This window comes from Pituophis catenifer, unplaced genomic scaffold (assembly GCF_029215685.1).
Source record: "Pituophis catenifer annectens isolate HBS135680 unplaced genomic scaffold, rPitCat1.0.hap2 SCAF_2, whole genome shotgun sequence".
Classification (NCBI taxonomy): Eukaryota; Metazoa; Chordata; class Lepidosauria; order Squamata; family Colubridae; genus Pituophis; species Pituophis catenifer.
The window spans coordinates 20,565,055-20,636,786 of NW_027256882.1; the positions used below are offsets into that span (position 1 = coordinate 20,565,055).

Genomic DNA, 71,732 nt, shown 5'->3' on the forward strand with positions numbered 1-71,732 from the left:
ATCTTGAATATTCAGCGAATATAGAATGCCTATTATGATTAAAGAGAATTATATTTAAACCTATAACTTCTATTATCTTTATTGAGTCTGATCCTGAAAATATTGCAACAGATGTACCCAACACATTTCCTACACATTGTCCTTGATTTTCCTTCTATTTTTATTTAGCCCCTCTCTGAATCCAAGTGTGTGGAGAGCTGCCATCCAGGATTCATCAAGTTGCCTCGGGAAGGGGAGCCCCCTTGCTGCTACGACTGTGTTCCTTGTGGGGAAGGGACCATCTCCACTCAGGAAGGTGCACATTGACTAATTTTACATGATGCATTTATGAAAGAGATTAAAATGCTGGACAGGGTAGACAGAAGGAGAAAAGGCCAACACTGCACGAATTGGATAAATCTCTCTTTTCTCATCTCTCTTATTGCAGATGCAAAAATGTGCACCAAATGTTCAGAGAACAAGCATCCAAATGAGAAACGAGATCAGTGCATCCCCAAAGTCATCACCTTCCTATCTTACAGAGGACTTCTAGGGATGATCCTGGCTTCCTTTGCCTTGGTCTTGTCTTTAGCCACTATGCTTGTCTTAGCAATCTTTATGAAGCACTTGGAAACTCCGCTAGTCAAGGCCAACAACCGGGACCTCTCTTACATCCTCCTCATCTCCCTGTTGTTCTCCTTCTTGACCTCCTTCCTCTTCATTGGCCATCCAAGGAAAACCACTTGTCTTTTCCGTCAAACTGTTTTCAGCATCGTCTTCTCCACTGCTGTCTCCTCAGTCTTGGCCAAGACAATCACCGTAGTGTTGCCCTTTCTAGCCACAAAGCCAGGCAATGCCATGAGGAGGTGGTTGAGAAAGACTCTGACCAACTCCCTTGTTCTTTCTTGTTCTGGGATCCAAACTCTCATTTGCTCCATCTGGCTAGGAGTCTCTCCCCCACTCCCTGACTCTGACTTCCACTCCCAGACTGGAGAGATCATCCTGCAATGCAACGAAGGGTCTGTTGTCATGTTCTATGGAGCCCTGGGCTACATGGGCTTCCTTGCCGGCATCTGCTTCATTGTGGCTTTCCTGGCCAGGAATCTCCCTGGGGCCTTCAATGAAGCCAAGTTGATCACTTTCAGCATGCTGGTTTTCTGCAGTGTCTGGGTGAGTTTTGTGCCTGCCTACCTGAGCACCAAAGGGAAATACATGGTGGCTGTTCAGGTCTTCTCCATCGTGTCCTCTAGTGCTGGTCTGCTGGGTTGCATCTTCATCCCCAAGTGCTATATTATTATCCTTAGGCCAGACCTCAACACAAAGGAGCAGCTCATATTAAAAGTAGAATAAGAACATAGGAATGCCATTTTTGTATGTTAAGATGATAAATTAGGACTCCTTGTGACAAAACAATTTTATTTTGTATTTTACATTTTAAAAATTCCACCTGAATCTTTTTCCTATGTTAAATTAAATTTTATTTTGTATTTTACATTTTAAAAATTCCACCTGAATCTTTTTCCTATGTTAAGTTTGGGGGATGGTGATAAAACTGCAATAAAGGCTGAACAATTCTCTTCCAAAATGTTTTTTCCCCCCAAGAAAAATAGACCTGAAATTACATTACTCTGTTACAATGAGTTTTGGTTTTGGTTTCCCATTACTAAGATTTATGTTTATTTTTGCTTAATCTTTTCCTTGTACTTTATTTGCAATTCAATCATCGCTTTTCACCTTACAGCAGGGGCGTCAAATTTGCATCATCATGTTGTCATCACGTGACGTATCGCAACTTTTTTCCCTTCACTAAAACGGGGGTGGGCGTGGCCAATGTGTGATGCATCCGGCCCCGCGGTCCACGAGTTTGACATCCCTTCCTTTCAGCTTCAAACACTAAAATGGAAACATGCATGATTATATTTAGGCATTTTATGTCTGATCAGTAAAACTAAATGAAAATAAACAATGAAAATAAAATGCATATGGTTTACATTGAGTTTGACATTTATTGGCTTTCCTTGGTGTTCCCCATTTAGAATCCATTAAGACTGGGGCAGGCTGGAAACATTGTTAGTGAATCCAGAAACATTCCCTTTTTGCAGAGAAGTTGCTGCCACTCTGAGGCTGAAAAATGATTGATGGGGCTCCACATTTGACCAGATTCTGAGACAAGAATTTTCATTCTCTCTCCAAGTAGAGAGAGAGAGGGGGGAAAAAAAACCTTTAAGTTAAGCCTATTTTAAGAGGTAAAATATCTTAATGATTTGTTCAAATAAGTTCTCTGCTTGATTAAATAGCAAAAATTACCTAATTTTTGATTGATTCCTGACAGCTTGTCACAAGGACAACTTATTCAGTTCAGGGGTGAAAACTATTTACCTTCTTTACTGGTTCGGAAGTTTGTGTACCATAAGGTTCCACCTTAGGCCCAGTACTCTTCAATATCTTCATAAATGTTTTAAATGAGGGAATAGAAGAGGAACTTACCAAATTTTCAGATGATACTAAGCTGGAAGGAATAGCCAACACCCCAAATGATAAGCTCAAGATCCAGATGGATCTTGACAGACTTGAACACTGGGCTCTATCTAACAAAATTAAATTCAATGTAGAGAAAAGTAAAGTCCTCCACTTAGGCAAGAAAACCCAAAACTATACTTATAGACTGGGGGAACCAGGTTTTAAGAGCAGTAACTGTGAGAGAGATCTTGGAGTCTTAGTGGACAACCAATTAAATATGAGCCAAAAAAGCCAATGCAATCAATGCAGGGATACAATCAAGTGATGTACTAATACCACTCTATAAAGCTTTAGTAAGACCAAATCTAGAATACTGCATCCAGTTTTAGTCACCACACTATAAAAAATATGTTGAGATTCTAGAAAAAGTGCAGAGAAGAGCAACCAAAATGATTAAGGGACTGGAGGCTAAAACATACGAAGAACGGTTACAGGAACTGGGCATGGCTAGTCTAGTGAAGAGAAGGACCAGGGGAGACATGATAGCAGTGTTCCAAAATTTGAGGGGCTGTCCCAGAGAGAAGGGAGTCAGCCTGTTTTCCAAGGCACCTGAAGGCCAGACAAGGAATAATGGATGGAAACTGAACAAGGGAAAATTCTGCTGTAGTTCTTTCAGGTGAGCTGTCCCCGTGTAGCTCTCAGGTCCCTTCCCAAACTGGCCTGGAAGTGGAGCATCACCTTGCACCAGTCCTTGTCTTCCTCCCACCTGGCCGCCACCTTGATGCGAGCAGAGGCTGCTGGTTGGAGCAAGGGGTACCGCAGTGCTGGGCTCCAATGGCTGCTAGTGCCAAGGCATAGCTAGAATTGAAAGAAAAGGCTGTGCAGCTGTGGCAGAAAGAACCAGAGCAACACCCGGCAGCTTGGATGAGAAGGTGTGAGCGAGGCAGTGGCTGCTCTCACTGGTAACTGAGCCTGTAAATTTGCACTGTAGCCTCTGTTACCTGAGAGAGCAGCTAAACTGCCAAGTGTTGCGGGCCAGCGGGGAAGTCAGCTGGCAGAGGAGCGACGTGGGCAGCGCGGCCTTGTGCTCTCTGACTGCTGGTAGCCGCAGCAGGTGAGGCCAAGAATGCTGGTCTTCTGCAGTATCTGGGTGTCTTTTGTGCCAGCCTACGTGAGCATCAAGGGGAAGTACACGGTAGCTGTTCAGATCTTCTCCATCTTGGCCTCCAGTACTGGCCTGCTGGGCTGCATCTTCATCCCCAAATGCTACATTATTATTTTTAGGCCAGATTTGAATAGCAAAGAATATCTGATGTTAAAATAAAATTTTTAAAAAATGATTTTTTGAAATCTATCATTTTTCAAAAATGTCATTTAGTGGGCCTGATTAATAGCTTTGAATCATCAGCCCATAGTAAGGTAAGTGATGCCGTGTCCTCCCTCTCAAAGTGCCTGGAGGCTGTTAGGGGCTGGATGGGGAGCAATGGGTTGAAACTAAACCCTGGCAAGACCGAGTGGCTCTGGGTTTGGGGTTCGTTGGCTCACAGAGAATTGCCATCTTTGGTCTTGGATGGGGCGGCACTACTCCAAACAGACCCTGTGTGTAATCTGGGGGTTCTCCTGGGCTCATGACTCCTGCTCAAAAAGCAGATGATGGTCGTGGCCAGGAGGGCCTTCACGCAACTGCGAGTTGTGCGCCAGTTATGCCCTTTCCTGGACCGGCAATCCCTACTCACAGTCACTCATGCCTTAGTCACTTCTCGTTTTGACTATTGCAATATGCTCTACATAGGGCTGCCCTTGAAGAGCATCCAGCAGTTCCAGTTGGTGCAAAATGCAGCAGCCCGCACAGTTTTGTGCAGACCCCGGTGTGCAGCGGGAGCTGCATTGGTTGCCGATTTGCTTCCAGGTGCAATTCAAGGTGCTGGTTGTCACCTTTAAAGCCCTTCATGGCTTGGGACCAGGTTATCTGAGGGACCATCTCTTGGCGGGCACATCTACCTGACCCATTAGAGTGGGGAGGCAGGGAATGCTGTGGGTCCCATCCCCGAGGGAGATACACCTGGTGGGACCCAAAGAAGGACCTTCTCTGTGGTGCCTCCCTCCCTCTGGAACATCATTCCCCCAGAGATTAGAACAGCCCCCACCCTAATTCTCCTCCGGAAGGCGCTGAAGACCTGGTTCTGGTAGCAGGCCTGGGGAACACAGAGTGAGCTGGAGCCCATTAAATAGTTCATGTGATCGGCTGTTGCTGGGGTGGGAGGTGGGGGTCAGAGGTAATTTTATTACATTAATTTATTTGATTTTTTTATGAGTTTTACTTTTTTTAAATGTGGTTTTTTATATTCTGTAAGCCACCTTGAGTCACCATGGGCAAATAGGCAGCAATATAAATCTAATAAATAAATAAATAAATGTATTGTTTATTTGTTTGTTTATTTATTTATGAAACCTAAATGCTACCCATCTTGGCTAGAGATGACTCTACACAGTTTACTATCAAGAAAGAAGAAAAAGAATGATTAAAACAATAAATAGTACCTCTAACATTGATTTAAAATTGACAGAGATAGAAAGGAAGTGAGCAAGATACACATGGGGAGGAAATATTCCTCTTACTCCTAAAACTACTCATATTTATTTTCCTCTATATTCCTAAAGAAACCAGTAACAATACACCAAGTCTTATTTTAATCACAATGGTGTTAGTAAAATTAGTGTCAAGGCTCCGACTAATGAACCCAAGCAAATCAGAACTCTGAGACTTGGCTCCTTCTCAAAGACCTTCTTTAATATCGGCACAGCTGCAAAGGAAAACCAAATCTAAGTCTTTCCCATGGTTACAGTATAATTAAACTAGGAAATATAATTAAACTAGGAATGTCCCAGTGCCTGGAGGCTGTACGCATCTGGATGGGGAGGAACAGACTCAGGCTCAACCCATCCAAGACCGAGTGGCTGTGGTTTCCGACGTCCCGATATAGTCAATTGGTGCCATCACTGACTATTGGGGATGAGTCATTGCCCCCCACGGAGAGGGTTCGCAACTTAGGCGTCCTCTTGGACTCACGGCTGTCTTTAGAAGAACACTTGACGGCTGTGGCCGGGAGGTCTTTTTATCAGCTTCGCCTGATTCGCCAGTTGCGTCCCTTTCTGGATCGGGACTCGTTAAAAACGGTCACTCATGCCCTCGTCACTTCACGCCTGGACTACTGTAATGCTCTCTACATGGGGCTCCCCTTGAGGAGCACCCGGAGGCTCCAGCTGGTCCAGAATGCGGCCGCGCGGGTAGTTATGGGAGCAGCATGGCGCTCCCATGTGGCTCCCCTCCTGCGCGAGCTGCACTGGCTCCCTGTGGTCTTCCGGGTGCGCTTCAAGGTTTTAGTTACCACCTTTAGAGTGCTCCATGGCTTAGGACCGGGGTACTTACGAGACCGCCTTCTGCCACCAATAGCCTCTCACCGCCCAGTACGCTCCCATAGAGAGGGGCTTCTCAGGGTGCCGTCAGCCAAACAATGTCGACTGGCGGCCCCCAGGGGGAGAGCCTTTTCTGTGAGGGCACCCACCATCTGGAACGAGCTCCCCCCAGAGATACAGAAGTTTCCGGATCTGCGCACTTTCCGCCGTGCCCTCAAAACATTCCTGTTTCAGCAGGCCGGCCTGGCCTAACTTTCCCTTTATATTGCTTTTTGATTTTATTTTAAACTGGGATGTCTTGAATTATCTAGGACCAGAATGTTTAGTGTATTTTAATTGGTTTTTTTATTATTAACGTTTGTATTACATGTATTTTTATCGTTCGCTGTTCACCGCCCTGAGTCCCTTAGGAATAGGGCGGTATATAAATTTAATAAATAAATAAATAAATAAATAAATAAATAAATAAATAAATAACCCCTCCCCCAAGTGTCACAGATCACGATGGCCAATTGGGTTAATTGGCGGTCTCTTCAGGCACTCCTTCCCCAACCTTATTGGTTACCAGAAGAGATGACCTTAGTTCTCATGAGAAAGCTCTTTGTTGTGTCTAGTAATGCATTCCAACCTCCTTCCCGCCTTCCCCCTCTGTTCTGATGAACAGAAAGATGGCTGCTGCCAGGTTCAGTTCAAAGTTGACAATCAGTTTCCAGATGAATGAGACTTTTTAGTAGGCAAATGGAGACATAAGGAAGGTGGCCTTGCAGCTCCTAGTAACTTGTCATACGTTTTATGAGAACATCCCTATAGCAACCCTTGAATCTGAAGACGCAAATATTTTTTTTATATCTGAGACTATTTTTCTTATTTATTTTTTTATTCTTTTTTTATTTTTTTTATTTTTTTATTCTTTTTTATTGTATTTATTTATTTATTTATTTATTTTATTCTTTTATTCTTATTTATTTATTCTTATTTATTTTAATTTATTTAAACACCCAACTCACACATAGGTTACTTTGGTGGCTTACAGCTTTAAACACAATGACACAAAAACTCATTAAAACTCATTGCGTTATGAGTGGGATGTGAGAATGTGATATTGGTGTATCTATTGAAAGAGTTTTTCACTGTTCTTTTGGACAAGATTCCATTCCCAGTACGATTTTTTCTCCTTTTTTTAGCATGTGTAATGTTGAATTTATTTGATACTGGGTCAAATGCCAATTTTCAGAGGAAGATGGCTGCAGAAAGATGACTTGGATTCTCCCCAAGATATTGTGGTCCGTCAGCAGACTGCAGAGCTGGCAGCGGAGTCGGACAGCAATGAGGCTGAGGAAGAACATGGGCCAGTCCTGGAGGCTGGGGAAGGGCCAGATGAAGGCTCTGCATCAGAGGCAGAGATGGGGCTAGGGCCATTGGGGAGTGAGGTGAGGACTCCAGAGCCTCCAGAGACTGATAGGAGTGAGGCAGAGAAACAGGAGGAGCCTGTTCCTAATGCACGCATGAGAAGAGCTGCCAGAAGGCAAGAGCAGCTCAAGCAAAGAGGACAACTCAGGAGTAGGGCCAAGAGATGATTGGCCCCTCCCATAAGGCTTAAAACAGATCAGCAATGGCGTTTGGGCTTTGCCGGAAAACAATGTTGGTAGCTTTGTCTTCTTCTTCGTCTACTTCTTGTATTTATTTTTGTATCTGTGACTTCTGAATGTTTGCCAAGAAAGCCCTTTGGCAGCTTGCCTAATTGGACAAGGTTTGAGATAGGACTGAGGAATTTGTGTTGGGAGGAATTTGCTTTAATTTAGTTGAACGACGCTGGGAATGAAGTAATTCTCAGCTGTTCGAATAAAGTTTGTTTGTTTCTTCACTGACTGATTTTCCTACCACTTACTTGGGCCTGGGTCACAACACAAGGTACAGATTGAACGAATATTGTCCATAAAAACCATAATTAAAGTAATGAAATCTATTAGTGTTGGTGAACCTTTTTGGCACCAAGTGCCAAAACGGGAGCACACGCGCATGTGGGGAGGTGCTGGAAACTGGAAGAGCATCTCCCCGGTGCACACGCGGGAGAACCGGAAACTGGTAGAGCATCTACCCAGTGTGCATGCACAGGAGGCTGGAAACTGGAAGAGCAGCTCCCCAGCATTCATGTGCATGCTGGGAAGCTGAGCTTCCTGTTTCTGGTGCATACATGTGTACCGACCACCTGCTATTCCAGTTTCTGGCATGCATGCATGCATGAAGACAAGCTGGCCGGCGTGCATGCATGCGTTGGAAACCAGACGCTCAGTTTCCCAGTGCATGCATGCATGTGGGGGAACTGCTCTTCTGGTTTCTGGCGCTTCCCCACATGTGTGTGTGTGAAGACCAGCTGGCTGGAGTACCTGCATGTGCCGGAACCCAGAAGAGCAATGGGTGATGGCTGGTGTGCCCTGAGAGATGGCTCTGTGTGCCACTTCTGCATGCTTGCCATATATTCGCCATCACGGAAATATATAGAGCTTCCCATTCCCCCAGCTAAGCATTTCTAGCATATCAACAAGATTCCCATTGCATAAAAGTCATGTTTCAAAAAGCTGGATATGGTATCTTAGGCCTCAATAGGCTAAGGGCATTAGACAGATATGCTGTGTTGAGAATTCAAAAAAGCTCAGTGGTCCCTTTGGAATTTTACTGTACATAGTTGGGGACATTATCTTCCAAACACCTTTTAATTATTTCAAGCAAAATCACTGGCCAATTTATGTATAGAGAGCAGATTGACCATTTCCTACATGTGGATGGTTGTAAAATGTGAGGCTTAACATTCCTCTGTCTCATATTTCTACATTTCTTCTGGTTGTAAGTTGCTCCTTTGTATTCAGGTCTGGTCTCAGAATGATAATGTAGCACTTGGGGATGAAGATGCAGCCCAGCAGACCAGCACTGGAGGACAATATGGAGAAGACCTGAACAGCCACCATGTATTTTCCTTTGGTGCTCAGATAGGTGGGCAGAAAGGAGATCCAGACACTGCAGAAAACCAGCATGCTAAAGGTGATCAGCTTGGCTTCATTGAAGGCCCCAGGGAGATTTCTGGCCAGAAAAGCCACTGTGAAGCAGATGGCAGCCAGGATTGCCATGTAGCTGAGGGTGATGTAGAACATGGCAACAGACCCTTCATTGCATTGCAGGATGATCTCTCCAGACTGGGAGTGGAGGTCAGAGTCAGGGAATGGGGGAGAAACTCCCAGCCAGATAGAACAAATGATAATTTGGACAGCAGAACAAGAAAGGATGATGGAGTTGGCCAAGCTCTTCCCCAACCATCTCTTCACTTGATTTCCTGGTTTTGTGGCTAGGAAAGCCAGCACCACCATGATTGTTTTGGCCAAGAGAGAAGAAATTGCAACTGAGAAAACAATGCTGAACACCAGTTGTCGTAGAAGGCAGGAGGCCTTCCTTGGGTGACCAATGAAGAGAAAAGAAGACAAGAAGCAAAGCAGGAGGGAGACCAGGAGGATGTAAGAGAGGTCCCGGTTGTTGGCTTTGACAATGGGAGTTTCTCGGTATTTAATGAATATGATTAAAACAAGACTTGTGGTTAGGAAGAGGAGTAGGACAAAGGAGACCAGGATGACTCCCAGATTTTCTTCATAAGACAGGAAGGTTATAATTTTGGGGATACAATCGATTCTGTCCTCATTTGGATATTTATCGTCTAGGCATTTGGTGCATTTTTCTGTATCTGAGAATACCAAAAGGATTGTTTTTTTTAACAACAATCTCTCTACCCACATTTTAAGAAGTAGCTTCTTGGGACATCTGATATCAGGAACATTTTCCTAAATGCATATTTTAACATCTAACATCTCTTTACAAAATAAAATAAAATAAAATAAAATAAAATAAAATAAAATAAAATAAAGATAATAAAAATACTATTTTGTAATATATACACAGCTAAGATCTATGAAAATTGGGAATGTCTGAGGACCTAAAGCTTCATGTTTAATGTACAGTACATGAATCTATAGTATTAGAGATTAATAATGAATGAATTAATCTTTCCAGATACGTTTCCTGTGTCCTGCAGGAAGGCACTTCTTAATATCCTGTCCGAAAGGTGCTTTTTCAAAAGGCAACTGGACTTTCTTTGTTTTGCTTGAAGACGTTTTGCTTGTCATCCAAGAAGCTTCTTCAGTTCACGTCAGCTTCTTGAATGAGAAATGAAACATCTTCAAGGAAAACAAAGAAAGTCCAATTGCCTCTTGAAAAAGCACCTTTGGGACAACCATGACCTGGATGATTGAGAATCTCTATAAACATTCTTAATGTATTGGACTCTTGTGAACTCTGGTAAATTGGCAGAGAAAGCTCTAGTTATGGATATGATTTGGAAAGAGCCTTGGTGGCGCAGCTGACCAAGTGCTGTTAAAGTAGCACCAGCTGCCTGCAATTACTGCAAGTTCAAATCTCACCAGGCTCAAGGTTGACTCAGCCTTCCATCCTTTCGAGGTAGGTAAAATGAGGACCCGGATTGTGGGGGCAATAAGCTGACTTTGTATAAAAAAGAACACCACTTGGGGGGGGGGAAAGCCCTACTAAGCAGGTATATACAAAAGTATGAAGGCCATTGCTTAACGCATTGTAAGCCACCCTGAGTCTCCGGAGAAGGGCGGCATATAAATCGAACCAATAAATAAATAATGGCTGATGCAAATAGTTGTAATATGAGTGGAATGAGTGTCTCTATAATTGTCTATAGCACCTCATTGTGGACCAGTTGTGCCTTCCTAATGATTCTCCAGAGGAGGCTCATATAAAATACATTGCAATAATCTTTCCAATAATTATCCTTACTTAATTCCTCAAGTTTCAAAAAGAAATCATATGTCAAAATATGTCAAAATATAGAAGTCAAAATATTTGAAGGAAATCTCCCAGCTAAAGAACACGAGTGATATTTTATCCGTCAGTATTAAAGGTTTCCCATTCTGTCACACCCTCTTATTTCTTCCCATCAGATTACACTGAAAGCTTCTGCACCTGAGTCAAATTCCTTGTTTGTCTAATCATACTTGATCAAATAAAGATTCTATTCTATTCTGTTCTGTTCTATTGAAATTGTCCAGTTTCAAAATAAAGAAGAAAATACTTGAGCTTCTATCTGTCTTTTAACTTGCAGTTCCATGAAAATGCTCTTGATGTAGGCCTGCCCTCCTTTTTTTCTTTTCCCCTGTCTCCTACCTTCCTGAGTGGAAATGGTCCCCTCCGGACAAGGAACACAGTCATAGCAGCAAACTGGTTCTCCTTCTCGCTTCTGCTTGAGAAATCCAGGATGACATTTTTCCACACATTTGGACTGAGGCAGAGACTAAGCAGAAAAAGAAGGTATTGCAAAGAAATATTAAGACTCACCATCCATGGAAAATGGAGGTCAGCATGAACATTTGCCAGTAGTGTCTGAGTTTCACCTAGGTCAGGGTTGTCAAACTGGATTTCTTTGAGGGCCGGATCAGCATTGTAGTTGTCCTCCATGGGCCAGCTGGGTGGGGGAGAGACGGAATAGATGGCAGATGGGACAGACACCTTTTGCAGTACATGCTGAAATGAGGCAGCCCTCTGTGCCCTGTTTTTGGCCTGGACAGCCTCTTGCAGCACTCTTCCAGCCAAATGGGGCATGTGGGGCCTGCATGTGGGCCCCCCACACCCCATTTTCAGCCTGAACGGCCTCCTGCAGCACTCTGCTGGCCAAAATGGGGCACAAGGGGCCCACATGTGGTCCCCACACCCCATTTTCACTGGCAGAGTGCTGCAGGAGATCATTCAGACTGAAAACAGGGCACAGGGGGGGCATGTACAGCCTCCTGCACCCGATTTTTGCTAGCAGAGGCACTGCAGGTGGGTCCTTTTCTATTTCCAGGCCGGCCCCATGGGCCAGATCTAAGCAGCCCACAGGCCGGATCTGGCCCACGGGCCTTGAGTTTGACACCCCTGACCTAAGTAAATATGAAACCACTGACTAGTTCTAAAAAGTTCTGGGAGATACAACAACTGACAAATTTTTCATTTTGTTTATCCCTTTTGCTTTTGGAGTATCTCATTTCAGTGAAGGACTTTTCTACTTATTGAAGTGTGGAGAGATGGAATAAAAAAAATTAAACATTAATTGACAATCAGTGAATTCTCTTTTATCGATGTATGAACGTAATTTTAATATACATCAAAGTTTAGAATAAAATTTATCCTAAATGATTTCTTAATTTTTTATTATATTATAGTTATGAAAATAGGGTAAAGCTATGATAAAGAAAGAAAATTATGACTGGTAGGATCTGCAAAGGTTTCTTAAAGACTACATAAAACATTGAAAAGCTGTTCCCCTTTGAAATAGTCTCCTAGTTAAGATATATAGGAATGTTTTTTACATCTTAAGGTTGACAACTTTACAGGCGATGTTTTGTTTATATGTATTTTTTCTCTGTAATTTATGTGGCTGCCAACTTTATCAAATGAGAATAAAAATAGTTAGATGACATAGAGACAAGGTCCTGAGAACATGTCCCTCAAACAGTCAGGCATCTTTTGCTGTAGGAGATGAACATGATTATGAGCCTTTTGTTGGAAAAAGTTTATTTAAAAGGTCCAGCTAGACATCCATGACAAAGTTCTTTCTGCTGAAGAACTACAATGAGGTGACACCAACAGGCATAGAATGACAGGTCCATGTTTATTATTAATTAAACTTGGAGCCTCATTTCTGCCCAGAGAGACTTAAGGTAGCTAAAAATTATGATAAACAATATCATTCAAGGGTTATCAGATGAAATGCCCTCTTATAAGCCAAAAGTCAAATCTAAGTAATATTTCCTTTTAAATTGTTCCTTTTTACTTCCAACATCAGGAAGGGCTTTTCTTTGGATCGAAGTCATGTTTTAGTGTTCCAGTTTTATGGGTCAGGTCCAGAGGTGGGTTTCAGCAGGTTCTGACCAGTTCTGGAGAACTGGTAGAGGAAATTTTAAGTAGTTCGGAGAACTGGTAGTAAAAATTCTGACTGCCCCCCCATCTATTCTCTGCCTCCCAAATCCCAGCTGATCGGGAGAAAATGGAGATTTTATAGTATCCTTCCCCTGCCATGCCCACCAAGCCACACTCACAAAACTGCCTTCTCCTTTGCTATTTTAGAATAAGAAACATGCAAAGTTGAATCTACCAGTACCACAATTGTCAGCCGTTAAGAGCCTCTCTCTCCAATTTTATAGAGATACCAGATTACAGAGGATGCACAAAAGGTCATGACTTGTGACCTATGTTGGACAGTGCAGAATCAGCTTAAAACAGTGTTCCACATTTTTGCATGCAAAAGACCCCTTGATTAATAGTATTGAAGCCCACCGAGTAATCTAGGAAAACTGTGAGATTCAGTTCTTAGTGAAAATCAACAATGATTATGATTATGCTTAGCCAACTTGAAACAGATCCTCAGGCTTTAGAAAACAGAAAAGACACCAATATTTCTCCTACCTTGTTGTGCAAGTTTAGCCATGACAAAGTATCTTTATTGATAATAAATCTCTGCCTTTCAAAACTCCCTATTTGCTTGTTGAGGGGATCCATCCTGGGAAGAAGCACCCAGCTTATGACATTGAGATCTGCAGCTACATCTCCATTCTGGTCCAAGTACAATTTCCAATGGGAAATATTGAAAAACTCATTCTTCTCCAGAAATGGATGGAACTATAATAGAAACATCCATTAATTTTAAAACCAGAAACCTTGTGGATTTTTTTTTTTTAAATCCCAGGTGGTCTTTTTACATTTGACTCTTTCTTCTACAGTTGCCTAACTTGCAAATATTGTGAGTTGGGAGAGCAAGTGCTACCTCTCTCTTCAAAAGTGAAAAAGGCTCAGATAAATTCATCAATCATTTATTGAAAAATATGTATTGACAAAATATATGTCAACCCTGAAGTTGGCTGAACTGAAGCCATTTTTATTTTTCTGCTTCAGCGCTGACACATACTGGAGTTGAGTGATAGGAAGACGTCACAGCAGGATCACACACAGAGTGGGTCTCCATGCTCCTGTGCTGAGTTCCCTCTGTCGGTGGGCTCCGAAAGGAGCCAAAGCCACCCTGTAGGGGCAGTGAAGCAAAGAAGGGCACCCTGTGCGGTCACGGAGAATAGCATCACTAGAGGGATCCCCAGAAGAAAAAAGGGGTCCTAATCCCAATATATACGGCTTTAGTCAGGCTCATTTGGAATAGTGTGTCCAGTTCTAGAGACCTCATTTAAGAAAAGATTGAATGAGTCCAGAGATGGGCAAGTAAAATGATACAAGATCTGAGGGACAAAACCAATTAGGAAAGATTGGAGGAACTGAATAGGTATAGACTGGAGGACAGAAGGGAAAGTGGGGATATGATTGAAACCTTTAAACATATTAAAGGTGTGGATAAGGTTCTAGAAGGCAGTATTTTCAATATTAAGCCAAAATCAAGAACATGGGAACATGATATCAAACTGACAGGAGGCAAGTTCGAAAGTAATGTTAGAAAGTATTACTTCACAGAGAGAATAGAGGCAGCCTGGAACCAACTTCTAGAGCAGACAGTGGGTCAGTCATCAGTAACTGAGTTTAAACATTCTTGGGATAAACATATATCCATCATCAAAAAAAAAAAAGATAAAATAAATTACTAAAAAAATTTACTAAAATATATTAAAATATTGTTTAAAATAAAATAAATAATTAAAATGAATTGCAATGGAGTTTGGACTGGACAACTGTGCCATGCTTACCATCAAATGGGGAAAAATAGAAAAAAGTGAAGGAATCAATATGCTCTATCAGAATAACCTCAAGAGTCTGGATGAAGATGATCATTACAAATACTTGGGTATCCTTAAGGTGACAACATTAATCACACTGAAGTCAAGATAAAGATTAGAGGTGAATACCTCAAAAGAGTGAAGAAGATCTTAAATTCCAAACTCAGTGAAGAAAATACTATCGAAGCAATTAGCACCTGGGCAATTTCAGTCATGAGAAATAGAGCTGGAATAGTGGACTAAATTCAAGCAGAACTAAAAGTCCAAAAATCATGAATCCAGGAGAACCCCAAAGTTGTGAACCAGGTCTCTCAGGGGTAGTGCAACCTGATCCAGAACTAAATTCCTGAACAGCCATGTATGTAAAGCCACTTGGTATTGCCAGGGTTCATCTGAGGCCTCTTGACCCCCATCCTCATAACATTATTCCCTTAGTAGATAGATTGGACAACCTGTTGGTCTTTTGTTTTAGAAGGAGGTTGAGAAGGTTCTTCTCCGTCTCCTGTGGAGTTTCTGTTGTGGCCCACTGGGGCCCAGCAGAGCTGGCAGCAGAATTGGACAGTGAGGAGGTTGGAGAGGAACTTGGGCCAGTCTTGGGGGCTAGAGAAAGCTCAGATGAGGGCTCTGTGTTGGAGGCAGAGAAGGAGTTAGACAGCAGCTGGAGACAGTTCCCAGTGTGTGCATGTACAGAGCTGCCAGAAGACAAGAACAACTCTGAAAGCAGGGCCGACTTGGGAGTAAAGCCACACCTTGGAGGTGGTTGGCCCCTTCCATAGGAAATAAAAGAGGAGCGAACAGGGAGTGGGATTTTGCAGGAAACCATTCATTCTGTGACTCTGAAAGACTCTGTGCCAAGTTTTGTCTTGTACTGCGGTTGGAAACAAGTTACGTGGCAGCTTGCCAAACGAGATAAGATGTGTTGAGAAATATTCCTTTGAAAAACTGTTTGGACAAACCTTGCTGACTGTGAATGAACGTAATTCACATTCATGTAATAAAAGAGGTTTGGCCAATAATTCCTGCCTTCTGCTTGTTAAGAGAACCTAGGTCAGAGCAGTTTCATGGATCTTGGTAAGGACCCCATACCTGCCATGGCTGCAGCCTCTCTTGGCCCTTCTTGCTTCTCTTCCTGGATCTGGAAGAATACGTAGCTTTCAAGGCATAGGCCAGAGTCTTAATAACACTGTGCAAATGGAGATGAAAAGGGACCCATATCTGCCTCCTTTCCTCTCCAGACTCCAGTGGTGCTCTCTGGGTGCATCTTTTGCGACCTTTGACAGAAAAAATGTGCTTTGAAAAAGTACAGTGGAAATACTCATTTTTCAATTTAACATAGAGTTTGGTTCCAAGGGCATCATCTTCTGGCCTTTTCTTTTCTTGAAAAGCAAAACTCCAAATACTATGGACATATTTATAAAGGTTCCACCGTGCCAATACCAAATGTTCAATGCTTTCCATGATCCAGACTTTCCTTTCAATGGATCCTGACAAATATTTAAAAGTAAAATGGATAGTAAGAATCCTGTCCCAAACGTTAATAGTTTCTATGTAGTTCACAAAGACATTGACTTGTCTCCACTTAGAGATGGCATCCCTGAGGGGTGCTGTACGTCCGGTTGCTGAGAATCGTCGTAATATAACAACACAAATTCCATTCCTGACAAGCATTGGAGTAAAAGTCCTCATGAAATTCTCTCCCTCCTCTGTGTCTGAAGTAAAGAGCCCAATCAAGGTCCATCTGAAATGGAGGAGCAGTTGGACAATTGCTGGATACGTGACCCCCTTTTTGGGGAGAATCCGGTGGAAAAAAGGGAACTGACTTTTATCATTGAGAGCTTCTGAAACAATTGTATCACTGATCTGAAAAAAGCAATGAAGAATGCTATGCTATATTTGGAGTCAGATCAAGTCCAAAATACTAGATTTTAATAAATGTTACTTATAAACACATTAGAATAGTATATTGTTAATTACTCAAATCCTATCAAGATACAGGATTTAACATACAGAACATTAACAAGACTGTACATGAAAAAAAAAAACAAGTTAAAAGGAAAAAAATAATGCAAATAATATTTCTGTAACATGTTAGCAGTAAAAGGAAACTAGGCTGCCAAAGAAAACAGTGGACACCAAAATCAAGAACATCAAAGTTCCTGGTATAATTTGTCAGTTGCCCCCAAAGCAACGAGGATGGTCATAAAAGGATATGATACCTTAATTTTCCCGCTCCTCATTGTGTATTCCAGACCACAGCCATAAAATCTATTAGGGCCATGGTTAAAAGCAATTCCTGAATTACATAGATAAAATATAGGTAGATTTATCACTCACACATCACAAACCCACTCACTTTGATAGATACAGAAAGAAACAAACAAACCTGTGGGATTTTGTAGGGGCCTATTAATGTTGACATCTGGATGGAGATGTCCCTTTTAGCTCCATCAATAAGAGCCAAAATGTTTTCCTTCCTTCCACAGCTGTAGTTAGGAACGTTGGCTTCTCCAGTAGACAGTATATCCAGCAAGGCATCTGAAGTGCCAAGAGCATTGACATAGTTGTCATAGATGCTGTAGCCAAGTGTGAGATTGTGCAGAAACTGGGGATTCATGTTGACCATTTGAATGGCAAAAATCAGGATTAGCTGTTTAAAATAATTTGTACTACTGTAAAAAAAAAAAATCATGTTATTATCATCAACAGAAACAACATTTTTTTTCAATTCAATTCTCTATGTCTCCAGAAGCCTATTATGCCAATACAGATCCAAAGATAAAGACAAATGATAGTTACCCATTAGCAGGCAAGTTTTGTGCACATTAAGAAGATGGGATAGAGGCACACTGGTTAGAATGCAACATTTCAGGCTAACTCTACCCACTGCCAGGATTTTGATCCTGATGGGCTCGAGGTTGATTCAGACTTCCATCCTTCTGAGGTTGGTAAAATGAGGATCCAATTGCTGGGGGCAATATACTGACATTGTAAACCACTCAGAGAAGCACTACGGAGCAGTGTATAAGTCTAAGTGCTATTGCTATTGAGAAGATGGGATGGAGATAGTCCTCCACCATGTTTAAGAATTACAAAGACACCATTATTTGAAGCAGTCCTAATTTTCATCTGCCATATATTCAGAATCATTCAATCATTAAAGTATAACCATATAACCCCAACTATGCAATCATTACCATATAATGAAGAGGATATTTCATAAGTGACCCAAAAAAAGCAACTGTAAAAAGAAGTCATCCTTTATTCCACTAAAAACCAGACATTGAATATGAGTAGTTATTTAAATATGGAAATGGGCTGGGTAGAGGCATCTCCTTTCAATCACTGCTTAAAACTGGATGCAGTATCCGAGTAATGAACATAGTATTAGAAGGGAATGCATACATAATCTGGATGTTTCAGGTTTTATTTGCCTCATGCCATTTAATTGAAAATAATTCAAAAAATCAGACAGGTCCTGCAATATATTAGGAGTAAGTGAAATAAAGAGTGTTAGAACTGCAAATGGAGGGAATGAAACTCCATCAGACTGAATAACTTACGAGCGAGATTCACTAGATGGAGCCATGTTGAAAGGCAACGTTCTAGGTGATGATGTTGTTTCAGTGGTGACTATGCCAATGAAATGGTCTCCTGGACTGTAATAGTTCCATGGTTTTTCCCCATCCCGGTTCTTAAAATTCAGTGGACATTTCATTCCAAGGTTCACAGAAACTGCCTGAGCCACCAGCAGCATCACAATTAGAAGATCCATAATTTATAGGATTAAATCAATCCCTTTCTTGTTTCTAAACATGAAGAACAAAAAGAATTAGAAGAAGTCAAAGCACCCTCACTTTCCTGATTCAGACAGAGACGAACCGATCTTCACATGGAAAGGAGAGAAAAGTACCTTCAAGAGCATCATGTCTGCCTGTCCCTTAACTTGGCCATATATAATGACCTGTGGCATTTTTCCTTTTCTGATGCAAGATCCTTCTCATATTTCTTCAGTCTGATGTTTATGTCAAAAGCAAGAGAAATAGCAGAAGAGGTCTCAAACACCAGAATTATGAAAATTACAGTGAGAAGAAACTTCTCTTCTTGGGATCCTGAACCTCTTCTAGAGTCCCACGTGTAAAGGGACAGCTGCAGAATCTTAGCATCTTAGTGAAAAATACAAATCCACCCTTGAAGCACAGTTCTGTAGTGATTATAGTCCTTCCTGTCAGGACATGCCTAGAAAGTAATGCTGTAAGAAGATCGTTCAATATCCAGATAATGTGTTCTGCTGGAGTTTGGGGACATTCTAGGTTATTGCAGTGGTGAAATCTAAAATTTGTTACTACCGGTTCTGAGGGTGTGGCTTGATGGGAGGGGGGTAATGTGACTGGGTGGGTGTGGCCAATTTTTTTTTCTTTACTTTTAAAACCATTTTTTCTATAACCTCTTCGGAGGAAGAGGTTTGTAAAAAAATGCTTTCAAAAGGCTCTAATGATCCCAGCTGAGTTGCTTGATCGGCAGAGGCTTTTTTTTTTTTTTTACCTTTAAAACCATTTTTTGGCCGAAGAGGTTGTAGAAAAAATGCTTTTTAAAGTAAAAAAAAAGCCTCTGATGATTATGCAGTTCAACTGGGCATGGGGGGGGGCAGAGATTTTTGCTACCGGTTCTCCTAACCACCCGCCTCCATCACTATCGAATTGGGCGATCCGGTCCGAACCAGGAGGATTTCACCCCTGGTTTAGTGTCATTTAACTGTAGTGCTGTCTTCTAATGCCTATTAAGTAATCAATGCCCTTGAACCCTGTCTATTGTTAAGAGCTGGGCTGGTTTGTGGCTTTGTTTTCTTTCTTTGTGGTTTTGTAAAAAATGCTTTAAAAAGGTTAAAAAAAAAAGGTTCCAACAATCGCCCATCACAGCTGTGATCGTTGGAATCCTTTTTTTACCTTTTTAAAGCAATTTTTACTACCTGTTCCAGAAAACCGGTAGTAAAAACTGCTTTTAAAATGTTTTTTAAAAAGTTCCCAAGTTCGCGCGCCACAGCTGATTCCCCCCTCCCCACTGTTCTACTTACCTTCCCAAGCCTCCTTTTGGCGTGTACTATGCATGCATGCACACAGCGTGAGTTTGGTCCGCACTGCGCAACCAGCAAACTGGTTGCAAACTGGTTCAGGTTTCACTACAGGTATTGTGCTACACTGGGCTTTTATGATCATATGTTTCAGAGTTTCCCAAGATTCTTGAGTTGTTTTCCCCTTTAGGATTTTCATCCAAGGAATCGTTCCCAAGTTCTCTCTGAGTTTATTAAAATCAGCTCTTTTAAAATCTAAGACTCTGGTATTGTTATGTTCTATTGCTTGTGTTTGCGTTTATGTTGAATTCTTGTATGACATCGTCACTCTCACCCAAGGTTCCTGCAGCTTCAACTCCCTCTATCACTTCTTCTCTGTTTGTAAGAATTAAGTCCAGTATGGCTGTCCCCTCCTCTAGCTTTTGGACAACAAAGTTGTCAGCCAGGTTGATTAGGAATCTATTTGATTTCTCACTTGGTGCAGAATTAGTATTCCAATTGATGTCAGGCAATGGTGGGATTCAAATAATTTAAAAACCGGTTCTCTACCCTAATGATTTCTTCAAACAATCAGTTCACCAACCTGCTCAGAAAGTTAACAACTGGTTCTCCCGAAGTGGTGCGAACTGGATGAATCCCACCACTGATGTCAGGTAGTTGAAGTCCCCCATTACTATTGTAGTGTATTTCCTACATATATTTGTTAGTTGGTTAGCAAAAGGACATCTATTTTTTTCTGCCTGATTGGGTGGCCTATAGAATACACCTATGGCCATGTCATTCTTCTTTTCTTTTATACTGACCCATATGTATACTAAGAGGTTTTTGTCTTTGGTTTCATGGATTTCTGTAGCAATATAGTGGTCCTTTACATACAGTGCAACTCCATCTCCTCTTTTAGGGGGTCTGGGTTTTTCTTGTGTGTCCTTCTATTAGTATATTCCAGTCGTGGGTTTCATCCCACCAAGTTTCTGTTATTCCAACTATGTCGTATCTACCTTTGTGTATTAATAGTTCAAGTTCACCCTGTTTGTTCCCCAGACTTTGTGCATTTATATATAGGCACTTGAGATCTTTATGTCTGACTTTGGGTATGCTTCCTATGTCTCCTATTTGGTATTTGTGTTTGTCTTCTTTCCCGTCCCTCCTTACTTCATTTTTTTACTTGTGGCAAGGGTGGCCATCCCTTGCCAGAAGCCCATCATAGAGATGATCCAGGAATCCAAAGTGTTTTTTGCGACACCAACCCTTTAGCCAGTGGTTCACTTCTAGAGTTCTTTGTTCTCTTACCGGATATTGTCCTTTCATTGGCAGTACAGATGAAAAAACTACTTGTGCACCTAAGTCCTTTACTTTTTTGCCTAGATGCTCATAATCACTCAGTATTGTTTTCAAGTCCTTTTTTGTGTCATTTGTCCCTACATGTAGTAGTAGAAAAGTGTAGTAATCTGTGGGTTTTATTATTTTAATATTTATTATTTCAAGATGCTTGGGAAACTCTGAAAAATCATGATCATGAAAGCCCAGTGCAGCACAATACCAATGAGAAAGAAAAACAAGAAATCCAAGAAGAAATCAGCATGGCTGCACAAAGATCTCTCTGACAAATTGAAAGACAAAAAGGACAAGTACAAAAAAATGGAAAGGACACATAACTAGGGCAGAATATCAGCAGATAGCCAGAATCTGCAAAGATCAAGTCAAGAAAGCAAAGGCTCAGAATGAACAAAAATGTGCGACAAAAGTCAAAGATAATAATTTTAAAAAATTCTTCCAACATATAAATAACAAGACTAGTTTCTGGGAGGGTGTGGCAAGAAATCAGGTTGCCTCATGGATCATGCTGTGGGAATTGCTGCTATCACAGCTGTAGACCTCACAGATCTTCGTATGTTTAGTAAAATAAAAAAAAAACTTCAGAATATAAAGTTTCTCAGTATATTATAGAAATATGGAAGAACAACAGACAGAGCCTCAAAGGGTGGGGGGATTCAATCCAACTCTATAGCTTTCTCCCTATTAAGCAAATGGTACAATTTACAGGCTGTCATTTTCCTACTATAAAATATCAATTTTCATCCAAAAATTGATATTTCTAGGAAAGAAAGGGGAAAAAAACTTCACCTCCTTCACAAGTAATTTTTAAATCAGCTCCAATTAGGATTCATATATGGAGACCCAATAGAAAGGAAAATCACAAAGATGCCCAACTCTTAACATTAGACAGAGTTCCAGGTACTGATTTTTTAATTGGCATCAGATGACAGACAGGACTTGAGTTAAGTATCACCAAACTAGAATGTCACCAAACTACACAGCTCTGGATGACCTTCCCCAGTAGTCTCTGGAGACGAGTTACTACATTGAAGGACAACAGAAGCAGTGGTAGGATTCAGCCAGTTTTGGCCGATTTGAGTGAACCAGTTGTTAAATTGCTGGCTGGCCCTGCCCCTTCTCACACCACCCCTTCCAGGAGTCCCCACGAGCCCCATTTTTGCTCCCAGGTAAGTTCAGGGAGGCCTATTAGGCCCAGAATGGGGTGTGGGAGGTGCAGTGTGGGAGGAGATGGGTGATAGGAACAATGAGAAGATTAATAGTAGTGCAGACTTAGTAAATAGTTTGACAGTGTTGAGGGAATTATTTGTTTGAGACCTCTTCTGCTACTTATCCACTGACTGTCTTTGAGATAAACATCAGACTGAAACAACATAGAAGCTATCTTGCATCAGAAAAGAATAAATGCCCCAGCACACATATTGCAGCACCAGTTTGGGGACAGGGACTGTGTTCTTGAAGGTACTTTCTCTCCTTTCCAGGTGAAGCTTGGGGTTTTTTTTTTTTTCTCTGTCTGAATCAGGAAAGCCATTAGAGTTTCATATTGTGAGGGTGCTGTGAAATGATCTAACTCTTCTTCTTGTACTCATTTAGAAACTGGAAGGCAATTGATTCAGCTCCATAATTCATGGATCTTCTGATTCTGTTACTGATCCTTCTGTCCCACCCAGTCCATGGGAAGCTTAGAACGAAGTGTCCACTGAACCTCAAGCACCAGGATGGAAAAAAACCATGGGGCTATTACAAGCCAGGAGACCATCTCATTAGTATGATCACCACTGGAACAAAAATAATGCGCACAATAACATTGCCTTTCAACATGGCTCCTTACCGTCAGTTTGACACGTAAGTCATTCAGTGTGATGGAGTTGCATTCCCTCTATTTGCAGTCCTAACACTCTCATTCTTTTCTTATTTTGCTTGTGCCTATATTGTAGGACCTGTCTAATTTCTTGAATTATTTTTGATTTCCATCGTTTCTCTCTTTTGACTTATTTTGTAGAAAAAAACTCAAATCCAAATATGGGACAGAAAAAAAGGAAACTGAAAAATGTCCAGATTATATACCTTTCCTGATCCAATCCTGAATTATCATTTCAAGAGTGACTGTAGTTTAAAGTACTTACTGAATGGGTTGCAGTTGCCTCTGCCCAGCCTATTTACATATTTTATAACTGTTCATTCATATTTAATGAATGATCCTTATAGGAACAGAAAATGAGTTTCTTTTAGAACTGCTTTTCTCGGTCTCTTATTTCATATTGTTTCATAACAGCCTCTTCTTATTATGTTGGTTCACTCAACCTTAACGATTGAATGATTTTGAGCCTTGGTTACTTGGCAATTGAAAATTAATACAGCTAAAAATAATGTGTGATTCTTAACCTTAGTGGAAAGCTATCTCCCTCTCATCTCCCCAACACTCATTAAAAGAAAAGGTGATGGGTATCTATCATTTAAGGGACGCGGTGGCTCAGTAGCTAAGACACTGAGCTTGTTGATCGAAAAGTCGGCATTTCAGCAGACTGAATCACCAGTGATGCGTAATGGGGTAAGCTCCTGTTACTTGTCCCAGCTTCTGCCAACCTAGCAGTTCAAAAGCACGTAAAAAATGCAAGTAGAAAAATAGGGACCACATTTGGTGGGAAGGTAACAGCGTTCCGTGCACCTTTGGCATTTAGTCATGCTGGCCACATGACCACAGAGATGTCTTCAGACAGCACTGGCTCTTCAGCTTTGAAACGTAGATGAGTACCGCCCCCTAGAGTTGGGAACGACTAGCACATATGTGCGAGGGGAACCTTTACTGTTACCTTTAACTATCATTTGATTCTGGCTTGGGATCAGTATTGACTTAAGAATTCAGAAAGCTTGTGGAGAAAAAGTGGATCAAATTGAAAAATATTTTGTTATTCCTCTTAATGATGATGATGATAACATGGCTATTTTTTCATTAGTTTACCTTTTGATAAGTTAAGAATACTACGCTACATTTTTAATATTCAAATGGTCAACAAGTCTCAGCTTCTGCAAAATCTCACACTTGGGTACAACATCCATGACAACTATCAGAATGTACTTGAGACTTCAGATGCCTTGCTGGACATGCTGTCTACTGGAGAAGCCAATGTTCCCAACTACAGCTGTGGAAGGAAGGAAAACATTTTGGCTTTTGTTGATGGAGCTCCTGAAGACATCTCCATTCAGATGTCAACATTAGGAGGCACCTACAAAATCCCTCAGGTTTGTAATGTATGTTTTTCCATAGGTAAATAGAGTGAGTGGTGAGTTGATATGTAATGGATCCAACCATATCTTCACTTCGGAAATGAAATACTACTTCTCTTCATGGCCATACTTGGTGTCATAGTTAGGGACTGGGATCCACAAGGTCAAGAGGGCAAGGATCAAAATAGTGATATCCTCTCATGACATCTTCATCATATCACCACCATTATCATCATCATCTTTATCATCATCATTGTCATTGCTGCCTTCTGCTCACTTGGGAATATGAGGAGAGGCTCTGTGTTCAATCAAAGGATCTTCTGTAAAAAAAAGGAAAGTGAAGTAGAGATGGATCTTTTGCACATAATCTTAACAAAAATATTGTTTTAATGGTAAACAAATCCCAGATTCATGAAAAGAATCCAAATTGATTATCTTGCTGATAGCTGATAAAACACATATGATTTATGGACTCTTAAGGACCACTATTATTAATTTAAAATGTCAAGCATATTAAAGAACATGTCAACTGTTTTTTACCCTAAAATATTCATGATGAAATTCATCATAAAAGGTAGAAAAGCAATAAAGCCCTTTTGAATAGTTCTGCTTTCTGCCAGCTGAACTATTTAAAAATATTCTCAATTGTGTTATTCTCTAGTGGCATGTTCATTTATACATATCAATAATTCCTACAATATCCAGTTGGGTTGAAGTTGGCAATAGTAGTTTCTATATGACAGAAATGTAATAAAAATGATAAAATAAATAAAATAATAAATAATAAAAAGGCCCTAGATTTTACAGACCCATTGGTCTAATAGATATTATTATAGGTTAGGGTCGTCTTGAATAGATTTGAATGGGTAGATGAACCCATTCAATTTCTTTGCTGAAGAACAAATAGACTTTAGACAGCGTTTTGGCTTACTAAGAACACTCAACATGTAGTTCTCAACAGAATAACAGAGTTGGAAGTGTCTATGGACATTCTCAGTCATCCGGGTCATGGTTGTCCCATCATCCAATCAGAGCTGAAGAAACTACTTGGATGAGAAGTGAAACGTCTTCAGAGAAAAAGCAGAAAGTCCAGTTGCCTCTTGGAAAAGCACCTTTCCAACTCTCTTGGAAAGGATCTTTGAGATCTTCTAGTCCAGGGGTGGGCAAATGTGGCTCTTTTACAACCTGTGGACTTCAACTCCCAGAATTCCTGAGATAGCCAAGCTGGCTCAGGAATTCTGGGAGTTGAAGTCCACAGATTGTAAAAGAGCCACATTTGCCCACCCCTGTTCTAGTCCAACCTCCTGCTCAAACAGGAAGTTCTACAACATTTCAGATAAATCGACTGTGCTGTCCCCGAAAGTTGACATAAAATCTAGCAAAATTTTGGGAGTCCAAAATTTGCCAGGAACAACATTCCGAGAAAAATAATGGGCATAAGATGGGATGCCAACCACATACATTAAGAACATCCACATTACTCTGTGACAAGTAATGCCGGCTCTGTTTGGCATAGAACAAAACATGCAAAATAGGTGGACATGGCCCTAAGTGAAACAATGAGACTAAAATAAAAAAATCAGTAAAACCCTGGTACAAAAGGTGCATTATCTAGCTGATACCCCCTTCCAAAATTCTACCAGAAAAATGCTGCACAGAAACTGTGGATGAAAGTGATGTCTAAGAAACACACCTCTTACAATACCATCAACCTTACAAGGTTGAGATTAAGACCAAGGAACGTGCATCATCAAAACTTCTCCTAACCATCAGCCACCAAGACCACCCTGGAACTATGAAAGGCAAGTAAGGAGCTACCAGACAACTGGACACAACCACATGACTGCCACCTGGTCAAGAACAACTTTGGCCTGTATGGAAATTGCTAAATGAACTGATAACAGATCAAAGGGCAATCTAAGAAAATGGGGGTTCCCTATAGAAGATAATCTGTGTGAATGTGAAGAAGAACAATCCATCTCACATGTCCTATAGTGCATACAATGTCCTTCAATATGTATAGAGGAAAACCTCATGCTGACAAGAGAAAATGCTGTTGACATGGCAAATGTGATTTGCTTTTCATCCTACATGAAAATAGCTGAAGTGGTGTAGGGTTTCCTGTCTGGGCAGGGGGTTGGATTAGAAGACCTCCAAGGTCCCTTCCAACTCTGTTATTCTATTCTATTCTATTCTATTCTATTCTATTCTATTCTATTCTATTCTATTCTATTCTATTCTATTCTATTCTATTCTATTCTATTCTATTCTATATATTTTACAAACCTTTTACATGGGCTATATTTCTGTGAGCTATACCTATTTATTATATGTTATACCTATTTTATTCGCTCAATGTTGAATATTATATGTCTATAATTTGTAAGTCCTTCTGACAAATAATAAAAATTATGAATCTTGATTTGGCTTAATGACTAATCAACAATAAATTGGATTTAAAAAAAAAAGCCAGTGTTTTGGAATTGATCAGACCCCAAATATAACATAGTATTCTTCATTTCTTTTTCAGATCAGTTTTGAATTATTTTCAGATTCACTGCATGATAAAAGTCAATTGCCCTTTTATCACTGGCTTTTCCCCCAAAAAGGCATCCTCTATCCAGGAATTGTCCAAGTGCTCCTCCATTTCAGATGGACCTTGATTGGTCTTTTTGCTTCAGACACAGAGAATGGAGAGAATTTCATGAGGATTTTGACTCCTTTGCTTGTCAAGAATGGAATTTGTGCTGTTATATCACAAGTATCAACAACTCAACTTACAGGAGCCCTCGGGGCTGCCCTTTCGAAATGGAGACAAGTCAATGTTTTTCTTCACTACATCGAATACGGTGCCGTTTTATACAGAATTCTTCCTTTCCATTTAACACTTATGCGTTTGCCTGGACCCATTGAAGGCAAAATCTGGGTCACAACACTCACTGGACTATATCCACTGAAAGATCACAGACTTCTGAAATATGTGAACAGTATCTGGACTGTTGATTTTGAAAGAAAAAGAGGGCCAATAAAGGATGGTTATCAACCCCATTTCTTTCTGGAACCACCATTTGGAGATCAATCTTTTCACTGTTCTTTTATAAACCACATCTTTTCTGTTATAGGTTGGAGAAGATGCACCCAGAAAGCACCACTGGAGATCCAAGCAAAAAGAAATATGATCTGGGTTACTAATTTCCACCATTTATACAGTGCCATTAAGACTCTGGCCCATGCCTTGAATGAGGCATATTCCTCCAGATCCAGGAGGAGAAGGAAGGAGGGCAAAGCAACATTGGTGGCTGCAAGGCTGCAACCGTGGCAGGTATGGTTTCCCAACAAAGATCCATTCAACTTAAGTCCTGTTGAGAAGGAATCCAAAGGAGGAGGGGGACTATATCAACCTAGATTTAGATTTAGATTTAAGATTTTATTGAACTTCTATACCGCCCTTCTCCCAAAGGATTCAGGGCAGTGTACAGCCATATTAAAACACATATAAACCACAAAATTTAAGAACAATTTAAAAACAAATATATAAAATTTGGCCCACGAAATTAAAAACTAACAAATACCCAATTTAAAAATTCCTATTAGACCTCACCAGTGTTTGATCAGATTCGGAGCGGCTGGCCCTCCAGTCGCTCTCCAGGCATCTTTTCCGGCGCTTCATCTCCCTCAGCTCCTCGGAGAACCAGGGAGCCACCTGGGATCGGCACCGGGTCAGAGGCCATAAAGGCACGATGCGGTCCAAAGTTCCAGTGGCTGCCCTATCCCAGGTGGCCACCAGTTCTTCAGTCAAGTCGTGAGCCAGAGCCTCAGGGAATGGCCCAAGCTCTGTCAGGAACCTATCCGGATCCATGTGGTATAGGTTTGGCCAAACTAATTTATTTATTTATTCATTTATTTATTGAATTTATATTGCTGCCTATTCTCCCATGGTGACTCAAGGCGGCTTACAGAATATAAAACAATAAATATATTGTTTTATTTAAAACAATAAAACTCATAAAAAGAATCAAAAAAATTAATATAATATAGTAAAATCACCCCCCAGTCACTGTCCCAGCAACAGCAGATCACACAAGCCACTTAATGGGCTCCCTCCCACTGGCAGAACCAGGTCTTCAGCGCCTTCCAGAAGAGAATTAGGATGGGGGCTGTTCTAATCTCTGGGGGAATGATGTTCCAGAGAGAGGGAGCCACCATGGAGAAGGCCCTTCTTCTGGGTCCCACCAGGTATATCTCCCTCGGGGATGGGACCTGCAGCATTCCCTGCCTCCTCGCTCTAATGGGTCTGGTACAGGTGACTGGCAAGAGATGGTCCCTCAGATAACCTGGTCCCAAGTCATGAAGGGCTTTAAAGTTGACAACCAGCACCTTGAATTGCACCCGGAAGCAAATCGGCAACCAATGCAGCTCCCGCTGCACACCGGGGTCTGCACAAAACCATGCAGGCCGCTGCATTTTGCACCAACTGGAGCTTCCGGATGCTCTTCAAGAGCAGCCCCGTGTAGAACGTGTTGCAATAGTCAAGATGTGAAATGACTAGGGCATGAGTGACTGTGAGTAGGGATTGTTGGTCCAGGAAACAGCGTAACTGGTGCACAACTTGTGATAGATAGATGATAGATAGATAGATAGATAGATAGATAGATAGATAGATAGATAGATAGATAGATAGATAGATAATTGCTCAGGTGATAATTTCACAAGAAAGGGAAGTATGGTATAGTTTAAAATATGTGCTAATTTTTAAAAGATGTATTTATTTTAAAATAAATTCATGTATGTATGGGTTTTATGATTAGCATCATAGAATTCTACCTTCATAAATTTGAAGGAAAATCTCAGAGGATCTAGCTCAACCCATCCTCTCTGCAGGAATCCCAGTTAACGCTTCTCTGACTGATGGCTGTTCAGTCTTTGCATTAAGACAATCTGTGTAGGGGAGACGGAACATGCCTGGTTCTTTGGCTCAGCACTAAAACTCCTCTTCTATTAAGATGTCCCCCCACCCCACCCCTTATTCAAGTCAGAAACATCTCTAGTGTAATTGAATTCATTTTCCCATGTCCTGCACTCTGGAATAACAATGAATAGATCTTAAGTGTTTATGTAACATCTTTCAGTTGTTTGGTGGTTGCTATATCCTCCTTTCTCCATCTATGTGATTGCACTAGTCAGAAAAAGTGCTCCCAGATTCCTGCTGATTTCTGTTTCAGTAGATCAATATGGCTCTTCTTGTTGCCTTTCCTCAAGGCTAACAGCAGATCCTCTGATCTCTTCCTTGCCTTCAAAGCCCTTCCTTAAACCTGATCCAGGTGTTGTACAATGCCTTGTCCAAGCAGGGTGCCTCCAAGGAGACCTGGTTCTCGAGTTGAGATTACCCCAAAATCTGACTCCCTACGCATTTGCCTACTTTCCAGGAGAAGTTTACTGCCAACTAATTCCTCATCCTTCTTACTCTGCTTTCATCTCTTCAATGTGGAAGACTATGTGTATTTTTCTCTCTCTCTTAAATTCCATTCAGGGTTTTTTCCAACCTATTTTACTAAACCATGAAATTGCGTTTTCAATGTTAGCTATGGGTCTAAATCAGGGGTGGGCAACTGTGGCCCTTTTACAACCTGTGGACTTCAACTCCCAGAATTCCTGAGCCAGCTTGGCTGTCTCAGGAATTCTGGGAGTTGAAGTCCACAGGTTGTAAAAGGGCCACAGTTGCCCACCCCTGGTCTAAATTATACATTTAAGCATACAATTTGATATCAGTTATCAACTGGTAGCCATTAAATTCCATTTCATATATCTTTTCTTTTATGTACACTGAGAGTGTATGCACCAAGACAAATTCCTTGTGTGTCCAATCACATTTGGCCAATTAAGAATTCTATTCTGTTCTGTTCTGTTTTGTTCTGTTCTATTCATCTGAATCATTCATTGACATTGCCACAAAATTAATTATATGATTACTAGCAAATCAAATCACATTTAAAATACTATTGCTGGAAAAGATTGAGGGCAAAAGAAGAAGGGGATGACAGAGAATGAGGTGGCTGGATGGAATCACTGAAGAAGTAGGCGTGAGCTTAAATGGACTCCAGAGGACAGTAGAGGACAGGAAGGCCTGGAGGAACGTTGTCCATGTGGTCGCAATGCGTCGGACACGACTTCGCAACCAACAACAACAACAATTTATTATAATCAGTGACCAGCACACACTAAATATATAATGATAGAAGTAGAAATAAAATCTTAATGAAAGGTCTACATTGCAGCTGCTATACACAGCTTTGTTCTTATAGGAGACACCATAGTTTGTCAAATCCTAGTTGCTAAAGTAAAATATTTTCCTTATAAATTTTACTTATGCACTTTTCCCTATCAGAAAATCATAAATGTTTTTCTGGAAGCTTTGTCTTTTTTGGGGGGTGGGAGGGAATTACAAGTTTAAAAATAGTTTTATCCACTTAATTATTATACTACCCAGCCCTCATTTCATTAGGTTCCTAAACATCAGATCCATTATTAGTTTATTAATGCTTATTGAAATCATGCTATATTGCCAGCAGTCCCATAATTTATTTTAAAAAGTGTAATCAGAGAAGATGTGGGGGAGGGAGGTGCCCACAACTGCATATTGGGCAGAGAGAGAAACTCAGCTACAATGTCCTACCTGTCAATGACTACTTCAGCTTCAACCACAACAATACATGAGCAAATACTAGATATAAACTCAAGGTAAACCGCTCCAAACTCGATTGCAGAAAATATGACTTCAGTAACAGAGTGATCAATGCCTGGAATGCATTACCTGGCTCTGTTGTTACATCCTCAAACCCCCAAAACTTTAACCTTAAACTGTCTACCGTGGACCTCACCCCATTCCTAAGAGGTCTGTAAGGGGGCGTGCATAAGCGCACCAGTGTGCCTACTGTCCCTGTCCTACTATCCCCATTTATTCGTACTCATTTCCTGTGTTCATGTCCATGTTTATATTTATCCCTGTTTTCTCGTACATATTTGACAAACTAACTAACTAACTAACTAACTAACTAAATAAATAAATAAATAAATAAATAAATAAATAAATAAATAAATAAAAGATTGTCTCTAAATTTACAAGCTGTAAAAAGGTCTGCTTGGACATTTGTACTTTCAGACGTGCTCAATTGCCTCACACTAAAAGATGAATGGCATATAAATGTGATAGATAGATAAATAAATGAATAAATAAATATTCTCTTTATATAGCCTTACAACAAAGTAGAATAAGATCATATGAGTGTATTTCCAATCTGATGTACCAGAAAATCTTTCTTTTTGATAAATCAAAAATTGACTAATTTTGTCAATTACATTTTTTTTACCACATCAGATTTTGCTGAACCTCTCTTTTTCAGTTTTGAAGATATTCTTAGTTTTTACAACTAAGAACATTTGTAAGTTAGACCACTGTTGAAGAAAGATTCAAATGAGAACAGACAAAAAGGGATGTTATCAAGTTTATCACTTTTTAAATTTCCTGAATGTTCCCATTCTAGTTCCATCCCTTTCTGGAGAAGAATGAGTTTTGCAATATTTCTGAATTCAAACTGTACTGGGACCTCAATGGAGATTTAAAGGCTGATCTGGAGATCGTGAGCTGGGTGTTTTTACCACGGAAAAATTTCATCAAAAACAAACTGGTGACTCTTGACAGACAAAGACTTATTATCAATCAAGATCATCTATCATGGCTAAAGTTACACAGCAGGGTGGGAGAAATAATTGTCTTTTCACTATTTTTCAAAGGGTTCCAACCCATTTCATTAGTTTCATTTCTTTGGCTAAGCCTACAAACCATGATTTACTGTTGAAATGGAGAAGCCACATGAAAAGAGTATGAGACGACATCAAGTGCTAGGAATTGTGGTTCTCTTATCCTCAAATAGCAAAGAATAAGGCAATTATGTTGACCAGTGCCTGAATGCAGGTTTGGACTGAATTCAATGAAATTGAATCAAGACTGGATGGAGATTCTGTTGGTCCCAGTTTGAAATAAGTTTTGGAATGAGGACCTACCTTTTCTTGATTGGGGACAGTGTTCCATGAAAGGGCAGGGCAAGATGTTTTTAAGCAACCCACATCTGGCCAATATTATCCAGTGGTTGAATTCAGCCAGTTCAGGCCAGTTCAGGTGAACCAATAGATAAATTGCTGGCTGACTCTTCCCCACTCTCCCCTTTCCAGGAGTCCCTAACCCTAACCATTCTGGCTCCTAGGTAAGTGTAGGGAGGTCTACTAGGCCCAAAATGTGGTGCAGAGGGGGAACAGTGTGCCCCTCGTGGCCCATTTTCGCTCCCAGGAGGCTACAGGGAGGGATAGGGCCAAAACGGGGCATGGGGGGGATGGCATTTCTCCCCCCCCATGGCCTGTTTTTGCTCCCAAGTGGGTGCAGGAGGCCGAGGGCTGCCTGTCACACCCCATGGCCATGCCTACTATGGCCACGCCCACCCTGAATTATCCATTGCAATTTTTCATCCCACTGAGATAGAGAAATAGGCCGCCTGCTCCTAGGAAGGAGGTCCAAGGCTTTCTGTCCACATGAATCATAATGATTGGTCTGATGGGAGATAATGCCCTGACCAAGAAGAGTGAAGCATTGAAATATGACTGAAAGAGAAGCCTTTCCTGATATCTGAAGTAATGAGGGACAATTTGAAAGGAAATGAGGTTTAGATTTGACTTTTTTTTTTTTGCTTTAATTTATATGCCGCCCTTCTCCAGAGACTCAGGGTGGCTTACAATGCGTTAAGCAATAGCCTTCATACTTTTGTATATTTATACAAAGTCAGCTTATTGCCCCCACAATCTGGGTCCTCATTTTACCTACCTTTGAAAGGATGGAAGGCTGAGTCAACCTTGAGCCTGGTGGGATTTGAACTTGCAGTAATTGCAAGCAGCAGATGTTAATAACAGTGCATTAGTCCACTGCGCTACCAAGGCTCTTTGGTAGACTTGTAAGAAGGCCCCCCCATCTGAAAACCCCTTGAATACAATTTTTTATCTTGATTGTTAGCTGCTTCAAATCTGTCCGGAAGCTCCAGATTTAACTAATGAACAAACCTATATTTGTTATCAGTTAAATTTGTTGTTGTTATCTAATTGTAGTTCTTCAATAGGAAGGATCCATTTTTGCATACGTATCTGGGCCTTAGAAATATCTCTTCCTGACCCAGAGCTCATACTCATGTCCCATGTGCTGCAGCAAAGATGCCCTCACATGTTATGAGGGACCTGTTCTTATGAACTCACCTCTATTTCATATCCCTACAGTTCTAGAAACAGAGTAGTCACTTTTACTTTGATGTCAGCATTTCAGGATGGTTGGTGCTAACATATTTTCTTTGGAATGCCTTGTTTTTCTGCTTAGTCTCTTCCTCAGTCCAAATGTGTGGAAAGTTGTCATCCTGGATTTGTCAAGAGGGCTCAAGAAGGAGAGCCAGTTTGCTGCTATGACTGTATTCCTTGTCCAGAGGGGACCATCTCCACTCAGGAAGGTGGGTGTCACTAAAGAAAAAAAATCAGGCCTTGTAGTAGTGGATTCATTCATGGCATCTTCATGGAACTGCAAGTTAAAAGATAGTTTGAAGCTCAGCTACTTTTTCTTTATATTCAATCTGCATAATTTTTGGTCTAAGGGTAATCCCAAGATGATGGCAAAACAAACAACAAACAAGCAAACAAACAAACAAACAAACAAATAAATAAATAAAAATACTGAAAAGATTCTGAAAGATTCTGGGTAGAGATTGGACAATGTGGCAGATTGGTCAAGCTTTCCTATTGCCAGAGAAAATATCTCTTCTGCTTTTAGTTTGAATGTGATCTTTCACATTTATCTTTCTAGGAACATCTGAGTTCTTTGAAACTTGAGGAATTGTCTTAAGTTCACCTTCTGGAAGGATTACTGCAATGCACTCTACAGCATCACAGAGAAGGTGTAGTTAGTTCACAATGAAGTGATGTGGACAGTTATGTGGGCAGCTCATTACATAAAATGTACCACTGCTGCCAGTAGCCATTCCAGATACTTTGTAAGATTAGTTTCTCTGCCAGCCAACTAGATTTTACAAGAGAAACATCCTCTGGATCAGTGGTGGGATGCTGCCAGTTTAACAATCAGTTTGGTGCGCAGTGCTTCGTGTGCGCACGCACACACATCCATTTAAGGGAGTTGCATGCAGCGCTGAAAATTGAGAATTTAGAAGCTCAGCTGCTTACCTTCCAAGTCAGCGAGAGGGGGGGAAATCAGCTGAGCAGCATGATTGAGGTGAGCTACAAAGCAGGAAATAAAGTCAGGATAGAGCGAGGGTGGGTTAGCAGGGCCAACTGATCATCAGAGCTACTGGTTCACCTGAACTAGTCCGAACCGGCTGAATAGCACCTCTGCTCTGAATCCAGTATATTAACAAATGCCATCCAACATGATTCAAAATATTTCCCTAGAAAGGTTAACTTTTTCCTTTTTTACTCTAATAATGTAGCTTCCTATGAAGTTCTACACATCACAGAAGAAATCACTCATGTCCTAAGACTTTCCCCAATTTGATAGATCTTAGCAATAGAGATAGAGATATACAATTATATTCTCTATTTTTTTCGGGGGGGGGGTTTCAACTGTTAACAAATGCTTTTTTGAAAATGCTTAGGGTATCATCTGTTGCCCCAAGAAAATATTTTTTTTCCAAATATAAGAAGACAGAATATTTTTAAAAATAGCTTTTTTGTTTTCTAAGATACAGAAAAATGCACCAAGTGTCCAGATGATAAATATCCAAATGAGGACAGAGTCCAATGTATCTCCAAAGTTATATCCTTCCTGTCTTATGAAGAACATCTGGGCATCATCCTTCTTTCTTTTGCCCTTCTCTTGTTCCTAACCACAAGCCTTGTCTTAATCATATTAATTAAATATAGAGAAACTCCCATTGTCAAAGCCAATAACCGGGACCTCTCTTACATCCTCCTGGTTTCCCTCCTGCTTTGCTTCTTGTCTCCTTTTCTTTTCATTGGTCAACCAAGGAAAGCTACCTGTCTTCTTCGACAAACAGTTTTCGGCATCATTTTCTCAGTTGCTATTTCTTCTCTCTTGGCCAAAACAATCACAGTGATGCTGGCTTTCCTGGCCACAAAACCAGGAAACCGAGTGAAGAGATGGTTGGGGAAGAGCTTGGCCAACTCCATCATCCTTTCTTGCTCTGCTGTCCAAATTATCATCTGCTCCATCTGGCTGGGAGTTTCTCCCCCATTCCCTGACTCTGACTTCCACTCCCAGCATGGAGAGATCATCCTGCAATGCAATGAAGGGTCTGTTGTCATGTTCTACATCACCCTCAGCTACTTGGGCTTCCTGGCTGCCATCTGCTTCATGGTGGCTTTCCTGGCTAGGAATCTACCTGGGACCTTCAATGAAGCCAAGCTGATCACTTTCAGCATGCTGGTCTTCTGTAGTGTCTGGGTGACTTTTGTGCCCACCTACCTGAGCACCAAAGGGAAATACATGGTGGCTGTGCAGGTCTTTTCCATCTTGGCTTCCAGTGCTGGACTGCTGGGTTGCATCTTCACCCCCAAATGCTACATTATCATTCTGAGGCCAGACCTGAATACAAAAGAGCAGCTTACAACCAGAAGAAATGTATAAATGTGACACAGAGGAATTTACAACATGAAAATCCTAGGAAATGCTCCAAGCTGCTGTTGAAATGAAAGATGGCTGCTGAGCTATTTTGAGCAGTCATGATATCATATCTGCCCTGTGCTCTTAACGGAGCCCTGAAATGCCCCACCAAGATATTTTAAACATGACACTTGTGCAATGGGATTCTTGTTGATATGCCAGAAATAATTGTACAATTGCAGGAGGGCTATTAAAATGCTATTATTGTAATTGTACCATAGTTTATTTGCAGTTTTGGACTCAAGATCTCAGTGTCATCAGCATAAGGAGAGCAGAGAGATACCTCTTGAAAAATTAGGATAAAAATAATCTGGATTATCCAACTGGTTAATGAAATTATGTAGATCTTAAAGAAAAGAGGATCTAAAGTACAGCCTCATGATTTCCAGAAAATAATTCTTATATAATTGGATGACTGACTACCTCATGGATGTGATGTAAGGAAGATGGGTGAGATTGGGCATAAGCACTTAGCCAGAAGTTGGGATAATTTATACATCTGCTTGTGGTCACTTTAATTTCATATAAAAATGGGCCCTGGCCTGAACAATAAAGCCTTAGTAAAACCACACTTAGAATCCTGCATCCAGTTTTGGTCACCATATTATTAAAAAAGATGTAGACATGCTACAAAGAGTGCAGAAAAGTGCAAGAAATATGGTTAGGAGGCTGAAGACTAAAACATATGAAGAACCATTACAGGAATTAGGTATGTCTAATCTAGTGAAAAGAAAGAGCAGGTGTGGCATGATAGCAGTGTTCCAATATTTGAGAGGCTACCATAAAGAAGATAAGGTCAACCTATTATAAAAAAATAAAAATAAAAAATAAGGCAAGGCAAAAAACAATGGATGGAAACCAAGAAAAGAAGTAACCTAGCATTAAGGAAATTTTTTCTAACAGTGAGAACTATTAACCAGTAGAACAGTTTCCTTCAGATGGATCTTGACAAACTTGAACACTGGGCCCTATCTAACAAAATTAAATTCAGTGTAGAGAAAAATAAAGTTTTACACTTAAGCAAGAAAAACCAAAACTATACATACAGATTGAGTGAAACCAGGCTTAATAGCAGTAACTATGAGAGGGATCTTGGAATCCTAGTGGACAACCAATTAAATATGAGCCAACAGTGTGTGATAGCAGCCAAAAAAAGTCAATGCAATCCTAAATTGCATTAACAGAAGGATTCAATCAAGATCATGTGAGGTACTAATACCACTCTTAGTAAGTCCACCTAGAATACTGCATCCAGTTTTGGTCACTGTGCTATAAAAATGGATGTTGGAACTCTAGAAAGAGTGCAGAGAAGAGCAACAAACATGATTAGGGGACTGGAGGCTAAAACCTATGAAGAATGGTTGCAGGAACTGGGCATGGCTACTCCCTGCACTGTGCCAGTAGGGCCCATCCCTTAGAGGAGACATTTCCAATCAAACAAGAGGTTGTCCTGGCCAGATCATCAGAGAAGCTCCACATACTATCCTCTCCTCCAGCATACCCTCCCTACCCTTACCAGGAAGGGGCATTGACCTCCTGCAGCATTCCTAGGCTGGTCCTCCAGGACTCAAGCTGTGTTCCCTCCTCTATCACCTTCATGAGAGCTTGATGCTTCTTCTCCAAGATATTGGGGCTTTCCTTCCAAATCTGCACTGCACAAAGAACCCCTATTTAGCAGAGGCCATGTGTTTGGGCTTGCAACCATGAAGCAGATGCTGCAAGCGCACAACTTCAGCCAGATTTGTGTGGCTCAAATGGAGCTGACATGAAGACTTCGGCAATATTTTTGGAAGGGTTTTGTCATTGCCTCTTTCCTATGGTTTGAGAGAGTAGCAGGCCAAGGGTCACCCAGTAGCTTTGTGCCCAATGCAGGACTAGAAATCATGCTCTCCAAGTTTCTAGCATGGTCCCTTGTTCACAAGACTGTCTCTAGTTATTTCTATACAACCCATTTAACCCAGACACTTCACCAATGGCTGCATTCACACTTGCAACATTTACCCATGCTTTGTTTTCAACAGGTTGAACCTGTTGGCTGATCGATCAGTACATTATGGGAACCTCAAAGTGCATTACTTCACCAGAGGCAAGATGAACAATAGTTTATCACTGAAATAAGTTGGGGACACTTTTCTTCCTGAAAGGGCTATATTCACATAACAGTTGGAGAAATGTTATCAGCAGCCACAAACAACAGGGCAATTCGTTCGCTTGCGCCATCCATGCACGCGTGCAGCATCAAAAGTAATGTCAGGGTTCCAAGTAACACCCCCAATGAAATCAAACTCTGAGGCCTGAGTTTCCTCAAAGCTAGTTTTTATTAGAAATGTCATATTGGCACTGTTGTGGTCCACCAGCAGCCTGCGGAGCTGGCAGTGGAGACGGACAGTGAGGAGGCTGGGGAGAACAATGGGCCAGTCCTGGAGTCAGGGGAAGGCCTGGATGAGGGCTCTGCATCTGAGGCAGAGATGGGGCAGGGCCATCTGGGAGCGATGCGTGGACTCCAGAGCCTCCAGAGGTGGATAGCAGAGAGGCAGAGGAAAAGGAGGAGCCTGTTCCTAGTGCATGCATGCGAAGAGCTGGCAGAAGGCAAGAGCAGCTAAAGCAAAAAGGACGACTTGGGAGTAAGGCCAGGAGATGATTGGCCCCTCCCAGAAGACTTAAAAGAGCAGCAATGGCTCTTGGGATCTTTGTAGGAAAGCAACATTGCTACATTTGTTTCTTGTCAACATCTCTTGCTTTTGAACCTTTGCCAAGAAAAGCCTTTGGCAGGGTTCCAAAGAAGACAAAGGTTGGTGATGAGGCTGAAGGACTGTTTATGAAGAATTTGTTTTGAAATTAATTTGGACTAAGCTGAGAATGAGGTAATTCTCAGGTGTTCTAATAAAATATGTTCGTTTAGGACTGATTGTGTGTGGTAATAACTACTTGGGCCTAGGTCATAACAGGCACATCTGGGAAAACCTGAATCTGAGAGCTTCTGGGGTTTTCTCACTCAAAAGAAAGTTCAAGTCCTTGTCCCTCACCCACATGTCCATTACAATGAACAAATCAAGTACACTCTGGAACAGAAGATACCTCCTCATTCTTCTCAACATAGCTGCAGGACACATTGGCCTTGACTTTCTAAAAGAATTTTATTTTGACTACATATCGTCTTCGCTCTATACAATCCCCCCTCCCATTTTCCCACAGTAGAATTTGTGGCAGACCTGAAGGCTCAAATATGGCTTCCAGGTCTGACAAGCACAGTGATATAAGATGGGATTGCACCCGGGTGGATAGGCGGGCCCACCCGCAGGTCACCATTACTGATTCACCCAAACCGGCTGAATACCACCTCTGCTCTCAATTGGCTCTTATCCAATAATTGACATTTCCAGAACTGATGGGAAATGAACTTTCACTTTAGACACAAGGAATTTAAAATCAGCTCCAATTTAAGATTGAAATATGGAGATCTAACAGAAAGGAAAATCACAAAAAGACCTACTCTTAACATTAGGAAGAGTTCAAGGATACTGATTGCCTCCTTTGCATTAGAAGACAGGCATGATTAGAATTGTGCCATCAATATAGAGTTTAATAAAACTCCATAGTTCTGTGTGACCTTCATCAGCAATCTCTGGAGACAAGACACAACAGTGAAGGAAGGCAGAAATCAATTATCTCGATGTTGAACCTCCAGCATCACTTTCTGGACATGTTGTGACAGGAAGGACTACAACACCCTGGGAAGTGTATTTGTGATTTTTCACTTATATGCTATTCTCCAGATGACCCTCTGCACTTGGAGTCTTAGAAGAACTTCAGGATCCTCAGAGGGGAAATTATTTCTCGCTATAATTATCTCCATGCCAGCCTTTGAGACATCTTCAGCTACATTGACTGCCTTTGATGTTAACATCAGACTGAACCAACAAGAAACCAATCTTACAGCAGAAAAATGCCACAGATCACACTACGCGACACAAGTTTTGGGACAGGAAGTGATTGTGCTCTTGAAGGTACCCTTCTCTTCTTTCCATGTGAAGAGCTTTGTCTCTTTCTGAATCAGGAGAGCGAGAGTGCTTTGAATTCTCATTCTTCTTGCTCTTGTTGAGAGGCAGGAAGGGGATTGATTCAGCCCTATTAAGTTATGGATCTTCTGCTTCTGATGCTGCTGGTGTCTCAGGCAGTCTCTGAGAAGCTTCAAATCAAATGCCCGCTGAATTTTGAGATCCGAGATGGGGAAAAACCCTGGAACTATTACAGGCCAGGAGACCATCTCATTGCCACAGTCTCCACTGAAACAATGCCACTGCCTAGAACGTTGCCTTTCAACATGGTTCCTTCTAGTGAGTCTCGCTTGTAAGTTATTCAGTGTGATGGATTTGCATTCCCTGCATTTGCAGTTCTAACACCCTTTACTTTGCTCACTCCTTGCAAGACCTCTCCATTTATTTATTTATTTATTTATTTATTTATTTATTTATTTATTTATTTATTTATTTATAAATTTGTATACCGCCCTTCTCCCTGAGGACTCAGGGTGGTGAACAGCCAAGTAAAAACATAAACTACAAACATTAAAATACAATTAAAAAGATATATATAAATTTGGCCCCATGATTAAAAACAATAACAGACAATTAAAAACATTTTAAAAAGTGTTAGGCCAGCCCGGCTTGCTGGAAAAAGAAGGTTTTATGTCTTCAGCCATTTTGATTTTCATGGCTTACCTCTTTTGTCTTCCTTTGTGGAATAGTCTCAAATCCAGCCATGTGGCAAATAAAACTTGAAACAAGTCCAGATTATTTATGCATTCCCATCTAATACTGTGTTCATTACTGGGATACTGAGTTTGGTTTAAAGTAGAAATTGAGAGGGTTGTAGATGCCTCTTCCTAGCCCATATTTAAAAAACCACTCGTTGATATTGAATGTCTGATCCTTAAAGGAATAGAGGATGATTTCTATTTGCAGTTGTTTTTCCGGGGCACTTAAGGAACACCTCTTCATTTTATGGTGGTTCAACTTTAATGATTGAATGAGCATGAATACAAGTTAGTGGCAGTGGTGGGATTCAAATAATTTAACAACCGGTTCTCTGCCCTAATGATTTCTTCCAACAACCAGTTCACCAAGCTGCTCAGAAAGTTAACAACCGGTTCTCCCGAAGTGGTGCGAACTGGCTGAATCCCACCACTGGTTAGTGGGCAGATGAAAATGAAGAGTGCTACAAAGAAGGGGGGATTTGGAGGACTCTCTCCATCCCATCTTCTAAAAGACCATTAAAATGGTATGCCGATGGGTGGCTATTGTTTGCCTTTGGCTTTGGATCTGTATTGGATTAAGATACAGTAGGCTGATGGAGACAGAAGATTAGACTGAAAAAAAAATGTTTCTGTTGATGATGATGGTAATAACATGAACATTTTTTTTTTTTTTTACAGTGCAGGACTTTATTTTAAACTGCTAACCCTGGCTTTCGCCATTCAAACAGTCAATGAGAATCCCCAGCTCCTGCCCAATCTCACACTTGGCTACAACCTGCACGACAACTATGTCAGCACCCTTGGCACTTCAGATGCCTTGCTGGACATCCTCTCTACCGGGCAAGCCAATGTTCCCAACTACAGTTGTGGAAGGAAGGAAAACCTTTTGGCTGTTGTTGACGGAGCTATGAGGGAAACATCCACTCAGATGTCAACATTAGTAGGCCCCTACAAAGTCCCACAGGTTTGTGTGTGTGTTTCTCTATCTGGTAAAGTGAGGGGGGAGGTTGTGGGTGAGCAATAGATCCAACTATATTCTGTCTGTGGAATTCAAGAGCTGTTTTTCACCATGGCCTTTATAGTCAGGAAGGGATCAAGTGTGGCTTGGTGTGAACAAAGAGATGGAGTCCAACGTATCTCTGTTATAAACACATATTTATTCAGCTGAAGAAAGGTGGATCCTTCCATAAACTGAATGCAGTTTGAAGCAAGTATGTATAGTTTTCTCAGCTCACAGTAGATAAGGTATAAAAGTTATAAAAATACATATGTATGCCTTCTGCGATTTGGATCACATCTCTAACCTCAGGTAGTTCCTGGTGCTCCAGGATTTTTGAAAGATATAGTACAATGGTTCTGAGATAACATCTGACAGCTCCTTCAAGAACTCTGGGATGTAATCTGTCATGTCCCAGTGATTTATATTTGTCAAGATGTTCTCTCACTATTTTTTTTTCTTATTTTAATTTTTATGTCTAGTCTGTCTTTTATGGTTATGTTTTGGTAAGTTGGGCTATAGTTTCTTTTTGCATGAAGACTGATGCAAAGAATGAATTAAGCAGCTTTGCTTTCTCTCTATTGTCTGTTACGTCCTTTGCCATCTTCTCCCTTTAGTGGACTGTTTCCTTGACTTTTTTCTTTTTCTATATACGTTGAAAAAACTTTTTTTTTTAATTATCTTTGACTTTTGTTCAAAGTCTTTGTTCATTCTAAGCCTTTTCTTTCCTGACTTCATATCTGCAGATTCAGTCTATCTGCTGATATTCTGCCTTAGTTATGTGTCCCTCATTCCATTTTTTTTGTACTTGTCCTTTTTGTCTTTCAGTTTATCAGAGAAAGATCTTTATGTAACCATTCTAGTTTCTTCTTGGATTTCTTGTTTTTCTTTTTCAATGGTATTATGCTGGATTGGGCTTTTATTAACATGTTTTTCATAGTTTCCCAAGCTCCTTGGGTTGTTTTCCTTTTTAAGATCCCTGGAATCTTTCCTAAGCTCTAAGTTTTGTTAAAATCAGCTCTTCTAAAGTTTAAGACACTGGTTGGAATATGTTCTATTGCTTGTGTTTGCATTATATTGAATTCCAATATGATGTGGTCACTCTCCCCCAAAGTTCCTGCAAATTCAACCCTTTATATTACCTTTTCTCTGTTAGTAAGAATTAGATCCAATATAGCATTTCTTCTAGTTCCCTCCTCTACTTTTTAGATGATGAAGTTGCCCGCTATCTTGGACAGGAATCTCTTCTATCTTCCACTTGCTGCAGAATTTGTCTCCAAGTTGATATCAGGGTAGTTAAAGTCCCCCATTTATTGTGGGGTGTTTGTTTTTCTTTTATTTTTATGTAATTAATTTTAATTAACATAATTAAATTAATTACTTTTAATATTCTGTATCCTGCTTTTTTGATATAGTTCAATTAGTAATCAACAATTATAAAGTATCATTCTAAAGTATTCTATTAAGTTCATGAGTATGAAGTTGGAGTTGTTAAAATCTTGTATTTTGGATTTGATCTGTACCCCAATATAGCACAGCATTCTTCATTGCCTTTTCAGATCAGTGATGCATTTGTTTCAGAGGCTCAGAATGATAAAAGTCAATTCCCTTTTTTCCACTGGAAGCTCCCCCCAAAAGGGATCACATATCCAGCAATTGTCCAACTCCTCCTCCACTTTACATGGACCTTGATTGGTCTCATTACTTCAGACACAGATAAGGGAGAGAGTTTCATGAGGACTTTTACTCCTGTGCTTCTGAGGAATGGAATTTGTGTTGTTATATCACGACGATTCTCAGCAACTGGATATACAGCACCTCTCGGTGATGATGTCTCTAAGTGGAGACAAGTCAATGTCTTTGTGAACTACATCGAAAATATTGACATTTGGGACAGAATTCGTATTTTCCAGTTTAAATTTGAAACTATGCCAGGACCGATTGAAGGGAAAATCTGGATCTTGGGAGCCATTGAATATCTGGTACCGAATAGGGAGGATCTTTACAAATACGCCCATAGTATTTGGAGTTTTGCTTTTCAGGAAAAAAGAAGTCCAGAAGATGATCCCCTTGGAACCAAACTCTATGTGCAATTGGAAGAGCGGTATTTCCACTGTTCTTTTTCAAAGCACATTTTTTCTGTCAAAGGTCGGAAAAGATGCACCCAGAAAGCCCCATTGGAGCCTGACGAGGAATGGAGGAAGACATGGATCCCTTTTCACCTCCGTTTGCACAGCATTATTAGGACTCTGGCCTATGCCTTGAAAGCTGCATATTCTTCCAGATCCAGAAGGAGAAGCAAGAAGGGCAAAGAGAGTTTGGGGGCTCTAAGGCTGCAGCCATGGCAGCTATGGAGTTCCTCCCTGGATAGCAATAGCTAATAGTCTGCATTTTTTCCTCTGGAAATCCATTTCTACTCCAACACCATTTCAAAGGTTGTTCATCCCAAATTGTATACCTAAAAGTCTGTAGAGATTCTCAGTCATCCAGGTCATGGTTGTCCCAAAGGTGCTTTTTCAGGAGGCAACTGGGCTTTCTAGTTTTTTCTTTGAGGATGTTTCTTTTAGGATGCAGACTACAGGAATCAGGAGCACCACTCAGGTGACCTGAGGACACAGGTAAACCTCCAAGTGCTTCAACAACCCTCTAAAAGGATGCAGATGACCAGCTGTCTGCAAGGAATATAAAACCTTCCATTCCCCTCCATCCTGTCAGAGCTGAAGAAGCTCCTTGGATGAGAAGTGAAACGTCTTCAGAGAAAATCCAGTTGCCTCTTGAAAAAAGCACCTTTGGGACAACACTGACCTGAATGACTGAGAATATCTACAGGTATCAAAATAGGTTTGGCTATGTGTTGATATAAATGTTGCATCACAAAATCATAATTTATCAAGCAGCTATTTTATTATTAATGACAATATAGAAATATACATGACCAAGAACTAATTGTTATTCAGAATTCACCAGTTACATGAGAAGCATAGAAAATCATTTCAGTACAATTTTAAGACCATTTCTATACACTTATCATAGTATTCAGCCTTCACTTAAGGTTCAGGGTTCAAATCATCACATCAGAAAGTATATTGCTAATACTTAGATGAAATCAAGTTATATCACCATCATTCATCTATTATGAGATCTATCAATCTATTAAGAGAGTATAATGATATTTGGATATATGGCATAGCAGCAGTCTAGATAGCAGGATATTGTAAACTCAAATCCTGCCTTAACCATGAAACCCATCTGGGTTAATTTGGCCAAACATTCACTCTCAGCCCGATGATCCCAGGTTGATTCAGCCTAGGTTGATCAGTCTCAGCCCAGCCAATCTCACAGGGTTGTTTTTATGGAGAAAATAGAAGAAAATCTGTTGGATAGAAGAAAATCTGTTGGCTACCTAAGCAGCCTTGAGTTATTTATAAAAATAATAAAGGTTGTGTGTGTGTGTATATAAAAATTATACATAGGTAAAGATAAAAGTTCCCCTCGCACATATGTGCTAGTTGTTCCCAACTCTAGGGGGCAGTGCTTATCTCCATTTCAAAGCCGAAGAACCAGTGCTGTCCAAAGACGTCTCCGGGGTCATGTGCCGGCATGACTAAATGCCTGTTGTGGCTCCGATCCCCGAGCCTGTATTATCAGCAGGAGAAGACTCTGAAAGTGAAGGAGAGGAGTTGGCAAGGCCTCCCTCTCCAGGACCCTCCTCTCTGGCAATGCCTCAGGAGTCCTCCGAAGGCCAAGAGATAGGCCAGGGGCCAAGCACTTCCGAGCAGCCGCAGTTGGACAGTGATGAAGATGAGTCTTGGCTGGACCCTCGACAGTGTCGCAGAGATAAGCGTGCGCAGCAGAGGAAGAGGAGTGCCAGAGATTAAGCTGAGTCACTGGACCACACCCCACAGGGGATAAAAAGGGGGTGTGGTGGCCGTTCAAGCTTTGTGACGAACAAAAACTGAAAGTTAACAAGTCTCTCTGCGTTGCTGGAACTTTGTATATTCCTTGCTTGGACTGACTTTCTGGACTGAATTTGACTAATCTCTTAACTTCTGTGATTTTGTTTTGATGTTCCGGATGGAGGAGAAAACCCTCCCTTTGTAAGTAAAGACTGTTGGAAGCCAGCCACTGGGTTGCTGCCAATTCTGTTATCAAAGAAACTCTTGTCTGCTGTCTTATTTAACTCTTGGCCGTCTGTCAGGATGTGTGTGTGAGAACAATGCCAAAGGCGCACAGAATGCTGTTACCTTCCCACCAAAGGTGGTCCCTATTTTTCTACTTGCATTTTTTATGTGCTTTCAAACTGCTAGGTTGGCAGAAGCTGGGACAAGTAACGGGAGCCCCCGTTACATGGAACTAGGGATTCGAATTTCATTGTACACATATTGTGCATTAAATAGCTTTTGTGGTTATGTTTCCCATCTGGTCTACTTAGGAGAAGATTAGCCTGCCAACTTTCTTCTTGAGAATTCCATACTTTCTTTTATTCCCCCCAAGGCATTTATGAATAATCTCATTGTTTGTTTCTTTGTTCAATTTATTTGTGATACGTTCTAAAATGTTCCATTTAATAGATATATTTGGTCAATTATATTTTGTCAATACATATTTTTTTTTCCAATTTATCCGAGCCTTTTTCACGTTGAAGATAGTGGTAATGCTAGTTCTCCCAACTCACTATATTTGCAAGTTAGACAACTGTGGATGAGACTTTGAAATGTGAAAAAGACCACTTGGGATAAGAAAACAAGTTTTCTGCTTTTAAAATTCCTGGATTTCTATTGTAGTTCCATCCATTTCTGGAGAAGAATGAGTTTTGCAATATTTCCCATTGGAAATTGTTCTTGGACCAAAATGGAGATGTAACAGCAGATCTGAACGTTGTAAGCTGGGTGCTTCTTCCCGGGTGGGATCCCATCGATGAGCAACTGGGGAGTTTTGAGAAGCAGAGATTTACTGTCAATAAAGAAACTCTGTCACTGTTAAAGTCGGTCAACAAGGTGGGAGAAATATTGATGTCTTTTCTCTATTTCCTAAAGCTTGAGCATCAATTTCAGGTTAGAATATAGAATAATAAAGTTGAAAATGACCTCGGAGATGTTCTAATCCAACCCTCTGCTTGAACAGGATACCTGTTGCCATTTCAGACAAATTGCTGTCCAGTCTCTTTTTGAAAGCCTCCAGCGATGGAGCACTTACAACTTCTGAAGGCAAACTATTCCTTTGGTTGATTGCTGTCACTATTAGGAAATTTCTCTTTAGTTCTAGGTTGCTTCTTTCCTTTGTTAGTTTCCAACCATTGTTTCTTGTCTTGCCTTTTGGTGCTTTGGAAAATAGTTTGACTCCCTTGACTTTGTAGGAGCCCCTCAAATATTGGAATAGTGATATCATGTCAAATCCTTCTTTTCATTAGACTGGACATACCCAATTCCTGTAACTGTGCTTCGTATGTTTTAGCCTTCAGCTCCCTAATCATTTTTGTTGCTCTTCTCTGCACTCTTTCCAGAGTCTCAAAATCTGTTTTGTATTGTGGTGACCAGAACAGATTCCAAGTGTCAGTCTTATTAAGGTTTTGTAAAGCAGTACTAGAACTTCACATAATCTTGATTCTGTCCTTCTATTAATGCATCCAAGGATTGCATTGGCTTTTTTGGCTGCTGCTCTACACTGTTGGCTCTTATTTAAGTGATTGACCATTAGGACTCCGAGATCCTTTTTGCAGTTACTGGCATTAAGCCAGGTTTCACCTAGTCTGTACCTATACAGTTGGTTTTTCCTGCCTAAGTGTAAAACCTTGCTTTTCTCCACATTAAATTTCATTTTGTTGGATAGGGCCCTTGTTCAAGTCTGTCAATATCTTTTTGAATATTAAGTTTGCCTTCTGGGGTGTTGGCTATTTCTGTCAGCTTAGTGTCATCTGCAAATGTGATGAGTCCCCCTTCAATTCCCTCCTCTATATTGTTTATGAAGCAGGGGTGGGTTCCACTTACCTTTGCTACCGGTTTGCAATGGGAGTACACATGGGGCCAACTATCGGTTTGCAATGGGGCCGTGCATGCACGCATGCTTCGCTCACATTCACAGAAGCTTCCTGATGACATCGGGGTTGGTGGGCGGAGCCTCCCACCAGTTTTACTACTGGTTCTATAGAACCAGTCCAAACTGGGGGCAACCTGCCACTGGTGCAGAAGCTTCTGTGCATGTGCAGAGCATCCGTGATGACATCCGGGCAGGTGGGCAAAGCCTCCTGCCACCATTACTACCGGTTTGCAAGATCCGGACTGAACCGGTAGCAACCCACCAATGTTATGAAGATACTGAGAAGTAGTAGGTCTAAAATGGAACCTTGGGGTGTCCCACTGCTTACTGTACTTCCCTCCATGTGGATGTAGTTCTGTTGAGGACTACATGTTGAGTACGACATGTATTTGTTGACACAAACCCATTGGATGGTGGTGCTGTCTATCCCACACTTTACTAGCTTGCCAAGAAGTAGGTTGTGGTCTATTAAAAATGCTTTACTGAAATCTAAGTATACTATATTGTATGTATGTATGTACAATTAGGTTGGCTAAGCCTAATCACCAAGGTGATTAGGACTTTCACTGGAAATTGAATGTGGGGAGTATAAATCTCATGATTTTCTTAGGCTGCTTGGAAAGATTCAGTACTATTAATCAATGTGTCCTTTACATGGTAAAATATGGAGCAATGTTCTAAGTTGATTTTGCACTGTCCAACATAGGATGCCGGGTGACAAATTTTCAGGACCCAGGTCATGGCCCTTTGGTGTTTTCTCTGCAATCTGGTATCCCCATAAAACTGGTGAAAGATGCTTTTAAGTGCTGACAGTTGTGTTGCTGATAGACTCAACTTTGTTCATTCCTTATTCCAAAATAGCAAAGGAGAAGGCAATTCTGTTAAACAGTTCCCAAGTTAAGGTCAGAAAAGGATGCAGTGGCTCAGTGGCTAAGATGCTGAGCTTGTCAATCGAAAGATCAGCAGTTCAGCAGTTCAAATCCCTAGTGCCATGTAATGGGGTGAGCTCCCGTTACTTGTCCCAGCTTCGGCCAACCTAGCAGTTCGAAAGCACGTAAAAAATGCAAGTAGAAAAATAGGGACCACCTTTGGTGGGAAGGCAACAGCGTTCGGTGCGTCTTTGGCGTTTAGTCATGCTGGCCACATGACCACGGAGATGTCTTCGGACAGCGCTGGCTCTGCGGCTTTGAAACGGAGATGAGCATCGCCCCCTAGAGCTGGAAATGACTAGCACATATGTGCGAGGGGAACCTTTACCTTTTTAAGTTCAGGTTTGTACCGAATCCAATGAAATTGAATTAAGACCTGGATAGATACCCCCTTTGTGGCAAATATTTCTTGGGATTCAAATTATTCTGGCTGGACACAGAGTCCCCTGAAGGGAAAAATCCACAGTCAGTAATGCTTTTAAAGAGGCCAGGTGCCCAGAATTAACCATGGTTTCCTTTCAGCCCACTGGAGTACAGCAATAGGACTTCTGCTCATTGGAAGGCAGTCCAAGGTATTTAGTTCACCTGAAATTCTAATAACTGATCTGATATGAGATATTATGACCTGACCGAGAAAAGCAGAGCATTGAAACAAGACTTTGATTGAAAGAAAGCCAATGATGGGATTCAGCCAGTTCTCACCACTTCGGGAGAACCGGTTGTTAACTTTTTGAGCAATTTGGCAAACTGGTTGTTGGAAGAAATCATTAGGGCAGAGAACCGGTTGTTAAATTACTTGAATCCCACCACTGAAGAAAGCCCTTCCTGATATTGAAAGTAACAAGAGAGAACTCGAAATGAAATGTTACTAACCCTTGTAAGGACCTTTTCCTAATATAACCGCCCTACTCCTTCGGGAGTAGGGCGGTATAGAAATCAAATAACAGGGAGTTATCTTAACTGAGAGACTATTTTAGATAACTTTCAAAGGGGAATCACTTTGCAATCTTTTATATACCGTACTTTTCAGAATATAAGATGCACCTTTTCCCCCCCTAAAAGAGGGTAGAAATGTTAATGCATCTTATTCACCGAATATGGCCATTTTTTGTCTCCCAAAACTCCACCCTGCGTGTCCTGTTTTCATGAAAAACGCACTCGTTTTTCACAAAAAACAGGATGTACAGAGGGCTTGGGAACCTGCAGAGTGCTCCTGTGGGCCAGGGAGGGCAAAAATGGCACACGTGGGGGGTTGGAAGGCCAAAAACGGGCCCATTTTTCACAAAAACGGTGTCAAGTTTCCGGAAGATGCCCTAATTAATTCATGAGCCATGATCCAAACTTCAAAGGAAATATATTCATTTATTAGGAGCACCATTCTGGCAATACTCGGATGCAGTTAGGACTGATCCTGTGTAGATTTACGTTCCCCTATGACCCTGTCTCTCCCCTCCTCTCTGGCCATGTCATAAATCACATTCTCCAATTAACCACTTTGGCTGGCTGTGAACCCTAATGCCCTCCTTCTGATTGCGGTCAGAAAGAATGTATGGAATTCACTTCAGTTCTCCCTCCCTCCTGCTCATGGCAACTTGAAAGCTTTGCAAGTTGACAAACCGGACGTGCAGAGGGTTTGGGAGGCCTGCAGAGTGCTCCTGGGGGCCGGGGAGAGCAAAAACTGAATGCGTGGAGGCCAAAAACTATTTTTTTTTCTTGTTTTCCTCTTCAAAATCTTGGTGCGTCTTACACTCCAGTGTGTCTTATAGTCTGAAAAATACAGTAGTCTTTAAGAAACCTTTGCAGATCCTACCACTTGTAAATTTCTTTCTTTATCACAGTTTTATTCTATTTTCATACATTTAATAGAATAAATATTTAATAAATCTTTTAGAATAAATTTTATTCTAAAATTTAACATGAATACATCAGCATCATCCTGCTTTAAAATCATGGACATATGAAGAATAGTGGAATAAATTTTAATACAGCCATGAGAGTAGAAACCACTTCTTGTCACTTAATGATTAAACCTTTTCCCAGTTCCAAGCCTCCTAACTTTATTAAATAGAAAATAAGATGATGTTCCAAAAGCAAAAGGGATGAACTAAATGAAGACCCTGTCAGTAGTTGTATTTCTTGCAACTACTTGGAACTAGTTAGAGAGTTCAGACTTATCTAAGTGAAGAACAGAGTCTCTTTGGCTAATGTTCATTTTGACTGCTATTTTCTATGCATAGTTAGTCTTAACGTAGCATAGTTAGTCCTAACGTACTTTCTTTGCCATTAATTTTGTTTCTGCTTAGTCTCTGCCTCAGTCCAAATGTGGGGAAAAATGTCATCCTGGATTTGTCAAGAAGGCTCGAGAAGGAGAGCCAGTTTGCTGCTATGACTGTGTTCCTTGTCCGGAGGGGACCATCTCCACTCAGGAAGGTGAGTGACACCATAGAAAAGAGCACAACTTGGGGAAGTTAGATTCATCCACAACATTTCTATGGAAGTGCAAGTTAAGAGACAGATTGAAGCTCAATTGTTTCCATCTTTATTTTGGAAGTGCAGAATATCTTATCTAATGGGAAGAACAGCAACATGATCTTGAAAGAGGGGCTGCGAAGAGATAAAAGATTTTGCCATATTAGGCAACCTGTATTACTACCATATAGAATCTCTGTTCTGTTTATAGTTTGGATGTTTCCTTCTATATTTTGACTTCTAGGAAAATCAGATTTTATTTTTCTTTTTTTTTTTTTTTAGAAATTTGAGGAAATATCTAACTATAATTTCTGGAAGGATTCTTGCAATGTATGTATTGCATATGGGCCTCCCTGTGAGAATCACTGGAAAGGTATTGCTGGTCCAGAATGACGTGTTGTGGACAGTTATGGGGACATCTCATTCCACCCATATTTCCATTGTTCCTGTTCGCCATTCTAGATTATTTCCATGACTAGCTTCTTCTGCCACCGTGTTAGATTTCACAACATAGAGTCCAGTATGTTAAGAAATGTTATCCAGCAAGACTCAAAAAGTGTATCTAGAAAGATTAATAGATTGATTATTAACCTCTAATATTATAGGTTATGCACATTAACATGAAATCCTAAGATTTCCCTGAATTACATACATCATACACACACTGTGTGTGTATGATGTATGTAATTCAGGGAAATCTTAGGATTTCATATTAATGTGCATAACCTATAATATTAGAGGTTAATAATCAATCTATTATGTGTGTGTGTGTGTGTGTGTGTGTGTTATTCATTTATTCAATAAATTTTTATCCACCCATCTCTCCTACAAGGTGACTCTGGGAGGCATAAAAATTACACAGATATATATGCACACACATGCATACATATAGATACAGGTGTGTGTGTGCAAATGTATGAAAATGATATTCTTATTATCTTTATTTTGGGGAGATCGTAAAACATGCACTTGGGAAAATGACCTTGGTATCCAATATCCTAAGAAGTTATTTCTTAAAATGTAAATGAGAGGTTGTTAAAAAAATATTTTGGTATTTGCAGATATGGAAAAATGCAGCAAGTGTCCATCTGATCAATATCCAAATGAGGACCAAATAAAATGTATCCCCAAAATTATAACCTTCCTGTCTTATGAAGAATATCTGGGAATCATCCTGGTTTCTTTTGCCCTACTATTGTTCCTAATCACAGGCCTTGTTTTAATCATATTCATTAAATACTTAGAAACTCCCATTGTCAAAGCCAACAACCGGGACCTCTCTTACATCATCCTGGTCGCCCTCCTGCTTTGCTTCATGTCTTCTTTTCTTTTCATTGGTCAACCAAGGAAAGCTACTTGCCTTCTTCGACAAACAGTGTTCAGCATTGTCTTCTCAACTGCCATTTCTTCTCTCTTGGCCAAAACAATCACAGTGGTGCTGGCTTTTCTGGCCACAAAACCAGGAAACCGAGTAAAGAGATGGTTGGGGAAGAGATTTACTACCTCTATCATCCTTTCTTCTTCTGCTGTCCAAGTTATCATTTGTACCTTCTGGCTGGGAGTTTCTCCACCATTCCCTGATTTTGACCTCCACTCCCAGCCTGGAGTGATCATCCTGCAATGCAATGAAGGTTATGTTGTCATGTTCTACATCACCCTCAGCTACCTGGGCTTCCTGGCTGCCATCTGCTTCACTATGGCTTTCCTGGCCAGGAATCTCCCTGGGGCCTTCAATGAAGCAAAACTAATCACCTTCAGCATGCTGGTCTTTTGCAGTGTCTGGGTTAGTTTTGTGCCTACCTACCTAAGCACCAAAGGGAAATACATGGTGGCTGTGCAGGTCTTCTCCATTTTGTCCTCCAATGCTGCTCTGCTGGGCTGCATCTTCATCCCCAAGTGCTACATTATCATTCTAAGGCCAGATCTGAACACAAAGGAGCAACTTACAACCAGAAGAAATGTATAAATGTGAGACAGGGGAAGTTTAAGACTTAATTAACAGTCTACATCAATAAAATGGTCCAAGCTGCTCTCCATACATTAGCAAACCAATGTTTTTAATATGTTTAAAGAGTGTTTGGAAGATAATGTCCCCAACTGGATAAAGTAAAATTCAAAGATGTTCATTGAGCTTTTTGAATCCTTAAGGCAGAATATCTACCAATGCCCTTAGCCTACTTGAGGCCTGAGATGCCACACCCAGGTTTTCTAATCATGACACTTGTGCAATGGAAATCTTGTTGCCATGCCAGAAATATATAATGGGGGAGGCTTCTAAAATTCCATTATTTTGGTTGTACTCTTTTAAGTATAAGAGCCTTTCAATCTCCTCCTGGGGGATAGTCCAAATCATCTTTCTGTGGCCATCTTGTCCAGCCTTCCTCTGTAAATTGATGTTTCAAATAAGAAAAATGAAATGTTTTACTTACAAACTGTATAATGGAAATGGAAAGGGCCTGAATTTGTTCTGATTGGGCAGGGAAGGTCAAGGTGCCAGGGGCAAGGTATGATGGTGTGAACTGAAAGGGAAATTGAGTGAATGGCTCCTAAGGAAGTGGACAAGGTTCCCTGTGAGTTCCAGAAGGCTCCCACAGTGCTAACCTTTGAAGGGTTTTGAGCATTTCACTCCTCACCTAGGACATTGTGGAGATAAGTGATCACCATCCCTGTAATATGTGGTTTTCTGTTTGGTTTCTATCCTGGATTGTGTTATCCTTGCAATCTTCTTCATATTCAGAGGTGGGCAACTATGGCCCTTTTATGACTTGTGGACTTCAATTCCCAGAATTCCTTAGCTAACATGGCTGGCTCAGGAATTCTGGGAGTTGAAGTCCACAAGTCATAAAAGGGCCATAGTTGCCCACCCCTGTATTATACTAATTCTTGTTTTCAATGTCTGAATTTGTGAAGTATGTAGAGTCATTGGGTGATGAGCATCATCTAAATTTAACAACATAAATAAAAATAATAATCTTATAAAATCATCTGACGCCATTATGACAATACCAGACAATATTGTAGAATATTGAATACATTTTTTTCACAGGAATAGAAAGCAAGTTCAAAGCCCAAGAGAGGGTATTAATCTCTCTCACACACACCCATGTGCTTGATTGCCCAGGACCCCAAATCATGTGATCCCATCCAACATTAAACCATCTTTCAATTAGCTTCCATGTTTCCAGTGTTTTTCTCTCCACTTGGAACTGAACCCAGATGGACATTTCTTCCAACAATGGATAAAGTCATAGATGACCTAAAAGGAGTTGACTCAAGGCAGACTTATAGAGAAGTAATTATAAAAACTGTACTGTTGAAGGAATGGCCTTTACACAGGCCTAGTGGGAGTGATCTCCCTGTGTCCTTTCCTCTGTCCAGAATAAAATCTTTTCAATCTCCACCTCAGTTTCATTGGGCATGGTATACCAGGCATAAACCCAGCTTTTGGGACAATACAATTGAGATGGTTTACTGGTTTACTGACAAGGTCTCTGCGTCAGAAGCAGAGAGGGAGCTAGACAGTAGTGAGGCAGAGGAACAGCTTAAGCCTGTTCCCAGTGTGTGCATGGGCAGAACTGCCAAAAGATAAGAACAACTCAGAAATCAGGGTCCACTTGGGAGTAAAGCCACACCTTGGATGTGATTGGCCCCTCCCATAGGAAACAAAAGAGGAGCGAATGGGGAGTGGGCTTTTGCAGGAAACAATTCGTTCATTCTGTGACTCTGAGAGACTCTGTGCCAAGTTTTGCCTTGTACTGCGTTTGGAAATTAGTTACCTGGCAGCCTTCCAAGTGAGATAAGGTCTGTGTTTATAAATATTCCTTTGAAAAACTGTATGGACAGGCCTTGCTGACTGTGAATGAAAGGAATTCACAGTCGTGTAAATAAGAGAGGTTTTGCTGGGACCAAGACTCTGCTTCCTGCTTTTTAAGGGAGCCTAGGTCAGAACAAACAACCATATTTCAGTGGCTGTACTCCATCTTGCTCCAGAGTTAAGGTGTTTGTTCCAAAGTCAGATATCCTGAGTTTGGCATGGAGCTAATAAGAAGTTGATGCCTGAATTTTAGACAGAGACTTTTACCTTTGCAAAGGGGCTTCTTTCCCCAGGTCAACATGTGAATCACTAAGAAATGAAAGCAAAGCAAGAAGCTTTTATAATGGGGGAGGGGGTTTCAATTGTTTTATAGGGTGCAGAAACAAATGATCCATACATTTGATGTTTGTGATACATCAGAAGTGTAAAGCAAGTGATCAAACAATTAAAGGCATTGATTACCTCTGAGTATTGAACAAGAGAAAACTTTGATTCTATATAAAATTCGATAAGTGGCAAATTTGTGGGCTATCTTAAATTTTGTGGAAATTGGGATCGTAGAAAACACCCAGGAGCATAGAAGAGTCCAAAGGCAGATGCATGAATAAATATGATAAATGTATTTATTCATATAACAAAACATATTAACTATATACAAAGGCTGTCTTAATATCCATTAGGATAGGGGGCACACAGCGTGTGTGACTACCCCTATCAAAGATCATGTCTCATGGAGAACAAACGTAAAAGAGAGCATGGTGGAAAGGTTAGAGGGGGTTTTATACTCAGTGTAAGCCCCTCCTCTCCACATAGGGGTGGGGGCACTTTCTGCCTCCACTAGTGTTCTGTATGATATATGTGCCAATGGCTTGCAAATACTTGACAGTTCCCCTCCTTGCGAGCCAATGGCATGCAAACATACAAATGCAATGCACAACAGATTTTACCCTGTGAGACATAACTTTTTACACAGATCTTTGTGCCTATCTGCTGGTAGAGGTTTTGTGAAAATATCAGCTGTTTGATATTTGGTCTGACAATGTGATAAAGATATAAACCCCATCTCTACTAGTTGCCTAACATTTTGATAGCGGATATCAATATGTCTGGACCTTTTTCCCACCGCATAGGCTTTGGCAATGCCTATGGCCCCAGTGTTGTCTTCTATAATTTGGATGGGCAAAGTCGGTGGTGTCCAGATGCTAGAAATTAAGGCATCAAACCATATCAGATCGTTCCCTGCCTCTGATAAGCATGCATATTCGGCCTCAGCGGTGGAGCACGAAACAAATTTCTGTTGCCCCACATGCCAATGGATGGGTGCCTCATTTAATAGTACCAAGAAGCCCGAAGTACTCCTACGTGTCTTGGTATCTCCGGCCCAGTCCGCATCTGCGAAGCATTTTAATTGGGCCTTGTCTCTATTCTCAGGTTCCAAGCGAAGCACGTAATCTGCTGTGGTCTTGAGATACCTTAATAGCTTTTTAATGGCTAACCAGTGGAACTGGGTAGGATGTTCCACTTGTCTAGATAGCAGGTTTACGGCCAGGGCAATATCTGGACGGCTCCAGTTACTTATATATAGTAATGAGCCAATCACTGACCTAAATAGAGTATTATTTTGGAACTCTGGGCTATCCTTGTGTGCCAATCCATAATAGTCGGTCTGCATTGGGATAGCCATTGGCTTGCTATCTTCCATTTTACATTTCACCAAGAGTTCCTCTATCTTTTCCTTTTGTGAGAGAGCAAAACCTTTTGGTGTAGTGATGATTTGTACGCCTAGGTACTTGTCCACATATCCTAAAGACTTTAGAGTGAACTTTTTTTGTAGGGTCCTGGCAAATATAATACTTCCCCCCTTGTCAGGCCCTATATATAAAAGATCATCGACATACACTAGGACTTTCTCCAGCCCCCCTTTGGTATCCCTTGTGAAGGTACATTTATCAGCTGGAGATGGATGGAAACCCAGTGATTTGAGAGTTTTAGTCAGGCATTTGTACCACAGTCTGCCTGATTGTTTGAGGCTGTACAAACTTTTCTTCAGAAGCCAGGTGTGGCCTTCCTGCCATTGAAATCCGGGGGCACCTCTGACGTAAATTTCTTGTTTTAGATGTGCGTGTAAATAAGCAGTTTGCACATCAAATTGAAAAATGTGTTCCCCATGTGCTGCTGCGGTGACCAAAGCAGCCCTCACACTTTCCGCTCTCACGGTGGGGGAGTATGTTTCATCAAAGTCCTGCAAGTAGCGCTGTGCGTAGCCTTGTGCTACCAGCCGGGCCTTATAGAGGAGTTTGTTGTTGGGCATTGGCTTGACCTTGTAGACCCAACGGGTGCCAATTGCTTTCCTCTTTTTGGGGACTTCCATGGGGATGAAGACTTTCAATTTTTTGAGACTGTCCATTTCCCGCTCCATTGCCACCCTCCACCTGCGCTGTTCTTCCTCGGGAAGCTGAAGGACATCTGAGTACGTTTTAGGGGCCGTGGTAACGCTGTTGACCGAGGCAACACAGCCAATGTCCAATCTTTTGGGTGGCACCCCTTTATTGGAGCGTTTTGATCGTCTGGGAAATTGCCACTCACCATCATCATTGTCATCCGGAGCATCGGTGTCAGAATTGGAGCTGCCGGAGGTATCTTTCCAATCAAAATGGGGCGGGCCTCTGTCCCAGGCGCTGCGAAGATATGGTCGTTTAGGTGAGGCAGGAGGTGTGAAGTCACCCAGGGATTCCTTGTCTGAATCGTCAGAGTCAGGTAGGGATTCATCACCATCTGGATCTTCGCTGGTCAGTTGCTTGGAGTTTGTTGGTTCATCCTCTTCAGGTGGTGCTGCTTGTTCAGTGTCGCTTCTAATAGGGGAATAACCGGGTTCATTGGAATGAATTTTTGACCAATTTGACCCCTCCTCAAAGGAAGCTGATCTAGAGACAATGACAAGGTTATTTTTGTCTACAAACCTAGAGGCCTTGCTGCCGGTTGCATAACCTATAAATCTGAGCCTCCTTGATGCCTTGCCCCCCTTTCTTCTGAGGTGCTTGGGAATATGGACCCAGGCATAGGAACCAAAAATTCTCAGGTGTGAGAGGCTAGGTTTCCTTCCATGGACCAGGAAGTATGGGGTTTGGTTAATGGCACTACTCCACGTCCTGTTGACTAGATAATTAGCCATTTTGACCGCTTCTGCCCAAAAAACTTGGCTCATGTCAGCATCTGCAAGTAGGCAGTTCATGACATTCTGCAGCACTCCATTTCTCCTTTCTGAAATACCATTCTCGGACGGAGTTCGAGGGGATGATTTAAAATGGAGGATACCTCTCTCCTTCATCCACTTTTCAAAAATCTTGGATGTAAACTCAGTCCCCCTATCACTCTGCACCTGAGCGATGCACACCTTGTGTTGCGTTTGGATCTGGTTGTAAAGATATTTGAAGTTGGTAAAGACTTCAGTTTTGTCCTTTAAAATAAATACATGGCCATAACGAGAGTAATCATCTACTACTGTTAAAAAATAACGCCCCCTACCAAGGGAGGGTCTAAAAGGACCAACCAAATCCATGTGTACCAGCTGATAAGGGTACCTTGCACGACGGGAAGAGACCTTAGGTATAGCAGCAGTTTTAGATTTTGCTGCCTTACAGATGGCACATTCCAAATAGGTATTACAATTCTTTATCTTAAGCCCATCAGAAAAATCTTGCATTTTCTTAATAACCGGGAAGCTGGCATGGCCGAGCCTGCGGTGTAATATATGAGCACAATCCAAATGTAAAGGTTTACCCATGCATACTTTGTCAACCTTATGTATCTTACCATTACAAGCTTTGGACTGTTCAGTAATGAGAGTAGGCACTGGATTAAAGGTCACCTTAGAGTTCCTCAGGGTTGGCTGAGGAGTTGTGACCTTAATGGGCTCAGCCTTAATGGCTTTGGATGTCCTAGGAGCTGGTTTAAAAGCTTCATTGGTTTTAGGTCCAGGGTCCTTGAGTTTGGACAACCTGGGGGCTGGCACAGAAGCTTTCTGCTCTATCTGGGCGTTAGCTCCCTGAGCCCTCTTGTTAGGTTTCTTGTGCCTTTTGACCTGTGCTATTGGGGAAAAATAAGGCAAATTGTTGATTTTTACAATATCGCCAACAACACTCCCATTTTCGGAAACATAACCTCCACCCTTCTCAAAAACCAGTTTTACATTTTTATCCTCAGTCAATTTTAAGATGCTTAAAAGGTTGTTCTTGATTGAGGGAACATACAGTGCCCCAGTGACATCTCCTATACCAGGCACATTGATCACGCCTTCCCCAGTTACCTCTGCCTTGTCCCCAGTGGCAACTTTTACTGAGGACTTGAGTGGGTGTAAAACCTTAAATCGTTGCTTCGTGTTGGCTATATGCGTTGATGCACCTGAATCAAGAAGCCACAGCCCCTCAGCATCCTTTACCTGGGAGGTGTGATTGTCATTAGTGACACTACAGTATTGGTATCCTTTATGACCACCTCCCCCTCTTCCACGGCCTCTTTTATTTTTACTGTGCTTAAGTCCAGCCGTGTTGGCCCTAGAGCGAGGGCACTCCCTTTTAAAGTGACCTTGTATACCACAGTCAAAGCAGGTGGGAAGGGTATTAATCCTTTCACTTGTGTCCTGGCGCCTCCTCTGAGGCCTAGGCCTGTGATATGCCTCCTTCATTTCTTGTTGTTCCTCATCTCTGCGTCTTAAATCTTCCTCAATAAAGCGGCCAGAAAAGTATTCTATATTTCTTTGTTCCCTAGAAACCCCTTCTAGAGAAATAATAAAGGGACTCCAGGATTTGTCTAGGGAGTTCAACATCACACTAATTAAAGTGGATTCAGAAACAGGCTCCCCCCTCTGTATAAGCTCATCCCTCATGGCTTTAAGCGTTGCCAAATGTTCCCCCATTTTGACACCAGGTTTGAGTTTATAGTTGTGGAAAATTCTTGACAATCTGCTGGTTGCAGCCATATTGTCACTATGGAACAAATTATATAGGGCAGTCCAAACTTCCTGAGCTGTGAGGCCGTCTGAAAAACTGGCATACAGAGCTGTGTCTATAGAACTTAACAGAGTTGTGTAAGCTCTTTTATGCAGGAACTCAATTTCAGGGCTCCAAGGTAAAGGGGGTGGTCTTTTGATCATGTCCAGAGTATTTTCTCTTAAGAGAATTATCTGAATCTCTTTACACCATTTTTTAAAATTCTGACCACTTAAATGTAATTTTTCAAAATTATTTGGCAAAGTTACAAAATTATTGCCATTAAACTGCATGGGGAGTTGTTCAAATGGCTGAAAAGATCCTGATGTGAATGGCATTGGGATCCCTAAGCCTGGGATCGATTGCTTAGGTCTGGCTCCTTTTTGTAGTCCTTCTGTAGTTTGAAGCAACTGGGCACGTGCAGGAAATGGAGCATGCTCCAAAGCCTTTTCTTGTTGGAGCTCCGATCTCCCTCTCTGAGCTCTGAAGTCAGGTCTGGCTGGAGCCTCAGGATAGGCCCGGACATCAGCGATGTGGTGGGGAAGCCTTGGAGGAGTGGGAAGAAGGCCTGGAGATCTTTCTGGAGACTGGAGGCCCATCAGATGAGGTCCATGGGCTGGGTAGGCCTGGAAATGTCTCTGGATCTCCTCTTCTCCATCAGAGGAGCAGGATTGCAGCTCCGGATCATCCCAGCAGGGCCGGAAAGGTGCGGAGGCCTCAGCCTGGGCCTCCCTGGAGCATTCAGTGAATGGTGAGCGCCTCTGCAGTGGGGGGTGGGAGGCTGCAGGTCCATCTGGGTTCCTCCGGGGGTGGGAGGTTGGATTTGGGGCCCTCCTTGAGTGGGCAGCTGGGTCTGGGGCCTCGGGGGGGCCAGTGGGTGGTTGCTCCATAAGTTGCAGGGCAGCGACCAGGGCCTCTATGGCCTCTTTGATGTTTGCCATGGCAGGCGGGGCCTGGCAAGGGCCTTGTGGGCTCGGAGTGGTCCTCTGGGCCGCTGGAAGGCTGAACTGACTGGCTGGCGTTGTAGGCCTGGGCTGTGGAGCTGGGGAGGGCCTGGCTCGTGGTGCTGGCAAAGTGCCCAGGGGAGCAGCCATCTTGGAGGAAGTTGCCTCCGGAAGTGGCCTGGCGGCCATTTTGTTTGGCGGGAAACTGGGTGGGGGGGCAGTCTCTCTGGCGGCAGGCGCCATCTTGGAGAGATCAGGCAGGGGAGTCCTTACCGGGATGGCAGGCATCTCTGGTGCTGCCTCCTCAGGCCTCTTTCTGGCTGCTGCCCTTGTCTTCAGGAGGCAGGCGAGCGCTGCTCTGCACTCCTCTTCTGACATCTCAGCCACTTGCCTGTCCAGGCTTTCATATTCTCTTTCTGCCCCCTCTTCGTCAGTGCTGAAGAAGCCTTCTCCAGCATCGCTTGGCTCGGCCCCTGGGATCTCTTGCTGCATCTGGGTGGCCTCTGGCTGCCAGGGTGTAGCTGGATGGAAACCCCCTTCAATGTTTTCCATCGTTGATTCAGTCTGGGGCTGCTGTGAAGTTCTCCTCCGTTGAAGGCCTCTGGTCACAACAGGGGAGCTTCTCTCACAGGTTATTTTGGAGGGCATCTCGCCTTTTCAACAGCTCCTGGAATGGAGTTCTGCTACCATTCCCTCTGCTACCATTCTGTGGAAATTGGGATCGTAGAAAACACCCAGGAGCATAGAAGAGTCCAAAGGCAGATGCATGAATAAATATGATAAATGTATTTATTCATATAACAAAACATATTAACTATATACAAAGGCTGTCTTAATATCCATTAGGATAGGGGGCACACAGCGTGTGTGACTACCCCTATCAAAGATCATGTCTCATGGAGAACAAACGTAAAAGAGAGCATGGTGGAAAGGTTAGAGGGGGTTTTATACTCAGTGTAAGCCCCTCCTCTCCACATAGGGGTGGGGGCACTTTCTGCCTCCACTAGTGTTCTGTATGATATATGTGCCAATGGCTTGCAAATACTTGACAAATTTTCTTGCTGAGTTTCTAGCTTTCTTGAAACTTGCAAGTGTATTAAGGACTTCCAGGATACTTACACAATGGTGTAATTGCTGAAAAAGCAAGTTCTTACCGGTATAAAAGAAATGATCTTGGCTAAAAAAGAGAAAAATATGTTTTCTTAACATTAAAACAGAAGCCTGGACTATCATGTTAAAAGTGCTAATGTCATGTTTTAAAATGCTAATAAGGAAGCCTGAAATTCAAGGCAACACTATAACTGTTAAATAGATATCATAAGAATTAAAGATGAATTTCCTTATTGAATCATGATTATAAGGTGTTTACATGAATTTTGTCTGCTACATTAGAAAACTGATGACAAAAGTTGATTCATGAAATCAGAGCATATTCTTACCCAAAAGACAAAAGAAAATGGGTGCAATAGAATATTTACAACAAGTTAATGAAAAATGAGCTGGGTTAATATTCCTAGATGTAAAGGAAGAAATTTGACAATCCAAGGGGGAATGGGCAGTTAAAAATTATGAAAAATAAATAAATAAATTTGAATTTAAAGTCCTGAAAGATATTGACTTTAGCAAAAAAAATCATTAGGAAATTAAGTTGTTATATATGTTTCAGAAGACTCAAATTATGGTTAATGGTAATCTAACTAAACCGGGGGTCAGCAACCTGTAGCTCTGGAGCCACATGTGGCTCTTTCACCCCTCTGCTGTGGCTCCCTGTCACTCAAAATATGCGTCACAACCGCCAATATGAGACACCCTCCGGCACGCAATTTATGAAGCTTTTCAACTCCCATTAGGCCAACCGTGGATAAATCCAAGAAAAGAAAAGTTTTACAAGAAAACAGAACGTTTAATTCAACTACATATGCTAGTTTTGTGGCTGCTCAAGAAATAGTCAGTCACAGGGAAGGGTTTTGTGGCTCTCGGTGTTTTCTTTTCTGTGGGAAATGGGTCCAAATGGCTATTTGAGTGTTTAAGGTTGCAGACCCCTGAATTAAACAATGTGATATCTCGAAGAGGGTAAGCCAAGATTGCCTACTGTCTTCTTTGTTGTTTATTTTGGCTCTTGAGGTGTTGACTTGTCATGGCCCAGGATGAAGGACAGCAGAAGGGAGACTTTGTTAGGTTAGCTGCCTAGCAACAGAGTAAAGATTCCAATCAGTGACAGTTGGCTGCAGCTGCATTCCGAGCAGTGACAGTTGATAGAAGAGACTGGGTTCCCTCTCTTCTCTTTGCTGGAAATGCTCAAATGTGATCCCTGTGTATGAATTTCACCCTTGAAACTTAGACCCTTGGATTGGCTGACACTTTGATCTTGGACCAACCATGACCTTGGACCAACTTTAGATGACTCTTTTACAAACTCCTCTTTGAAAAACAGACGTGCCAGGCAAAACCTGGCTTTGTTTGACATTTTTTGAAATGTCTTTTATTTTTCTTTTCTTTTCTTTTCTTTTCTTTTCTTTTCTTTTCTTTTCTTTTCTTTTCTTTTCTTTTCTTTTCTTTTATTTTCTTTTCTTTTCTTTTATTATTAAAAGAAAATTCTGGTTCAAATCGAGGCTGGGTCTTCCAAAGCGCACACAGTGCAAGCTGCTTGAGGCAGAGGCAAAGTTCATTTGATATGGTTACTTTTGTTAGGTTTTTTGCAGCTCAGAATCTGAATTAATCCAATAAAACTCTGAAATGAGGGTACCAATATTCAGCTTTATTATTGATCAAGATCAAAGCTGGGCATTTTTAATCTCTTGCTTTAAACAGAGCAGGCAGAGAGAGAAAAAGAAAAAGCTGCACAAAAAAACCTTTTTCTCAAACTTCTTATAGTTTACACAGCTTGTACAGATTGTCATAGAGTTAGAAACATCATTTCATATCCATTAGTTCATACAAAGCTCATGATTTTCTCACCTCTCTGAAAACAATGGACCTCAGAAAGGAGAAAGGAATACATTTTCTGGCATACAGCCCAGAGCTTTGTTATGGGGTGCAATCTCACATTAGTGAGATCAGTGAAGAGGAAGGAAGAATTGTCTCTTAGAGAGAGGGAATTTAGTCCTCAAACCCTCCAAGCACCAGCCTCAGAAATGACCTGAGCTTCCACTAGCTAATGGGAGGTGGAAAAGCTGGAAGCTTTTTTTCCTCACACTTGGTTTGGGCAGAAATACTGGCCTACAAATTAAAAATTGCAGATTTCAGGCAACAGATCTTGTTTCAGTTGAATCCATGGCCCTGGGAACTAGCAAAGTCTGTATATATATCCCACATATTCCATATGCCATTTTTAAATTCCCTAGGATTGGGTGTGGCTCTGGATAGCTTCCAGAGAAGGTGGACTCTTTCTGCAGCTCCCTAGTTAAGTCTAGACAGTGAAGCATCAAGGATGCCTTCCTGCCATTTTCTATTTTTAGAAAATGGGGTTATTTTCCCATTCACATAGCAGAATGCTGAAAGCTTCTGATTTGGGGACAAGAGGATCCTATGCCTTATTTGGATAAGAGACCAATCGGATTCATGGCTGTTTTCCATTTCCTTCTCTGGATCTTTCCAGGTGCTGTTTTGAAGAAGGGTTACTGCTTTTTCGACATGTCCAGAAAGGATGTTAGGATAATTGTGACTCCACAGAGAGTCATGGAATTCTGAGGTCCCATAAGATCTGTAATTCACCTAACACCTCCAGAAATAACTGATGTAGACATCCAGAGTGTTGGAAGTGGAGTCATCTGCATGATCTTGATATCCAGTTTCCACTGCTCACACGTACTTTCAAGAGAAAGTCACATACAGTAGAGAGAAAGTGTCCATGTTCACACAGATTTAGAGTTTCATATTCAAGACCCCTCAGGCAAAAGACTCCTTCCCTCTCTCTTCGGGAAGTCTTGTTTCTTCTATTACTTAATATAACTATTATTACTTAGCTTGTTCATCTCTGGCTGCATGACAAACTTAATTATTAATTGTTTATTTTACTGTTTGATGATTATGTTGGAATTTAATTTCATTAGTCTTACATTCATCATGGGTTTATTTCCTTCAGCTTTAAATAACCTTAACTGTCACATTAATACAAAGGAAGAATACAAAACCCCAATAACTGCAATGAAAAAATTAAATGCTACAAGCCTAAGAAACAATAGCATAGTCATTTCCCTAATTTTATCATTAGATGTTCCTTAGTGTTTAGATCTGGCCTCAGAATTATAATGTAGCATTTGGGGAAGAAGATGCAACCCAACAGTCCACTACTGGAGGCTAAAATGGAGAAGACCTGCACAATCACCATGGACTTTCCTTTGGTGCTCAGGTAGGTGGGCAGGAAGGAGACCCAGACACTGCAGAAGACCAGCATGCTGAACGTGATCATCTTGGCTTCATTGAAGGCCCCAGGCAGATTCCTGGCCAGGAAAGCTACAGTGAAGCAAATGGCAGCTAGGAAACACATATAGCCAAGGACAACATAAAACATGGTGACAGAGCCTTCATTGCATTGAAGGATGATCTCTCCAGGCTGGGAGTGCAGGTCAGAGTCAGGAAATGGGGGAGAAATTCCAAGCCATGAGGCACAGATGAAAATTTGTCCAGCAGAACCAGAAAGGATGATAGAGTTGGCCAAGCTCTTCCCCAACCATCTTCTCATTTTATTCCCTGGTTTTGAGGCTAAGAATGCCAGTACCACTGTGATTGTTTTGGCCAACACAGATGACACAGCTATTGAGAAGACAATGCTGAACACAGTTTGTCGGAGAAGACAGGTGGCTTTCCTTGGTCGTCCAATGAAGAAAAAGGAGGAAAGAAGCAAAGCAAGAGGGAGACCAGGAGGATGTAGGAGAGGTCCCGGTTGTTGGCTTTGACAATGGGAGTTTCTAGGTATTTAATGAATATGATTAAAATGAATCCTGTGGAAAGGAACAAGAGTAGGGCAATGGACACCAGGATGATGCCCAGATATTCTTCATAGGAGAGGAAGATTATTCTTTTGGAGATACATTGAACTTTGCTCTCGGTTGGATATTGATCATCTGGGCACTTGGTGCATTTTTCAGTATCTGAGAAAACAGAAAATAATAGTTATTTTATATCTCTTTTCACCTTTCAAGAAAGATCTTCTATGGATGTCAGATGATACTGACCAATCACGGCAGGTGCCAATGTTGGAAAAAACAAATGGTATCTAGTTGATAATACTAACTGTGAATGTGGGAACATCCCACAAACTTTACCTGATATTGTGATGGAATGCTCCCTCAGAAGGTTCCCTGGATCCCTGCAAGAACTACACATCCAAAAAGAGAAACACCTGTTGCCATAACTACCCTTCACTGATGCAAGCCACCACATTCTCAGCCTTCCCTAACCTTACCTTATCCCATTACCTGGGAGAAAAACCAGGTCTCCAGAATTTTAAAAGAGGGAGGAGCCTGTTGGAATTCAAGGCTAGGGTGTTCAATAGGGCAGGAGTTGCAACAGAAAAGGCAGGCTTCCTAGGACCCACAAGGTGATAATGTTTTAGGGAACTTGCAGCCTGTCTATTATATCCACCCTGGTGGAAGAAGCAAATATCCTTAGGGAGACGATACCGTGGTCCTATAGGAGACGACCAGGCTGAGCCTGAGGGAGGGTCAAACCTCATTAGCTTGGTTCCTGTAACTTCAACATCTTCTATCATTTCCTCTCTATTAGTGAGAATTAAGTCCAGTATGGCTGACCCTTTATTCTTTCTCTGCCTTTTGGGAGACAATGTTATCTGCTAGGTTTTTCAGGAATCTGTTTGATCTTCCACTAAGTACAGAATTTGTTTCTGTGGTACAAGCAGATATCCTCAAGGAGAGGAAGTCCCATAGATACCTGATGCTGTGTCATATAGGACTTTAAAAGTGAATTAGAAAGCACTTAGAAAGACATTGGGAGCCTATGCAGCTCAAAAACTAGGCATGAATATAGAGAAACCCAACAATCTGCATGTCACTGCATTCTGGACAATTGATATAGTCCAAGTGGTGTTCCAGTCCAGTGCATTCCCACATACTGTAGAGCACATTGTAGTAATTCAAATAAGAAGTGACCAAGACAAGTACCATGCCCCTCAGTCTAGGAAAAACCAAAGTTGTTGCACAAGAATAATCTGTGTGTAATAAGAATCTTATTTGCCCATAATTTGAAACAAGAAAACATGCCAACAAACACAATGATAATAATAATAATAATAATAAAAGTCCTCGATTGTGCAGAAATGGATAAATTAACCCTGGAGCTTAAAGACAGAGAGGAATTAAGAGTATTAGAAGAGTTGGAATATGTGATATCAATGGCTTGAAACAAGATGTAAAATCGATGCATAAAGATGATATAGAAAGTATGTTAAATTGAAAATTATATACACTGCTCAAAAAAATAAAGGGAACACAAGCAGAAGACATCTGAGATCTGAATGTGTTGTGGCCCCGCCCTCTGAGCCTATCTCATCGGAGGAAGAAAGCTCCGAACATGAGGAAGAGGAGTCAGCCAGGCCTCCCTCTCCAGGCCCCTCCCCTCGGGCACTGTCTCAGGTGCCGGCCGAGGAAGAGGAGATTAGCCAGGAGCCAGGTGTCTCGGATGAGAGCGAAGGAGAGCCGTCATTCCTGGATGCACGCCAACGAAGGCGTGATAAACGGTTGCAGCAGTTAAGGAGGCGTGCTAGGGATTAGAACTGAGTCACTGGACCACACCCCAGAGACTATATAAGAGAGGGTGGTGGCTGGTAAAACTCCGTGATGAACAAAAACGAACTTTGGCTAGTCACTTGAACAACGTCTGAAGCTGCCGAAAGGGATATTGTTTTGCTGGATTATTTGCAATGTGTATGTAATTTTGTGTTATCTGTTGCAGTAAAAGCTCTTGGCAGACGGTGATTATATTGCTGCCAAGTTTGAGACAACGACCTGTGTGCGTGCCAAGTACTTTCTTAACCCTCGGCTGGCTGTGTTTGTGTGTGTGTGTGGACGGGGACAGATCAGAATGAATGAAATAGCCTTATTAAATACTTTGTTCGTTACATACAGTAGTTTTGTGTTCCCTTTAGTTGTTTGAGCAGTGTATAAACTCATGTGCTGGTCACCTCCCATCTTGACTACTGCAATGCTCTCTACCTAGGGCTGCCCTTGAAAACCACTCGAAGTCTTCAGCTGGTGCAGAATGCGGCCGCGCGGGTTGTGATGGAAGCGTCCCGACACTCCCATGTTACACCCCTCCTGCGCGACTTGCATTGGTTACCGGTTGCTCTTCGGGTGCGGTTCAAGGTGCTGGTTATTACCTACAAAGCCTTTCATGGCTTAGGCCCAGGATATTTGTCAGACCCCCTGCAGTCAGCGACAATTCCCAATCGCCTGGTGCATTCCCACAGACAGGGCCTCCTCAGGGTGCTGTCGGCCAGACAGTGTCAGCTTGTGACCCCCAGGAGGAGAGCTTTCTCTGTGGGCGCACCCACCCTCCGGAACCAATTTCCTTTGGAGCTCCGGATGGCCCCTGACCTTCGCTCATTCCGCCGTGATTTGAAGACCTGGTTGTTCCGCAGCCTGGACTGATGGGAGGTTTCTTAATGAATTTTAAATTGTTTTAAATTGGAATTTTAATTTTATATTGTTTTTAATGAGGAACTGTGTATTTTTACTGTTGTGAGCCGCCCTGAGTCCTTGGAGATAGGGCGGCATATAAATTGCATTATAAATAAACTACTGTATATAAAAAAGAGCCTTGGTAGTACAAGGGTTTAAGGCACCCTGTTATTAAGCTGCTTAAGACCAGCTGCCTGCAATTACTGCAGGGTTCGAATCTCGCCAAGGCTCAAGGTTGACTCAGCCTTCCATCCTTTCTAAGGTAGGTGAAATGAGGACCCAGTTGTGGGGGCAATAAGCTGACTTTGTATAAATATACAAAAGGATGAAGGCTATTGCTGAGCACTTTGTAAGCCGCCCTGAGTCTTCGGAGAAGGGCGGCATATAAATCAAATTAAAAAAAAACAAAAAAACCCCGAAGTATTTAATAAGGCTATTTCATTCATTCTGATCTCGGATGTCTTCTGCTTGTGTTCCATTTATTTTTTTGAGCAGTATATATTTATAAATATAATAAAACTTGTTAAAGGATAAAAGGAATATGTAAATACATATAGATATACTACATATATGAAGACTTAAATGATTAATTCTTTTAATTAAAGAATTAAAAGATTAATTTTAATTATTGATTAAATCAATGTTAATGAAGAACAAAAATAGAATATAGTAAAAGATGCTATATATTTAAAGATGTACATAATGTATAAAATAATAGGCCATACGCTGGAATTATGAAATTTGAATTGTTACCGATAGTTGAAAGCTGTAAAAATGGAAATGTGCTTTTAAAACTAAAAAAGGTTGCTTTATTCAACCTTTCAACCAAAAAAAAAAAAAAAGAATAATCTGTGTGAAGGTCTGTCTAAGTATCTGTCAGGCTCAAAAGACCAGGAGCAAATGTGAACTTCCAATTAAACTCATTTAAACTCATGCCTACTCACAGGCATCTACTTAACTAACGGTTGGAGAATGAAGAACCACAAAATTATCCATCTCAGATGTGTTTCTTTCAAAATGTACATTGATCAAAATACTTTGGTTTAATCCAGTACCCTTTTCTGTGGTGTCACCCACCTTCCTGAGTGGAGATGGTCCCTTCCGGACAAGGAACACAGTCATAGCAGCAAACTGGCTCTCCTTTCTGAGCCCTCTTGAAAAATCCAGGCCAGCAATTTTCCACACATTTGGACTGAGGCAGAGACTAAGCAGAAAAAACAAGGAATGACAAATGAAGTATGTTAGAATCAACCATTATTGAAAAATGGAGGAAAACATGATCATTAGTCAAGTAGTTGATGGACTTCACTTAGGTAAATAAGAAATCTTTAGCTTCCAATGTTGTAAGAGATACAACTATCGGCAGATTCTTCATTTAATTCCTCCCTTTTGCTTTTGTTCTATCACATTGCAAGAAAGGGCATTTCTACTTAATAAATTCTGGAGAGAAGCAATGGAGGAAAGATTTAAGCATTAATAACTAGTGGTTCCTCCACATGGTTATATTAGCATACATTCCTCCTCTCTTCATGTACCCATGAATTTAAATTAAGATTCTTTAGTCATATGGACATTTAGAATGAAATTTATTGTGAAAAGTTTATGAAATTTTTTATTTTACTAACTTTATCAAAACAGAATAAAACTGTGATGAAGAAAGAAACTTCTGACCAGCTGGATCTGGAAAAGTTTCTGCTGGGCTACCTGTATTATTGCAAAGCCGGCCCTATTTGAAAGTTAAGGTATAAAGCAAAACTTCCCAATTAAGATATAAAGGAAAACTTCATTACAGATTAGGGCTGTCAACTTTCACACATCTTTTTTTTTTTAATTTTGATTTATATGCTGCCCTTCTCCGGAGACTCAGGGCGGCTTACAATGCGTTAAGCAATAGCCTTCATACTTTTGTATATTTATACAAAGTCAGCTTATTGCACCCACAAACTGGGTCCTCAATTTACCTACCTTAGAAAGGATGGAAGGCTGAGTCAACCTTGAGCCTGGTGAGATTCGAACTTACAGTAATTGCAGACAGCTGGTGTTAATCACAATGCTATTAGTCTGCTGAGCCACCAGGCCCTTCTGTTCTTTGTTTGTTTATATGTTTATTTGCTAATTTTATATGGCCACCATGCTGGTGAACTAAGACTAAAACTGTTTCCAGAACTGGAGTGAGATGAGATGGAGGTGAGTCATGAGAATGTGTTCCTCATAGTAAGTCAGGCATGCTGTATCACATGGGACATGAATAGGAGCCCTATGGCAGAGAGAGATGTTTCTAACGTCAATCCAAAAAAAGGTCCTTTCTGTTGAAAAACCACAATAAGGTGACACCAATTGGCATGAAAAGACAGAGCTACATTTATTATTGGTTAAATTTGGACCCTCCTTTTTCCCAGAGAGATTTAAGGTAACTAACAAGGAAAATAAACAATTGCATTCAAGGATGTTCCATATGAAGTGATAAACTAAAAACCAAATTTTTTTTTCACCCAAATTGTCCCTCATTTCTTCCAATATGAAGAAAGGCTTTTCTTTTCTTTTCTTTTCTTTTCTTTTTCTTTTTTGGATCAAACCTTGTTTCAGTCCTTTAGTTTTCTCACTCAGGGCATATCAGAACAGTCATTATGATTTGGACCTTCTGCCCAGGAGCAGAAGACCTATTCTTCTGTCCACTTCAGTGGTGGGTTGCCCCTGGTTCGGACCGGTTTGCAAGAACCGGTGGTAAAACTGGTGGGAGGCTTCGCCCATTGACCCAAACGTTATCAAAGTAGATCTGCGCATGTGCAGAAGAGCACGTGTGCGCGGGCACGATGCAAACCGGTAGTAAAGGTAAGTAGAACCCACCCCTGATCCACTTGGCATGACAGACAACTATTGACAACTCTGACTATGTATGTTCTATTTAAGAACATCACAGACTATAAACCTGCCCAACCATGGCAAGATAAACCTGAATTCAAAGCAAATTTCCCAATGGTATCAACAAGAAGTTGAAATACCAAGAGCCTTGGTAGTACAGTGGTCTAAAGCACCCTGTTATTAAGACCAGCTGCCTGCAATTACTGCAGGTTCGAATCTTGCCAGGCTCAAGGTTGACTCAGCCTTCCATCCTTTCTAAGGTAGGTAAATTGAGGACC

The 71,732-nt window shown here is 41.3% G+C and overlaps 3 protein-coding genes across 3 annotated transcripts; 2 read left to right on the forward strand and 1 right to left on the reverse strand.

Annotated features, from left to right (window-relative positions):
* Positions 1 to 8,675: 8,675 nt before the first annotated feature.
* LOC139309979 (vomeronasal type-2 receptor 26-like) lies at positions 8,676 to 17,295 on the reverse strand. Its single transcript, XM_070934162.1, has 5 exons — positions 17,056 to 17,295; positions 15,759 to 16,532; positions 13,366 to 13,578; positions 11,089 to 11,215; positions 8,676 to 9,586 (listed from the first exon to the last, which is right to left on the reverse strand). Exons 1-5 carry the CDS (start codon positions 17,293 to 17,295, stop codon positions 8,676 to 8,678), a joined length of 2,265 nt encoding a protein of 754 aa, XP_070790263.1.
* Positions 17,296 to 24,081: 6,786 nt separating this feature from the next.
* LOC139309980 (vomeronasal type-2 receptor 26-like) lies at positions 24,082 to 35,986 on the forward strand. The gene is made up of 3 exons (XM_070934163.1): positions 24,082 to 24,318; positions 31,845 to 31,940; positions 35,264 to 35,986. Exons 1-3 carry the CDS (start codon positions 24,082 to 24,084, stop codon positions 35,984 to 35,986), a joined length of 1,056 nt encoding a protein of 351 aa, XP_070790264.1.
* A 3,890-nt stretch (positions 35,987 to 39,876) lies between these two features.
* Positions 39,877 to 53,175, forward strand: LOC139309982 (vomeronasal type-2 receptor 26-like). Its single transcript, XM_070934164.1, has 7 exons — positions 39,877 to 40,029; positions 40,197 to 40,372; positions 41,457 to 41,742; positions 43,335 to 44,121; positions 46,558 to 46,772; positions 51,044 to 51,170; positions 52,271 to 53,175. Exons 1-7 carry the CDS (start codon positions 39,877 to 39,879, stop codon positions 53,173 to 53,175), a joined length of 2,649 nt encoding a protein of 882 aa, XP_070790265.1.
* Positions 53,176 to 71,732: the final 18,557 nt, after the last annotated feature.

Bases quoted from the DNA above. Each gene is read 5' to 3' on its own strand.
- LOC139309979 (XM_070934162.1), bottom strand. From the start codon at position 17,295: ATGGTCAACATGAATCCCCAGTTTCTGCACAATCTCACACTTGGCTAC. The intron at 16,533-17,055 runs GTTTGTTTGTTT...TGCTTTTTTCAG, and splicing joins GCCCCTACAAAATCCCACAG to ATCAGTGATACAATTGTTTC. The intron at 13,579-15,758 runs GTATGGGGTCCT...TTTCTATTATAG, and splicing joins AGAGGCTGCAGCCATGGCAG to TTCCATCCATTTCTGGAGAA.
- LOC139309980 (XM_070934163.1), top strand. From the start codon at position 24,082: ATGGTCAACAAGTCTCAGCTTCTGCAAAATCTCACACTTGGGTACAAC. The intron at 24,319-31,844 runs GTTTGTAATGTA...TTCCCATTCTAG, and splicing joins GCACCTACAAAATCCCTCAG to TTCCATCCCTTTCTGGAGAA. The intron at 31,941-35,263 runs GTGAGCTGGGTG...ATTAAATATAGA, and splicing joins TAAAGGCTGATCTGGAGATC to GAAACTCCCATTGTCAAAGC.
- LOC139309982 (XM_070934164.1), top strand. From the start codon at position 39,877: ATGCCAGCCTTTGAGACATCTTCAGCTACATTGACTGCCTTTGATGTT. The intron at 44,122-46,557 runs AGCTATGGAGTT...GATTTCTATTGT, and splicing joins TCTAAGGCTGCAGCCATGGC to AGTTCCATCCATTTCTGGAG. The intron at 51,171-52,270 runs GTGAGTGACACC...TGGTATTTGCAG, and splicing joins GACCATCTCCACTCAGGAAG to ATATGGAAAAATGCAGCAAG.